Source organism: Podarcis erhardii (genome assembly GCF_964252035.2).
Source record: "Podarcis erhardii genome assembly, chromosome: 2".
Taxonomy (NCBI): Eukaryota; Metazoa; Chordata; class Lepidosauria; order Squamata; family Lacertidae; genus Podarcis; species Podarcis erhardii.
This window is the reverse complement of record NC_138498.1, coordinates 107,477,864-107,537,213: the sequence shown is the minus strand read 5'-3', so window position 1 is coordinate 107,537,213 and position 59,350 is coordinate 107,477,864. Positions and strand designations below refer to the sequence as shown.

Below are 59,350 nucleotides of genomic sequence, written 5' to 3'. Positions count from 1 at the left end.
CAGAGGCGAACAAGTTTCAACTTCCCCTTATAGAATCGTTCTCATATTTTTATTTTAACTTTTTTTTTTTTTGCGGGGATCACGCCTGATGGCGCCCCAATCCCCGCCACCCCCTCGCGGCGCTGGGCGAGCGCTTCAAGGCAGGACCCGGGGTCGCGCCGCGCCGCTCCTCCGCCTTCCTCTCCCGGTCTATAAATAGCCCAACCCACGCATCGGAACAGCGGCGGAGCTTTCAAACTGGCCCGCTTTACTGAGAGCCGGGAGAGAGATCCAGAGAGATCTATCCCGGTCCCATCTCCTCTCTGGGCGGAGCCGCAAGAAAAAGGGCGCCGAGGGGGGGTGCGAGGGGCGACCCGCTGAAAGGCCGACCAAGAAGCGAGGATCGCCTTGGACAGCCCTGCGCGCCTTTGGAAAGGCAGCCGCGGTCGGGTTGGATTTCAGCACCTCGGACAGCTCCCCGCGCCTCTCCGACGGGCGCCGGCGCCTGAGCTCGAAGGGCGCCCCCTGGGGGCGGGCAAAGGCGGGAAGCAGGAAGGGCGGGAGAGTGGGGAGCCCGCCCTGCCCTACAGCGGTCCCTCCCCACCCCACCCCCCAACATACACACGTGCTGCCACCTGGAGCGGGAGCGGACGCGGCTAGACGGAGCGAGCCAGAGCGGCGATCGAAGGAGCCTCCTGCGCTCCGGTGCTTCCGGCTGCCCGCCCCATGGAGCGCGCCCCGCTTCGCCCCTAGCGCGACTGGAGCCCGGCGGGGATGGCGTCTCCCGGAGATCTGGAGTCCGCGCCCTCCAGGGTGCCGGCCACCAAGGTGGAACTCACCGTTTCCTGCAGGTGAGAGGGGTGGGCGGCGGGGAAGGCGGGCAGGGAGGGAGGCAAGGGAGGAGGAAGCGCCCCCGAAAATCCGCTCCTCGCGCCCCGTTATTACACCCCGCGCGTGGATCGGGTGCATCGCTTCTTGTCTCAGGGCTTACAGTACTTCGGGGAGGGAAACCTGACGGAGAGAGAAACGCCTCCCCGCTTGCGAGCCCTGCAGGATGCGCGTGGATTTGTCCCGATGTAAACAGTGCCCGGGAAGCGCCCGGGGTGGGCGCACGCTTGTGCAAAAAAGTGCATCACGATTGTCCAACAGTGCGTGAGGGGGGTGGGGGGGTAACTAGGAGCCTAGCGTGCAAGTCATGTTGCTATACAATTTGTACATCTCACGAGCCCAGTGAATTGGTGCCTCGGAGAGGTGTGGGTGTGTGTACAGTTTTGTGCGTGCCACCCTGGGCACAGCGAGGGCGCATGAATTTGTTTGTGTGTATATATGTGTGCATGCCGTAGTCAAGTGTTACGCATGTCATTTACCTGTGTGTATGTGCTTGTGTGCATGCAACACTTAGGCTCAGCATGTGTGGTTCTCTCTGTTTGCAGCCTTCACAGATTTCCCCCCTGCTGCATGTGCTCTTTCAGGTCAGCAATCCTGTTCCATTCACATATTGCAGTGAGCGTGGAGGTGCCCATATGCATTTGGTACATTCAGCATGTCAGCAGCCGGCGTGTGTTTGTATCACCCTTGGAGAGTGCTTTTCAAACATGATGTTCTTGCTCCTTCCTTTGCAATATCGTTCGTGTTTCGTCTTGGTGCTTGAATGGACCCAATCTCCATATAAGTTTAATCAACATCTAAATGTGCGTAGCACCCGTTTTACACTGGAGTCATTGTGTAAGTGCAGTGTGCTTGAATCACAGGTTTGGAAGACGCCTGGAGTTTCTCTTGGGTCCAGCTGCTTGCCCTAACAAAATACCTGGAAAGGGAGGGTGTTCATTACTGGACAATTACTCACCTTTTAGGACTTCACCTTATTATTATTTTTCCCCTGGCTAGTTTGTTTCTGATTAAGCTTAGCTTGATATTACCATGTACAGGTTCCTCAAAACTCATCCTCGCAGCAAAACTCTGGATTTGGTCAAACCAGAAATCCAGTACTTTGGGCAGAATCCCAACATCCTCTTAGCAAAAGAAGCAGGTTTCTGGTCCTCATGAAGGATGTGCAAAGCTGTTGCTGGTTGCTCCTGCAAGCCTGGAACATAGAGAGATACTAGGTGGGGCTTCTGATGGTCTGGAGATAAGAGTTTGTTCCTCCTTAAAGCTCTACTGGTCAAGAAGATGGGAATGGCACTCTGCTCTTACATATCTGATTCTCTTTTCTCCCTTCATTTTAAATTTCTGTTTCCCTTACCCTTATTTCGATACCCAACACAGAAACTCCAAACCACAAATTTGGGCCGAAAACATGTTCAGAGAGATTCAAGCCTACTTATTAACGGTGCTTGTTTTGGGTAAACTTGCCCGATTTATTCTGATGATCGGAATGCAAGTTTTGCTTCTGGTTGCAGAATTTGAAACCTGTGTAATAAATACAATGCTGTATTTTAGACCTATGGAGTGTATGCGGATAAGGTATCTGGGAAACACGCTTCCTCCTCCCTCCCTTTCCTGTGGGCAGAGTGTTGGGAGGATGGGTGCGAGGGTAGCTAGAAGGGTGGAGGGGAACCTGGGCTGCAGGGAGAAGGCCTGCGCACCGCAGCAATGCCTGTAAGCCAATCAATCCAAGCCCCTGGAGGCTGTGTTTAAAAATAGACCTGAATGGACAGAGAAAATAAGCCTTCCTCCTGTCAGGCAGAGGAGAGTGGTTACCACAGGCGATAAGCATCACCCACTTCACTTGCAGAAGAGCAGAAATCTATGTCCCACGGTGAACAGAAGGGATGTCTCTCTCCGCAGCGAGATGCTGGCCTGTGTTGCTGAGAAAGATGCCAAGTCTGCTCGGGGGCCAAGGCATGAAGCCGAGGGTGCCGTGCCAAGGAGGGTAGCTCCTCCGAAATCCTAGCCGCGATGGTGGAATGGAGCCTCCATGTTCAGCAGCAGTAGGCTGCTGAGCCCAGTAGCGATGTATGGAAGCGAGAGCTGGACCATAAAGGAGGCCGATCGACAAAGAATAGTTGCTTTTGAATTATGGTGCTGGAGGAGACTCTTGAGAGTCCCATGGACTGCAAGAAGATCAAACCTCTCCATTCTGAAGGAAATCAGCCCTGAGTGCTCACTGGAAGCACAGATCCTGAAGCTGAGACGCCAAGACTTTGTCCACCTCATGAGAAGAGAAGACTCCCTGGAAAAGACCCTGATGTTGGGAAAGATGGAGGGCACAAGGAGAAGGGGACGACGGAGGACGAGATGGTTGGACAGTGTTCTCGAAGCTACCAGCATGAGTCTGACCAAACTGCGGGAGGCAGTGGAAGACAGGAGTGCCTGGCGTGCTCTGGTCCATGGGGTCACGAAGAGTCAGACACGACTAAATGACTAAACAACAACAGGCTGCTGAGCCCCAGAGGCTGGAGACAAAGTACGGATATGGGCTCTCGCCTTCGTGCCCTGCTGGCATCCAGGTGGTCGCAGAACGCAGGACTTTACAGGCTTTTCGACCCATCTAGCAGGTTCCTTTAACACAACACCAGAAAGACCTAGTCCACGGAGGGGAAATGTCTTTAAATGGTCCTCTCACCTGTTTCGTGGCTCAGTCTTGCTACCTGTGACTACAGGGCTGGAGATGGTGTGGCTCTCCAAAAGTTGATGGATAACAACACTCATCCTTCCCTGCCCTTTGGCTTTGCTGCAAGTCGAATCTCATCAACTCCTGGAGGGCTACAGTTCCCCCACACTGATCTGACCTGTTGCCCTCAAAATATGTTTTTCTTCATGGTTCATTTGTGATGCTTGGGAGTTTGCATGCACCTTCCTGCTTCCCCCCACTGCCCCTTTCAGATTTCACCAGTTTGGGGTCAACGTGCATCTTCCTAGTTATTGATTCATTAAGCTTCAGGTATGCTGTGCTACAATCAGCACCACATTCTACCCAGCTGAGCCTGGACTTTTTGCTTCAGTCCTGGGAAGCAGTTAATGAAAAAGTCTGCTCACAAGAGCCAGTGTGGTGTAGTGGTTAAGAGCAGTGGGCTTGTAATCTGGTGAACCGGGTTCGATTCCCCACTCCTCCACATGCAGCTGCCGGGTGACCTTGGGCCGGTCACACTTCTCTGAAGTCTCTCAGTCTCACTCACCTCACAGAGTGTTTGTTGTGGGGGAGGAAGGGAAAGGAGAATGTTAGCTGCTTTGAGACTCCTTCGAGGAGTGATAAAGCGGGATATCAAATTCAAACTCTTCTTCTTCTTCTTCTTTTTCTTCTCCATCTCCTTCTACCTATCATATGTTTTTCTGTCTTGGTCAGTAGCACCAGGGGTGTAGATGGACCCCCCCATGTCCAAGGCGAAACCTCTGTCTGTGGCTGTCACCAAATTCTCTCCCCTTAGGACTTCCAGCACAGGTTTTGGTTATTTGGTCCTGACTGTAGGAGTTGTGGGTGGTTGTGGACCATGGCAGAATGCCAGTTTGTCCAAGTCTCACAGAGCGGTCGAACTACACAGGAAGGCAGGAAGCTGCCCTGTGATCCAGTATGTTTCCAAGCACAATTCAAAGTGTTGGTGCTGACCTTTAAAGCCCTAAACGGCCTCAGCCCAGTATACCTGAAGGAGCGTCTCCACCCCCATTGTTCTGCCCGGACGCTGAGGTCCAGCGCCGAGGGCCTTCTGGCAGTTCCCTCACTGCAAGAAGCAAAGTACAGGGAACCAGGCAGAGGGCCTTCTCGGTAGTGGCACCCGCCCTGTGGAACGCCCTCCCACCAGATGTCAAAGAGCTAAACAACTTCCTGACATTTAGAAGACATCTGAAGGCAGCCCTGTTCAGGGAAGTTTTTAATGTGTGACATTTTAATGTATTTTTAATCTTTGTTGGAAGCCGCCCCGAGTGGCTGGGGAGGCCCAGCCAGATGGGCGGGGTACAATTATTATTATTATTATTATTATTATTATTATTATTATTATTATCCACCCAACTCAGTACCTTCTACAATGGCAGACAGTATCTCCTCCCTCGTTTCAGGAAGGAGGAATGGGGTGGAACTGGTCACTTTTTTCCTGCATGGAAAACTGATTCTCTTCCCCCGAGCTACAGCCCTAATCTGTCTTCTGTGGGTTTTTTTGTTTCATTTTGTGAAGACTTAGAACCGTAGAGTTGGAAGGGACCACGAGGGGCATCTAGTCCAACCCCCTGTAATGCAGGAATATTTCGGGACTTGAACCCACGACCCTGAGATTAAGAGTCTCATGCTCCACCCACTGAGCCATCCCAGCTGAAGCTCATACATGAGCTATTGTGCTTTTCAGGCTAGGACCTGTGAGGTCTGGGTTCAAATCCTGACAGCACATTTCCAGACCCTTCTGAAGTGAGGGGTCTTCTCTATCACCTGAAGAGAGGGGTCTTTTCTATCACCTGCTCTCGTCTGGTATTTATTTATTTTTAACATTGAGATCCTGCCATTCTTCCAAGAAGCTCAGTCTGGTGTGCCTGGTTCTACCGCTCCCCATTTTATCCCCTATAGAAGTCGATACAAGGGGAGGCGGAATTAATATGAGTGATAACTGGGGTACCTACAATGATTTGTGAGATTTTCCAGAAAGAGAGCCAAAAATGAGAAAAATGGATGAGATTAAAGAGTATACACAAGACTGGCTAAACCAGGCATAGGCAAATTCCGGCCCTCCAGATGTTTGGGACTACAATTCCCATCATCCCTGACCACTGGTCCTGTTAGCTAGGGATGATGGGAATTGTAGTCCCAAATATCTAAAGGGTCAGAGTTTGCCTATGCCTGGGCTAAACTATCACCAGGCTGAGAAAGTGTTCCTGACCCAAAGTCACCCAGTGAGCTTCATGAATGAGTGAGGATTTGAACCCAGGTCTTCCAGGCCCATATGCAACACTCTAAAGCACTACACACACTAACTAATGATGCCAGGGACTGAAGCTGGGAAGACCAGTGGGGTGAGGGGGGTTGCAAGACAGTGGGGCTCTGGGCATTTTTTTCAGGGCAGGAGCAATTGCCTCCTGTGCTGGGGCACCTGGGTAATTGATGGCCTCCTGCTCTGGAAAGTGCATGAGGTGATAACAAGGCTTTCAAGTAGGTTGGTTTGAGAAAAGTAATCCAGAAGAAGATGGAAACTTGTTTCCTTTTCTTTGGTGGCATTCCTGAGTCATGTACTGTTGTTGTTTGTTGTGCAGCTTACCTGCATTATCAGATATTTCTTGTGGGTTTGGCTATGGGGGCAGTTAATATGAGTCCCTACCCCTTGAAATGTATCACAGCACTACTGCCTGGGACCTTCTGCATGGAACCCTTGAATTTATTTATTTTATTGATCTCAATTTTTAGTAGGCATCCAATGGATCGCATATAGGGTTCAAATGAATTTTTTTTTTAAATGACAAGATCAGCAAAAAGTACAAAAATTCAAAGCAGTTCCAAAACAATTGTACAATGAAAGGAAGCTGAAGACAACATACACTAAGCAGCAAATGATGCAAACTTTAAAAATTCAGAGCGCAAATCAGACGCGTTATGTAAAACACATGCGCTCTGCCACTGAGAGCTATGGTCCCTCCATTACAACCAAAGCAGAAATTGCAACTGGGCATCATAGGAGCATGCACAGGATACAGAGAACTGTGTTAAAAAAAGGGGAAGCCAGCCCGTTACGATGCCAAGGAGGCAATAAAAGGTTTATTCAAAATTAAAATTAAAAATTCATACTTTGGTTTTATGTTGCTGTTCTCTCCTCCTGCCCACTTGTAGGTTATTAAACTATTGAGTTAGACACACTATTAATTGCAACCATTTAGGACAGACTCCTTCCCTGGGGGCTCTTTCCTTTGCAGAATTGACACAGAGGTAGATGGAGGCAGCCGCTTAAACGTCACCAAAAAGAAGAGCGCAGAATTGGACATGGACCTGCATAAGATGCGGCTGGTAACTTTACCCGCAGGTGCAAATTCAGAAATAATGAGTATAATTCAAATTGGGAGTACGATACATCTTGCAGAAGCCGGCAGGGCGACTTGCCTGCTGCCAGGTGCTTCAAACGGTCAGCTTCAAACCCCCCAACCCCTGCTCCCCTTCTATGGATCGTTCTCTTTAAAAGAAAGAAAGAAAGATATCTGGACTGGATAGCTCTTTAAAAATATATATATATATATTAAATCAATTTTTCGATACAAACATCAACCGCAAAAGACACATACAACAAAAACCATAATAACAGTAATGACACAATTTGACGATTCAGATTTGGATACACTGATATACGTATGACTACACCTTTTTTAAACAATATTTTCCCATCTCTTTCTCCTCCCTCTACTTCCCACCACTTATCGCTTAAATATTCCTTCCAGATTTCTTCATATTTATCCATTCTTATTTTGCGTCAACATGCAATTCCTTCGTATGTAGCTAATTTGTCCATATTATCAATCCATGTGCTTAATGGAATCTCTTCCAATTCATCAAAACAAGGGGTTGTTTTTTTTTTTTTTGCTTCTAATAGCTCTGGATAGCTCTTGAAACAGAGGATTCTTTCAAATCGAGGGCTGGCCCCTGTAAAGTAGGGCACATAGAATTGTAGACTAGGAAGGGAGGATCATCTAGTCCAATGTTTCCCAAACTTTGGTCTCCAACTGTTTTTGGACTACAGTTCCCATCATCCCTGACCACTGGTCCTGCTAGCTAGGGATGTTGGGAGTTGTAGTCCAAAACCACCTGGAGACACTGATCTAGTTCCAACTCTCTGCATTGCAGGAATATGCTGCTGCCCCATATGGGGATCAAACCTGTGACCTTGGTGTTATCAGCACCGTGCTCTAGCCAACTGAGCTACCCAGTTGTTAGTCGCCAAGTAGAAACCTACCACATAGTCCTTCTAGGACAAGCTTCCCGAACTTGCCCTCCAGCTGTTATTGGACTGCATCATCCTCAGCCATCATCCCTGACCACTGGCTATGCAGGTTGAGACTCATGGTCGCTGGAGTCTCACAACATTTGGAGCATCGCAGATTAGGAAAGGCTGTCGTAAGATCCCGGCAAGTACAGTGGTACCCCAGGTTAATTCGTTCTGGAGGTGCGTTCTTAACCTGAAACTGTTCTTAACCTGAGGCACCACTTTAGCTAATGGGGCCTCCTGCTGCTGCCACCGCGTGATTTCTGTTCTCATCCTGAGGTAAAGTTCTTACCCCGAGGTACTATTTCTGGGTTAGTGGAGTCTGTAACCTGAAGCGTCTGTAACCCAAGGTACCACTGTAGTAAACAATGCCTCCGAATTTCAGCCACTTGCCATTTTCAGTCTTCTTCCTCTGTGAGCAAAAAGGAGGTGGAACGTAACATATTCCCAAAAATCTTACAAAAATCTATTGGTTTTTTGTTTTGTTTTGTTTTTTGCCACTGGGCTGTTGTTTTTTGTCCTAATGAACGTAAAGTGTTAGGGTGAAAAATGTCCTGGCTGGGTTGGAATGAGGGGAATCGAACAAAAGCTGATCTGGAAAAGCAGGCGACATGATGTATAGCTCAGTCAGTAGAAGCATGAGACTGTTAATCTCAGGGTTGTGGATTCGAGTCCCACGTTGGACCAAAGGTTCCTGCATTCCAGGGGTTGGACTAGATGACCCTCCTGGTCCCTTCCAACTCTACGATTCTGTAATTCTACAGTTAGGGCCATGGCTCAGCGGTACAGCATCTCAGTTAGGACTCAGAGAGAGAGAGAGACCCCTGGCTGAAGCCCCAAAGAAACACCTCCCTCCCATCAGACAATATTCAGCTATATGGACCAACAGTGTGTCTCAGTGTGTTCCTATACAGTAGAATTTGACTTGGGTTGGTAAAGCCATCTGTGCTGAGCTAGTTTTGTTGTTACGTTGTGGCTGTGCAGGACAGCTATGCTGAGGACAACCTTGGCTTGTCGACGGCTGCTGTGCCTCAGGTATTGGACCTGTCCTGTGCAGAAAGGTGTACTGTCATCAAAAGGTTCTTATTTGATTCTGTAATAGCAACATATATTAAAAAAGGAAAAGAGCCTGATTTCTGCCTGGCGCAGCCCATAAGGAGAGAATTTGTGTTTCTGCTTCGTTTAGCAGCAGACGAAACTCCTTTGACAGCCCTGTGTCTACAGGCAGAAGTTGTTTTGGGGAAAGCGCCCGTAGATTAACTTGATCTGGGCTGCTGTTAAGGAGCACACAGGGGCCAGGGAAGGCAGTCAGGGTGGCCACGAAGCAGGCTTGAGTTGCACGTAATCGGATTGGAAGCGATGCTTGCAATCTCCAGGGGATTCCCCCTCGCCTTGCTTCATGCTACCCATCTTCTGTATCTTGGGCCCAAAGTGCAGAATGCTGTAGAAGACGAAGCAGCAGCAGCAGCAACAGCACAGAGGCAGAGCAGCAAGAAAGCGAAATCCAGCAAAGAGGCTGATGTCACAAATTATTATGATCACTTTATTTATTATCATTTTGATTTATTAACCACCTTTCGCCATAAGGTCCCAGGGCGGGTCGCAGCAGTTTTTGCAGCGCAAGCTTCCTTAAACCCTCTGAAAGCTTATTCCGCAATAAGCTCGCTAGTCCTTTTTTGCAGGTGGGATTCAAGCGCGCACCGAGAAATTTAGGTCTGTGCAACTAAAGTGAATTATAGCACCCTGTCACACAAGCACAAGAAAATAACTTAAAGCAACCAGACTTTTTGCCGTTTAGAAAGTGACTGGAAGTCTGCTGAAAAGTGTGGAACAAACTAATGAATTAATGAGGTGAGAGGTATAATTCCCCGGGATGAATGCAGAATGAACATTCGCCGTCGTGTAACTTCCCCGCATACCAGTTGGAACAAATACTCAGTAAAGACCGGATTTAACCTCTGTGGATGTTTTGTACAAGCAAATAAGGAAGAATGCCAATTTGGAGGAGCCTTTAAGGGGATGCAACTCTCCAGTTATTTCGATGGAGGAGCCCCTCATTTTGTGCAGGGCTTCTTTAGACCAAAATAGACACGATACTAGGTTATGGGAAGTTTTAGTCTCTTACAGGGATAAGGAAAGGGTGCTGTGACACATTAACAAATTTGTTGAGGCATCATAAGGTTTTACGGATCGCGCTCTGTTTCATCAGCTGCATGTAGCATTATACGGTGTTGTGCGGTGTTGTAAACAGTGAGGTCAGGAGGGAAGACATGCAGGAAAGTACCGACTGTGATCATCGGATCATTAGCAGTGGCCATTGACACCCCCACAAAAGATACACAGATGTCGTAGCACTGGAAAGCCAATTATAGGCAACTCCCATTTTGACAGGACTTAACCGTCCAGGGGTCCTTTAAATTAGCCTTTACATTCTGAAGCTCCGTGCATTTAAGTGAAATCACGTATATTGGGAACAACATTGAAAAAGCTTCCAAACACCCTCCAAACCTCCTTTCTCAAACTCCAACTCTCCATAGACCTCAAAGGTCAGTGCAAAGGCTACTAAGGACTGCACTTGCAAAGGCTCGTAGGATTGCTAGAGAGTGTTTTCGCACTTCCGGGTTTGTGGTGATGATCGTGTGCATGTTCATACGTGCCTTGAATGTGCATAAATGGGGAGTTGCCTGTAGTACATGGTTTTTTTATTAATCATCTGTTGTGCCAATTCAGTCCACACACGACAGCACTGAACCTCTTTGATGAAGAGCGATCAGTTTCCCTCTTCTATACAACCCCTAAAGATGTAGGAGCCCTGTCCACCCCACCCCACCCGGCGTGGACCACCAGGGGTGCATCTCCCCAGAGAAGGGGTGAACTGCATGCAGCTTGCAAGGCATGAACTACAACTCCCATGATCCATGACGGTTGGCCATGCTGGCTAGGGTGAACGACAGCTGCTGCCCAGCCACATTTGCAGGGTGAGGGGCCACAAGTTTCTCAACCCTTCCCTTGAGTAAAGAACACAGGAGTGGTTCCTCTTACACAGCCCTGGCTCTTGGCTTTACCCAGGAAGGGCTAAAAATGCTTCCTGTTCAGGCTGGGCCTGGGGTGCGAGAAATGTCCTCCCCAACTAAGTTTCACCTGATGCCTAGCTATGAGAAAAAGACGAATCAAGCGTGATGCATTTAAAGCAGTATCATGCCCCTTTAAACAGTCATGGCCTCCCGCAAAGAATCCTGGGGCGTGTAGTTTGTTAAGTAGGCTGAGAGTTGTCAGGAGGCCCCTTTTCCCCTCCCAGAGCCACAATTCCCAGAATCCCCTGGGTTTGTTAAAAAAAAGGCAAAGGACCCCGGACGGTTAAGTCCAGTCAAAGGCAACTATGGGGTTGCAGCACTTATCTCGCTTTCAGGCCAAGGGAGCCGGCGTTTGTCCACAGACAGCTTTCCGGGTCATGTGGCCAGCAGGACTAAACCGCTTCTGGCACAACAGGACCGTTTCCCTTCCCACCGCAGTGGTACCTATTTATCTACTTGCGCTGGTATGCTTTCGAACTGCTAGGTTGGCAGGAGCTGGGACCGAGCAACAGGAGCTCACTCCTTCATGTGGATTCGAACCGCCAACCTTCCGATCAGCAAGTCCAAGAGGCTCAGTGGTTTAGACCACAGTGCCACCTTCTCCCAGTAATTCCCTTGGAAGAGGGAATGACTGCTAAGCCACCCTAGTGCAGATTCTGCCTCCCACAGCTGCCCCGCCGGAATGATTGAAATGAATGGGGGCTGCTGCTCAGTGCAGCATCGCCAGCGCTAGCCCAGCATTGATATCCAGCTTCCTTGGGCTGTCCTTCTGTGGGAGGCCAAAGTATCTGCCCTAACGGTCCATAACAGCATGTCAATTTAGTACACGTTGGGGGCTGAGGGGGAGACGAATGTTGCCCTGAGAGCAAGCAGGACGCACTCAGCATCGAAAGCCTCCCGACTTCTGTTCCATGGAAACCTCAGATCTGTACTCAGAATGAATTATGCAACTCGGGTACATCTGCATATATCCAGTTTGGCTACATAATTCATTCGGTTTCTAAGATTAACAGTTTCAAAGAATGGGAAAGTGTTCGGCAAGGGCAGGGGTGGCAGAAGGAGCAAGGAGATGAGAGGATCGCTCGTGGGGAAAAGGCATAAAAGAGAGATGTACTCCCTCCCCCACTGCGATTTTTTGGCCTCGCTGCCCCCACCCCCCACACATCTGGTTTGCCAAACTGCACCACAACATAGCCATGAGTTGTTTCCAACCTTTTCTAATCCACCAGGATGGCTTATATATATATATATATATATATGCAGGTTTTGGTGTCCTCGGGTGTCTTCCCGTGTAAAAGTTGGGGTGTCTAGGCAACGTTTCAACGAGGTCTCACTCGTCATCTTCAGGCTGGTGCTTTCGGCTTCTTGTTACTGGAACAGAGCAGGATCTCAGTGTTTGAGTTCCTATAAATACTGTAGAGGGGGTGTGGTGTATAGCCTCCAATGTTCTGGGCAGAGAGGAAGTTCCCAGGCTAGTGTGCCTTTTCTTCTTTTGTTCCTTAATTACTTGAGAGATATCTTGAGTGATTTCTTGAGTGATATCCTGAGTACCACTTAGGTGGGTCATTAGGTGTGGATTAGTTGTTAAAGTCTTTGTGTCTTGACCTCTTGAACTTTGTGAAGAGTTTTCCTGAGAAGATGGCTGTACTGTACTTAGTTGTGCTCTGGCTTGGCTTCGTGTATAGGGGCGAGCTGTGGTTTTGTGGCTTGTGTCAGCCAGATCTGTGTAGGGATTGCAGGGGGGTGCAGCATCCGGAGGTGCCACCATGGATTGGCTACTGGATGGTGTCTGTAATTCATCTGTGGAGAGGGTCTTGGTTTGGGTCTGGTGTGGTTGATTGGTGTTGGCGTTCTGTGTGCCTCTGGATCTGGTGTCAGTTTTTGTGGGGAGGGCTAATTTCCAGATGTCTGGCAAGCGGGATGTGTCGTCACGCTTGTTCATGTTGTGAGGGTGTTTCTCTATCTCGATGGCTTCCATGATTATTCTCTTGTGGTGATGTTCCGTGTTAAAGAGCAATTTGGAATCTGCAAAATTAATTTCGTGTCCTGTTTCTTTCATGTGTTGGAAAAGAGAGGAAGTTTTTTCTTCTTTTTTGACGGCATTCTTGTGTTCTGCGATACGTGCATTTATTCGTCTGTTTGTTTGTCCAATGTACGTGGCTGGGCAGACTTTGCAGACTTTGCACTAATCCAAAAGGAAACACCCCCCAAAAACCAAGACACAGAAGAAAACAATGGCATGGCCCTCCTTCCTTATATCAAGGGCACTACAGATAAAATTAGCAAAATCCTCCATAAACACAATATCAAAACAGCCTTTTGCACCAACCAAAAAATAGCCAATATCCTCAGAAACCCCAAGGATAAAATCCAGTTGGAAAACCAAGGGATCTATGAAATACCCTGCAAAGTCTGCCCAGCCACGTACATTGGACAAACAAACAGACGAATAAATGCACGTATCGCAGAACACAAGAATGCCGTCAAAAAAGAAGAAAAAACTTCCTCTCTTTTCCAACACATGAAAGAAACAGGACACGAAATTAATTTTGCAGATTCCAAATTGCTCTTTAACACGGAACATCACCACAAGAGAATAATCATGGAAGCCATCGAGATAGAGAAACACCCTCACAACATGAACAAGCGTGACGACACATCCCGCTTGCCAGACATCTGGAAATTAGCCCTCCCCACAAAAACTGACACCAGATCCAGAGGCACACAGAACGCCAACACCAATCAACCACACCAGACCCAAACCAAGACCCTCTCCACAGATGAATTACAGACACCATCCAGTAGCCAATCCATGGTGGCACCTCCGGATGCTGCACCCCCCTGCAATCCCTACACAGATCTGGCTGACACAAGCCACAAAACCACAGCTCGCCCCTATACACGAAGCCAAGCCAGAGCACAACTAAGTACAGTACAGCCATCTTCTCAGGAAAACTCTTCACAAAGTTCAAGAGGTCAAGACACAAAGACTTTAACAACTAATCCACACCTAATGACCCACCTAAGTGGTACTCAGGATATCACTCAAGAAATCACTCAAGATATCTCTCAAGTAATTAAGGAACAAAAGAAGAAAAGGCACACTAGCCTGGGAACTTCCTCTCTGCCCAGAACATTGGAGGCTATACACCACACCCCCTCTACAGTATTTATAGGAACTCAAACACTGAGATCCTGCTCTGTTCCAGTAACAAGAAGCCGAAAGCACCAGCCTGAAGATGACGAGTGAGACCTCGTTGAAACGTTGCCTAGACACCCCAACTTTTACACGGGAAGACACCCGAGGACACCAAAACCTGCATTCCTGTACCCGTGAAAATCTACGAAAGCATATATATATATATATATATATATATATATATATATATTATATATATATATATATATATACCGTATTTTTCGTCCCATAGGACGCTCCGCCCCATAGGACGCACCTACTTTTTTGGGGGGGAAATAAAGGAAAAATTTTTTTCCTTTATTTCCCCCCCCAAAAAAAAAACCAGGTCGGGGAACAGTGGGATGGCGGTGCTGCGCCTCCCCGCTGTCCCCCGAGCTTGTGGGGCTGGCCGATGTCTGCCTGGCGCGAGGGGCGCTCTGCTTCAGGGAGCCCCGCACGTCAGGCGTCAGGCTACTGTCTGCAGCATGGGGAGCCCTCTGTTTCAGGGCGCCCCGTGCGCAAGGCTTGCCGACACCTGCGCGAAGCACGGGGCTTCCTCCGGAGGGCGCCCCGTGCTCCGCGCTGCCGGCTGCCGCCCGCAAGCCTTGCGCTCCCGGGGGGAGATCCTATTTGTCCATCACCTCAGAGATTGGAGTGGTCTATGCATAATTACCTAAAATTCTGCCCCCTGACCTCTACAACCACCCCAGTGGTGTAGTGTGGTGTAGTGGTTAAGAGCAGTAGTCTCGTAATCCTGGGGAACCGGGTTCACGTCGGGATATCAAATCCAAACTCTTCTTCTTCTTCCCATTTGGTTTGTATTGATTTTGATCGATTTGGGGGGGGGGCAGCTGTCCCCTGCCCTCCCTTCTTGACTACGCCCACATCCTAAGACCTCTGCACGTGTTCAAACTAATCTTCATTCTTGACTAAAAACTTAAGGAAGCTTTGCTTATACCTCAGGATGCGAACGGGATCCGTTCTGGAGCCCCGTTCGCATCCTGAACGCAACATAAGCCACGACGGTGCATCTGTGCGTGCACGGGTCGCGTTTTGCCACTTCCGCGCATGCGTGTGACGTCATTTTGAGCATCTGCGCATGCGCAAGCGGTGAAACCCAGAAGTAATGCGCTGTTACTTCCGGGTTGCCACGGAGCGCAACTCAAACGTGCTCAACCCAAAGTACATTCAGCCTGAGGCATGACTGTATTATTTTCAGGGGGAATATAAAAAAACCCTGAATAATTACAATAATGAAGAAGATAATCGATTAGCTGGAAGCTCGCCAAACATAGGGAGTTGCCTTGGATTGGGACAGGCCACTTGTCCATCTAGCTCAGTCAGCATTGCCAACACTGGCTGGCAGCCGCAGCAGCCTCCCGAATGGTATACTTCTGTGACCAAGGGAGAGATTTAAATTTCAGTTGCTTATTCAAGTTGTTTGCAGAGTTCTGGGCTGAATACAGAATTGCTGGGTTTTCTCACCCAGTTGGAGTCAGGTCTGTGACAATAGCCTGGCAATCGTGACTGTTAATTGTACTTAAACCTCAGTTGAAGTGTCCTAGCAACAGAGGGGAAGGGATTCTGCATCCAATAAGGGCACAAGGTCTTGCCATGAGGGGGGCCTGTAAATAGACTCACCTTGCCCCCTCATCTTCCTTGTTTTCATTCTCAGGTCTACTGCTCAGAAATTCCTCCCTGAGGATTTTCCTGGGGGCAGAGAGGGCTGTGAATCGGCTCTTTCCCCCTCTCTCCAGCACGAAGCTGCGACTGACTACAGATTTGATTGCCTCTTTTAATGATCTTAATTCAGATGCATTAATAAAGCTAACAACACAAGAGAAGGGAAGCGGCTGAGAACGGTCAAGGTGACTTTGCTGTGGGGGGAAACAGAAGGGAAGGGAACAAATCCTTTGATCCTTAAGCCCTGCCTGCACCATTGCATATTTGAAGCTGTAGTATGAACAGTCGCGGCTTCCCCCAAAGAATCCTGGGAGCTGTAGTTTGGTTAGGGTGCTGAGAATTCTTGGGAGACCCCTCGTCTCCTCACAGAAACTACGATACCCAGAGTCCCTTGCAGAGAATTGAGAGGAATAGGGGTCTCTTAGCAACTCTCTGCACCCTTAACATGCCACACTTCCCATGATTCCTTGTGGGGGAGCCATGATTGTTTAAAGTGGTATGATACTGTTTTAGAAGCATAGTGTAGATGGGACCTCTCTCTCTCTCATACACATACACACATACACACACACACACACACACACACACACACACCACTTCATTTCACTTCACTTCACTTCACTTCACTTCACTTCGCTTCACTTCACTTCACTTCACTTTCCGGCCTTTCTCTTATTTCCAAACTCACATTCTTGTCTTTCTTTCTATCCCTTTGCTTATCGATCTCCCCAGGAACCTGTTGGACATGGATACTTTCTCCAAGTCTGATCCTGGTAAGTGTGCCAAGCTGTCGATATTTGGTGAGGAGGTGGGGGGGCAGCAGTGTGTCACTGTCCTTGGTGGGAGGTGACGAATCTGGTCGAAAAGCCAAAAGAAGATTTGTCAAGTAGGTTGGCTGCTATAATACAATCTGCTTCACCACCTGGGCAGCACAGAGGGACAGGAAAATCTTCTGGTCCACCTCAAAGCACTACTGAAGTGAAATAAAATAATGGCAGTGCTTACAAAACAATTAAAGCATTTGCAACAGCAAAAAAACTTACTTGTTTATCACACTACGAGAAAGCAGAAAATTGGCTTGAACCTTAGAAATGGCCGGTGGAAGGTGGCCCATGAGGGCGGAAGGGGCACTGCCCCACCAACATTCAGACTGCCCTCAACCAACCCCATCTGCCTGCTTTCATATTCACAGCCAATCAGGGGGCGGTTGTGCCTGCCATTTGCTCTGGCTCCGCCTACTGGTGGCCTCCCTGCCTTCCGCCCAACCAGCCCCCACTGGTCCCCAGTGACCAATAGATGCTGCCCGATTAAATCTCGCCACTGCTGAAAATGGATTCTAATGCCTTCACATCTGTCATGGAGCTTTTTCCTAATATAGCTAATGGGGGAAACCTCGTTCTCATCAGAATTAATCCTCCTCCAATGGACAATGGGTAGACAGGCAGACAGCTCATTATGCCTGCAAGCCTGGAACATTTCTCATGCCATGAGGATCCCCGCCTTGCTTAAATGCCAACTTCTCATCTCATGGCCTGCTTTTTCTCCCGTCTCTTGTCTACAAGAGCTGAGGCTGCAGTCTTTCATGGCAGTCACCTGGGAATGGGTTCCATTGAACTCAGTGGGGATTACTCCTGAGTAGACATATAGCAAATGTGTCCTATAAAATAGGAAACCTTTCTTATTACTTGAAGCCACTGGTTAGAGTCCTACCCTCTGGAGCAGGAGAAAACAAGAATGCTCCATCTTCCATCTGACAGCCCTTGAGATGTTTGAAGATGGCTATCCTCTCTCCTCTTAGTCTCCTCTTTTCCAGGCTAAACACACCCAGCTCCTTCAACTGTTCCTCACAAGGCTTGGTTTCCAGACCCTCCCTTGATCATCTTGGTCACTCTCCTCTGTACATGGTCCAGCTTGTCAACATCCTTCTTAAATTGTGGTACCAGAACTGGACACAGTCTTCCAAGTGTGGTCTGACCAAGGCAGAATAGATTGGTACTCATATTTCCCTTGATCTGGACACTAGACTTCTTTTGATGTAGCCTAGACTAGCATTAGCCTTTTCTGCCATTGCATCACACTGTTGACTCATGTTAAGCCTGTGGTCCACCAAGACCCCTGGGACCTATTCACATGTACTACTAGTAAGCTATGGGATGCGGGTGGCGAAGATCATAGAATCATAGAATCATAGAGTTGGAAGAGACCAAAAGGGCCATCGAGTCCAACCCCCTGCCAAGCAGGAAACACCATCAGAGCACTCCTGACATATGGTTGTCAAGCCTCTGCTTAAAGACCTCCAAAGAAGGAGACTCCACCACACTCCTTGGCAGCAAATTCCACTGTCGAACAGCTCTTACTGTCAGGAAGTTCTTCCTAATGTTTAGGTGGAATCTTTTTTCTTGTAGTTTGGAACCATTGCTCCGTGTCCGGAGCAGCAGAAAACAACCTTTCTCCCTCCTCTATGTGACATCCTTTTATATATTTGAACATGGCTATCCCATCACCTCTTAACCTCGTCTTCTCCAGGAAGATGAGTGCTGCAACCCCAGAGTCAGCCACGACTGGACCTAATGGTCAGGGGTCCCTTTGCCTTTACTTACTAGTAAGCCAGGCATCCCTCATCCTATATTTGTGCTCCTGGTTTTTTCTGCCTTAGTGCAGAACCTTACATTTATCCCATAGAGACCTTGGGGTCTTAACCTAGGACGTCCTAGGTTCAGATGTTCTGCCGCTGAGCTAAGAGGCCTACCCCTTTGGGTTTCTAGTGTAAATAGATGGTAGCCCTGGAGGAATTTTATGCCCCATCCTGTAGACAAGCACTCAATGTGAAGGGCGTTTTACAAAACAGAGGAGGACAGCTGCCTGCCCTGAGGAGCTGGCATGCTGTAATTTAAAAGTGGGGAGGCAAGAGAGAAAGGGGAGAGAAATGGAGGCAGGGGGGAAGTTGCCATTTATTTCAGTTGCACAAACAGAGGGCTCAGAGCCTAGGACTTGCCAATCAGAAGGTCGGCGGTTCAAATCCCCGCGACGGGGTGAGCTTCCGTTGCTCGGTCCCTGCTCCTGCCAACCTAGCAGTTCGAAAGCACGTCAAAAGTGCAAGTAGATAAATAGGTACTGCTCTGGCAGGAAGGTAAACAGCGTTTCCGTGCGCTGCTCTGGTTCGCCAGAAGCGGCTTAGTCATGCTGGTCACATGACCCGGAAGCTGTACACTGGCTCCCTCGGCCAATAAAGCGAGATGAGCACCGCAACCCCAGAATCGGCCACGACTTGACCTAATGGTCAGTGGCCCCTTTACCTTTACCTGCACCTAGAAAGCACGGGTCCAATCGGTTTCCCACTTGTCTTGTGCTTTCTAGGTTGTGCTTTTGTTCAGCTGGGGTGCCCCAGAGTGCCATTCCGGCACCTCTCAGGTGTGCGTCATAGCGGGCCGGTATCACGGTGCTTTAAATGTATGGCATGAATATGTAGCCTGGGTTTCCTTGAACTGAGTCAGGCTTAGTTCTGGGACACAATGTAGAAGCATATCCTGAAGAAATGTGAGAAGGAGCTCAACGGAAAGATGGGAGGAAGCAAGTGTGAAGCCGCAGTTTGTTTAACGTGGTCTGTGGAATTATCCAACTGTAGAGACCAGCTCATGTACCTGCTTGTGTGGCAACAGCGGCCTACATAATCTCTCAGCAGATTTGAGGCCCCAGAGACGGGATTCAGACATACACAGACACAGACACACACAGAGAGAGGCTGTCTCAGAGGAGACATTCTGGTGAATGTCTAAAAGGGGCATCTAATTACAGAGAGTCTCTCTCTGCTGGTGGCTGAACCACAGAAAGCCCAGGTGTCCCTTTTAAGTGGTACCAGCCTCATAATGACTGCAAGGCGAGCTGAGACTTTTTGCAAGGGCTTCTGTCAAAGGACACTTCCAGAACCGTCACGTGGGATTCGGTCACATGGCAGCGGATTCAGGGTGTGCGGTTAGTTGACTGGGTCGCCTTGCAAAACAAAGCTGCTTCCTCAAAACGGCGGACTTTTTTTTTGCGATAAGGAGCGTGATGGGAAAATGCACTAGGAAAGTGTGGCGTGACGCTCACTTTGCCACAACATTGTCTAACCTGCCTGCAAGCAAATCAGAAACGAATGCTCAGTAAACAGGTCACCAAGGAACGCCCAATATTTAAAAAAATTAGGGGTTCAAGGAGGGATGGCTCCAGGCATTGTGGGACGCTACAGTTGTGGTGAAGTTAACAACACTGACACATATCTAAAAATGACTTTTTAAATAGACTCCTTTAAAAAAAAAACGGCTTCTAGTTAATTACATGGGGAGGAATAACCTATTCAGTAGCTAGAATGTGAATTTTCTGCATTCACTGTGTGGACAATGTGTTCCTGAAATGACCCAGTTGCATTTTATTTTATCAGCTGTTGTACATGAATATAAAATCAACAATGCTTACATAAAATCCTTTCTACGAACGTGTGCCTTCTTAATGATCTTCATAAGCCGCTCTGGGAGCCTTTTTGGCTGAAGACTGAGTTTAAAAGGCTTTAATGTAAATACTCTTGTTAAATATTTGGCTGCTTAACTTTGAATCAATGTGAAATAATCAGTCTGCCTGGTTGTTGTTTTTTACTCCCCTCATTTTGTGCCTCTTTTGTTTTCAACGGGGCCATCTCACTTCCTCCCCAGCCAGCTGTATGGCCCTGTGACCCGCCCCCCCCCCATGTCTCACAGCCCTTGAAGAGGTTTACTCCCAGCCAAAATGCCCACTTCCCTCCCAACAGCTATATTGATTGTAAACATTCCGTGACCTCAGGATGTCTGTGAACGTCCCATTGCATCAACAGCAAGGGAACTCCTTTTGGCCAGTGAACCAGATCCAGTTGTGGGCTACATTTGGCAAGTGGGCTGGGCTGCCCACTTGGCAATCACCTGCTGTAGTAAAACGTTCAGTGAATCCAGCCCCTAGACGTAGCGGTGCAGCTTGCATTAAACACAGCTTCAGTTTGGTGCCAAAGGCAAGTCGCGCTGGCAAAGGCAAGCTGCTCTGCTGCGGTCGGATACACTAGGGAGCTCCTCTTTGCAGGAGTTCCTGGCTGGATCGGATGTTTGCTAAAAGCAGCGCTGCTTTTAGCAGACTTCCGATGCCATCGGAAGCTCCCAAGTGCATCCGATCCCAGCAGAGCGGTTTGCCAAGTTTCAATTTTATTTATTTATTTCATAAAAGGTATGCCCTGCTTGATTGCAAACACACACACACACACACACACACACACACACCATTCCTTAGAGCATCAAATGCCAGCTGCGCTCGCAAAGGACTGGCCTGGAATGTACTCTTTAGTCTCCCCAATCTTCCTTCGCAGGTGAGTGGCAGGTGCGTGTGGCCGGGAGGAAACAGCCCCAGGGACCTCTGGCAGGCTTCTTTGGGCCTGGAGGTCAGAGGTTCCCTGTGACTGCACCACATCATTGCAGCCTGAGCATGTCGATGTGGAACATAGCACAACATTCACTGAAATAAGACAGCTTTTCCCAGATGCATGCTGCGGTACATGGCAATCTTTCTGTTGTCCAGACTGACAGGTGCCCCTGCCATTATGTAAAGCGAAGTGGCCACGTCAGATGCTGGCTTGTTCCTAGCCAGTCCTGCAAAAACCTCGGGCACGATAGAGAATGTTGTCTTGTGGCCAGTACCGAAGTAAGTTTACACTACCATTCCAGGAAGTGATGGACTGTTTCCTTCGCTGGAGGATTCCAAACAGACATTGGATCTGTAAGGGATTCTCTAGCAGTGATTCCACCACAGCAGAACTACATGGCCCGTGGGATCCCTTCCATCTCTATAGCTCTACGATTCTGTTATTCTGTGTATATGGACCAGGAGAGGGCCCCATCTTGTCTTTTGCCTCAGGAAGTCAGTTTTCCAACCATAAAACCATTGACTTGGCAGGGGCCTTGAGGTCCTCCAGTTCATCTTCAACCCCATAGTAGTACTGTTTTAAGGTTTTTATACAGTGGCATTTGACAACCATGGAAACTTGACAAAATCTACCTGATATGTTCCATTTGTTGGTGATGCAGTCATGTAAAGATTGACTTGATACATACATGAATACAGATGTTTTGGTCCCAGATAACTGATTGGAAAATATTGCAGATGTGGTCTGGATCCAAGGAGAGTATTGTTAGGCTACTTTAAAAAGCTGGATTCAGAGCAGGAAGCTGAATAAATTTGCTATCCATTAATAACTGCAAAAATCTTAACAGTTCGACATTCAGCAGGAATTGAGATAACTTAAGTTATACACTGAGGCTGATACCCAACTAAGGTGCTCATTTACAAAAGTCAGTTGATTTCAATGGGTTTACTCTGCATATGACTAATATCAGATATAACTCCGAGAAATTCTGTTGATCAGTGATCTGGCATTTAAAACTGTCCTTTTAAAAGTTCAGAAATGGCGAAACCATTCAGAGAAGATGGGAATGATAGCGTTCAGCATTTGAGCTGAAATATTAATCTCGCTGAATTTAATTGTGTTGACATATTGGATCAGGTGATGGTAATGGATTGCCCAAGATGGATAAACGTTAAGGCAGGATATGGCACTGTAATATTAAATCTTTGCCTTGATAATAATTGTGATTGCTATACATATAATATTTATCGTATGATTCATTAGGCCGCTTTTGTCATAACCCATGTGTAGTTTTGATACATTTCCCAATAAAGCAATGGTGACAAGATGCGTAGACACGTTATTAAAAGAATGGTGTCACCGCTTTGTCTAATTCATGATACCGCAGAGCAGTATAGGGCTAAATTGCAAAAGCAGCTCATGGAGAGTTTGCTTCGCCTGATCTTAAATGCCAATCTCATTGTTTAGGAAATCTCTGTGATGAAGGTGCAAGCTAGGACTGTCAACAGATTAAAAGATATTGTAGCTGATGGATGATCAATAACATATAAACAGACATCACAGCAGGTTCTGCTCCTGCAGTAGAAACCTGGCTTCCTCTCAACATCACATATTAAAGGAGAGTTGCACAACAGACCAGCAACTCAAAGGCTGCCTTGTCCATCACTCTTCCTCCTTGACTCATGCTTCAAACAGGCTGCTGACATTTTTTTAAAAGTGCCATGCACACCTTTACCTAGCTACAGTTAATGCTTGCCTTGCTATTGTTTTTAATGACTGAAACTATTTTAAAAGAACTGCAAACTGCTTCAGAAAGAGAAGGTTTGTGACGCCACCAGTGCCAGCTGGTTAGTACTCAGTACAGTGGTACCTTGGTTTTCAAACTTAATCCGTTCTGGACGTCCGTTCCAAAACCAAAGTATTCTAAAACCAATATGTGCTTTCCCGTAGAAAGTAATGCAAAATGGATTAATCTGTTCCAGACTTTTAAAAACAACCACTAAAACAGCAATATAACATGAATTTTACTACCTAACGAGACCATTGATCCATAAAATAAAGGCAATAAACAATGTACTGTAGTCACACAATCAATCAATCAGTAGCTGAACTGGGTTCCACACAGTCACAAAAACAACAAAAAAGAGCCGCAAAAAACAGACAGACCTAAGCGCAAGTGTGGCACTGAAAACGGAAGCATAACACTCAAGACGGAGCATGTTCGGCTTCCAAAAAAAGTTTGCAAACCGGAACACTTACTTCCAGGTTTGCAGCGTTTGTGTGCTGGTCCCGGGGGGAAGGTTACCGTTGGCGTAGTCAAAGTCCGGTCCTGGGTCAATAGCCTGGAAACAGTTCCGAAGGAGCGGGGCGAGGTCCGAAGCAGGAAGCCGGGCGGGGACAGGAACACTGGAGGAACAGGACTGGATGCTGGCCGAAACAGCTCATCGACGACGTTGCTCCCGCAACCTGGGACCGGGCTGACTGGCCTTTATCTGTTCTGAGGCCAGGGGCGGTCCCGGCCCCCAGGAGACCCGCCTCTCCTGGCCTTAAGGCGAGCACTCCTCCTGGGAGAAACCAGTTCCCTTCGCCTCTCTGCCCTGAGCCTCTGCAGTTCAGGAGAGGCTGAAGGGTTACTGGGCCCAGGGGGAGACTCACCTGCAGGCACTGAGTCCTCAACCACCTCTGGAGCCAGAGTGGAATCACCTGGTGCCTGCTCCTGAGGATCCGGCACAGGTGCAGGCACTTCAGAATCAAGGCCCTGCCCCAGTTCAGCCGGCCCTGGAGGCGGGGACTCCTGTGCAGGCTGGGATTCCTCTGGTTCAGCCTCTGAATCGGAATCCCAGGCCATCACAGTTTGGGTTCCAAGTCGTTTGAGAACCAAGGTACCACTGTACTCAGGGAACATAGGAAAAGTTGCTGTATTCCAGGTCAGACTATCCGGTGACGGGCAGCATCTCTCTTGAGTGTCTTTTCTGGGCTCACTTGCAAATGCTAGGGAGTGAATTTGAGAGCTTTGCATGTGACCAAGTCAGATCTGCCACTGAACTACAGACAGGGATGTTGGAGCATTAAAACTCCAATATTGCCTAGTATTGTATTTGCAGCTGGCACCCATTGTCTGTTCTTAATTTAGCTTATAAAACAGAAAACCTTCTGCAGAACAATGGGAAACTATTATTAATTAATTTACATATAGCTTAAAGCCACGATAGTCATCTAAGCAGTTTACAAATATAAAAAACAACTTAAGGTAAAGGTAAAGAGACCCCTGACGGTTAGGTCCAGTCGTGGCCAACTCTGGGGTTGCGGTGCTCATCTTGCTTTACTGGCCAAGGGAGCCGGGTCATGTGGCCGGGTCATGTGGCCAGCATGACTAAGCCGCTTCTGGCAAACCGGAGCAGCGCATGGAAACGCCAGAGCGGTACCTACTTATCTACTTGCACCGGTGTGCTTTCAAACTGCTAGGTTGGCGGGAGCAGGGACCAAGCAACGGGAGCTCACCCCGTCGCGGGGATTCGAACTGCCAACCTTCTGATTGGCAAGTCCTAGGCTCTGTGGTTTAGACCACAGTGCCACCCACGTCCCATAAAAAACAACTTACACTAGCACTAAAATATAAACATCCATAATTAAAACACATAATGAAACATAGTAATAATTAGAACAACCCTAGCAATTGTGTAATTAAAACTTAAGCTGCGTGCACGCCAGCTATTTAAAGCACATCCCTGCCCAAATAAAACCCTGAGGACCGCAACGCACCTACAATTCCCAGCACCCTTAACAAACTACAGTTCCTGTGATTCTTTGAAGGGAAAGTGTGCTTTAAATATAGGGTGCCTACAAAACGGCTGCAAAAGGTACATTGGGAGTATGACATGGAAAACACAAGTGCATGTGTAAAAAATGCAATTGTATGGAAGAAGATTTCTTTTTCTTTTTCTGCGCTGAATGCCTTCTTCTGACATCTCTCCTTGCAGTTGTGATTCTTTACATCCAAGGAACGGCGGACAAGGAATGGAGAGAGGTGAGCAGCTGCAGGCACACACACACACACACACACACACACACACACACACACACCCTTCTGCTTCCAACGCACCTGTTACATCAAACTGGGAAAGGACTCTTCTTGCAGGATATGGGCCCTGCCGCAATTTACCAGCACAGACCCTCATTGGTCAAACCTGCTGGCTCAAACCCTTGATCTAAGCTTTGGATTGGGAGGGTTAGTGAGTCAACAACCCAAGAGCCCTGCCAGTCCTGTCCTCCATGCAAACATACAAGGATTGAGTATACAGTGGTACCTCGGGTTAAGTACTTAATTCGTTCCGGAGGTCCGTTCTTAACCTGAAACTGTTCTTAACCTGAAGCACCACTTTAACTAATGGGGCCTCCTGCTGCCGCCACGCCGCCGGAGTACAATTTCTGTTCTCATCCTGAAGCAAAGTTCTTAACCTGAAGCACTATTTCTAGGTTAGCCAAGTCTGTAACCTGAAGCGTATGTAACCTGAAGCGTATGTAACCCGAGGTACCACTGTACACCAAACATGCAAAGTGCATGGCTTCCACCAAGGAATCCTGGGAACTTCAGTTTACCCCACCACCACAATACTACAATTCCCAGCACCTGTAACAAACCACAGTTTCCAGGATTATTGCCCCCCCCCCGGAGAGTGCTTTAAAGGTATGGTGTGTTCGCAGTCCATATATGCAACACGGGGTTGCTACTGCCACCTGTTTAACCTTCTGCATTTCCCCTTCTGTTTTTTCTTACCTCCCTGTCCCAGTTTGGTCGCACAGAGGTGATCGACAACACGCTGAACCCAGAGTTTGTCCGGAAATTTGTGCTGGACTATTACTTTGAGGAGAAGCAGAACCTTCGTTTTGATGTGTGAGTCGCTTCTGGTCCTCTCCCCGACTTTGTGCCCCTGTCCTGACCCCCTTTTTTCATACCACCCCTCTGCTTGCTTGTTTCCTGGTTCTCTTTTCATAGAACCATAGAATGGTGGAGTTGGAAGGGACCCTGGGGGTCATCTAGTCCAGTGTTTCCCAACCTTGGGCCTACAACTCCCATCATCCCTGACTAGCAAGACCAGTGGCAAGGGATGATGGGAATTGTAGTCCAAAAACAGCTGGAGGCCCAAGGTTGGGAAACACTGATCTAGTCCAACCCCCCTAAATTAAGGCTCGAACCCAAAACCCTGAGATTAAGAGGCTCATTGCAAGGGGCATCGCTGGATCCTTAAAAGACTTTTGGCACAAGCCCATAACAACTGGGGCTCCATCCCTGGCACAGCTGAAACTTTAGATTCACTTTCAAAGGGAAAGCCATCCTGCAAGCCAAACTTTTTTTTCAAATTTAGGTTTTAAGAGGGGAGGAAGGAAGGAGATCCGGGGTTGGATGCAAAAGGGTAGGGCTCAGCTCCCATGCTCCACATCTGGCAATGCCCCTGGCTTCTACATTCCTGTCTCAGATTGCAGTGCTGAGGCCTGCTTTCAAACCCTATTCCAAATCAGACCTTGAATATGTTCCAGGGCCGGATTTAGGTTTGATGAGGCCCTAAGCTACTGAAGGTAATGGGGCCCTTTATATGTCCAGCTGCCCATCCAGTTGTTTTTCCTGTTAATTTTTTTGGGGGGCCCCCAAGAGAGTGGAACCCTAAGCTATAGCATGTTTAGCTTATACGTAAATCTGGCACTGATATGTTCTAACACCAAGGCAGTAATGCACTTTCTCTGTGCTTTTCCCAGCTACAATGTGGACTCCAAGACTAGCAACCTTCCCAAAAGCGTGAGTACATACCTCCCTAAATACGTCTGCAAAGGGGTTTGCTGCAGAGATGGGACCTAGAAAATGCAGTTAGTTGAGGTCCTGGAAAGTCTGTTGCAAGTTGAAGGAAGGAAGGAAGTGCTGTGTTTTCCAAAAAAAGAACACAAAATGTTGAGCAGGAAAATAACCATCTGCCTTGGGCAATGAGCATTAATATCTGGAGAGCCCAGGATATCTTAGAATTGTAGAATTGTAGAGCTGGAAGGGCCCACAAGAGCCATCTAGTCCAACCCCCTGAAAATGTAGGAATCTCAACTGAAACATCCATGACAGATGGCCATCCAACCTCTGCTTAACAATCTCCAAGGAAGTAGAGTCCACCACCTTCCAAGGGAAACTGTTCCACTGTCAAGCAGCTGAAATATACTCGGAGTCAAGAGTGGATTTCGTGCTCTTTATTCAGCTCATAGCGGTGAGGAGGAATGGAAGTTCCCCCAGAATGTCTGCTTTATATACATTATTTACACAATGGGCCCCACGTGATTGGCTAATTCCGGGATTCACCTGTAGGCCAATCAGGTTGCAGATTCACTTCCACCTGGAGCTGGATTGGGTGGCTCTTGTGGACCAATCAGACTGCTGCATTCTGAATCCTATTGTTCTAGGACCATTCCGAGTGCTGCCTTTTGGATAATATTCAGCTCAGTACATAACAACAGCTCTTACCGTCAAAAAGTTCCTCCCGGTCATAGAACTGTAGATTTGGAACCGCAAGAGTCATCTAGTCCAACCCCTCGCAATACAAGAACCTTCTTGCCCAACGTCGGACTCGAACCCACAGCCCCGAGATGAAAAGTCTCGTTCTCTACAACTGAGCTGTCTGTTCAGTCGGGATCACATTTTGTGCCATTTGCTCACACGGCATGATTTACAGTGGGTTTGGGGTCTCTCCAGGACAGATTTTTTGGGGACGCTTTGAGCCAAGCCCAAAGTGGAAATTTGGGGTAAGGTGGGGGAGCTCTGTGGGGATTCCTAAATAGTAGCAGGGATGGTGCCTCTAACTCCTGTATCTTGAATTTTATTTCCATGCTGCATTTCCCATTATGACCTGCGTAGAAGGTAAGCTACCTCCGCCCCTTGAAGCGGCCATGCTGCCCTCTGCTGGTGGAGCCGGTAGAGTGTGGTTGGGCTGGACCAAGCCAGGTTAGCAACATAGGAAATTGCCTTACAACAAGGCAGAGGGTTGCATACCCTCCAACATGCCGCAGAGGAAAATCGGGATGCGCGTCTTTGGGAGCCACGCTCCTGCGTGAGACACGTGGCTCGCGAGAGAGCACAGGCCCCCAATTTTTGAGGAGGTTGTGACCTTGCGGGAGCCAAAATGGGACTTTCCAGGATCCAGTCTGTATTTCTGCGATGTCCTGTGATCGGCCCATTGAACACAGAGCATTGTTGACATGCAGCCTGGCAGCAGCTCTCTGGCATTCCCAGGTGGGAGTCTGTCCCGAGCTCTACCTGGAGACACCAGCAATTGCAAGTGGGACTTTTTGCATGCAGTGTTCCTGTTGCGGCCCTTGCCACGGGTTGGGGGGGGTGGGTCAGCGGTGGGAGAGAGCACCCATCTCAGCCAGCTTTTGTGTACATAGACCACGACTGGTGTAAAAACAGTCATCACCCTGGCTCCATGCCTGAGCACAGCGACTCCAGGGCATGGGCAAAAAATAGCAGAGCACTGGACTGCCTTAAGCGCAGCTCTCATGTTGCTGAGCCCAAAGAAACAAGCACAGAATTCACCAGCAATGGTTTACTGAGGTTTAAAAGAGTAAAATGGTTGCAAAGTCCAAGTTCTGACAGGATCCCCAGTAAGGCTCAAAAATACTTCTTCAGCTCATGAGAGATTATCCAGTTACAGAAAGAAAAGAACAGACAGGATAGATAGACTGTACAGTGGTACCTTGGGTTACATATGCTTCAGGTTACATACGCTTCAGGTTACAGACTCCACTAACCCAGAAATAGTACCTCGGGTTAAGAACTTTGCTTCAGGATGAGAACAGAAATCGTGCTCCGGCGGCGCGGAGGGAGCAGGAGGCCCCATTAGCTAAAGTGGTGCTTCAGGTTAAGAACAGTTTCAGGTTAAGAACGGACCTCTGAAACGAATTAAGTACTTAACCCGAGGTACCACTGTACAAGAAAGAGATACAGAACTGCTCTGCAGTCAGAAGATATAGACTCACCTCTGAGCTGGGGTCTCACAGACTCCCCTGATAAAACTTGTCTGTTGAGAAAGTGTGAGGAAGTTTTGCACCCATAAAACTCACAATCCCTGACATATTCAGAGTTGGGCCATTTTAAGGCCATGTTTATGACCTTGTTGGGGGGGGGGCGGACTATATTTTGGAGGGGGGAAATGAACGAATTCCTATGTCCCACAAATAACCCAGAGATGCATTTTAAATAAAAGCACACATTCTATTGATGTAAAAACACCAGGCAGGCCCCCACAAATAAGCCAGAGATGCATTTTAAATAAAAGGACACTTTCTACTCATGTAAAAAAACTAACTGATTCCTGGACCGTCCATGGGCCAGATTTGGAAGGCGATTGGGCCGGATCTGGCCCCCGGCCGTTAGTTTGCCTACCCGTGTTCAAGTCCTTGCAATGAAGCTGGGATGAGAGGGTGTTTGGCGCTGAGTGGGAAAGTACCCGCTAGATCTTTCAGTTGCCGCAGAAAGCTGGCGATGCAAGAGGGCAGAAATGGGCATTAAATTACAAAATTGTTGGCTCTGTAATGAAGGGGGGGGTGTCTCCCTGCCCATCCTCTGCTACCCCCGCAAATCATCTGTGAGCTCTCTCTCTCTCTCTCTCTCTCTCTCCCCCTCTCCCTCTCCCTCTCCCTCTCCCTCTCCCTGGCAGGGCTTCCTAGGACAGGCGTACATGGCCCTGGGTGAGGTCATCGGCTCCCAAAGAGGTCGCCTGGAGCGGCCCCTCACGTGAGTCACCACCATCGTTTATGCTTTTAATTATTTCATAAAACTCGTACACCGCTTGGTTGGTTTTTTTTTTTTAAAAAAAGCACCACAAAGCGATTTACAAAAAGATGAAAGGAGATAATCAAGGGGAGGTGGAATACAACAATGCTTTAAAAGCATACAAAAAGTTAAAGTACTAAAAGAGAAAAAATATATATTTGAATGCTACCTTTCCATGGTAAACTGCCCTCAAGACCACTCCCCCCTGGCTAGGCAATAATTATTTGGGAAATAATTCACAAAAGCGAGACTCCCCCCCCCCCCAGAGTGAGTGACGGTTTGTTTGCTTCTAGGTTGAAGAACCAGAGGTGGTTTGTTTTATTTAGTTCATTTTGCCAATATGTCTTTAAAATGGGGGTGGAGAATTTGTGTTGGACGACTCCAGGTCCCATTAGCCCAGGCCAGCATGGCCGATGATGGTCAAGGATAATGGGATTTGTAGTCCAGCACCGACAGTAACAGGTTCCCCATTTCCTCTTTAAAACATGGAGCAGTTTTAATCATGGTGGTCCTTGAACATGCTCAGGGGTTTTTATGCCCATTTTAGCTCCAGTTTGTAAACGTTTGATACCCCCAAAGATATTGAGAAAGAAAATATTAATAAAGGCCTTTCAGTGTTGTAGCTTTCGTTTGTTAAATTCTAAGTGCAGGGAGACTTTTCAGCATCCTTCGCCCCCTAAAAAGGGCACCTTAATTCAGCTCTGAATTGCGTGTTTTAATTTTTCTTAAAAGTGAAGTAATTGACTAACCAGTTCAAAGCATCCTCGTTAATTGATTTATTAAGACGTTTAATTGATTGGCAGCGTAGTGAAAAGCAGAATCCAGCTCCCTAGAGGGGCACGCCAGCCGAGTGGACAGAAAGGGATGCTTATTTCAACTCTCCAAACCTGGAGATACGTTCTGCTGACCAGCTGCAGGGTCTGAGTAGCCGGTTTGAAGATTTGAGTGAGAAGCGTTAAGGTTGGGGACGTTCCCAAAATGAAGACCATTGGCTTGAAACACCTTGCGCCGAATGCCTCCTGCTGTGACGCAAAGGCCCCGCCAGAACCACCCGTCTCCCTCCTTTGGGGCTTTTTAGCTAGCAGCAAGGGCAAAATGGAGGCTATCAGGACCTGTCGCTCCTTCCATCACTAATTATTTTTGACAGGGCGTCCTTCTCTCCACTGCCTGTCTCCCAAATACACAAAGTCAGAATGGATTGGCCGCTGCCACACCGATTAAGGTCAATTTGCCATGTTGCAAAGGGGGAAACAGGCATGTCACTGCCACGCTACCCAGTCTCTGCACTGCTCCCATCTCCCTCTATGCCTCCTCCACGCAAGGGGCCTTGATCCCGCTAATAAGGCTCATGCCAGAGATGGGGGGAGCTACGGCCCTCCAGATTTTAGGGGACTCCTACTCCCAACAGATGGGACGCGGGTGGCGCTGTGGGTTAAACCACAGAGCCTAGGACTTGCCGATCAGAAGGTTGGCAGTTCGGATCCCCGCAACGGGGTGAATTCCCGTTGCTCGGTCCCTGCTCCTGCCAACCTAGCAGTTCAAAAGCACGTCAAAAGTGCAAGTAGATAAACAGGTACCACTCCAGCGGGAAGGTAAACGGCGTTTCCGTGTGCTGCTCTGGTTTGCCGGAAGCGGCTTAGTCATGCTGGCCACATGACCAGCTGCACGCCGGCTCCTTCAGCCAATAAAGCAAGATGAGCGCCGCAACCCCAGAGTCGGCCACGACTGGACCTAATGGTCAGGGGTCCCTTTACCTTTACCTTACTCCCAACATGTCCAGCCAGATGGTCAGTGGTCAAGGATGATGGAAGTCAGACTCAAACAACTAGGGATGTGGGGTAATTTAAGTGACTTTCCATATCATGCTACCCAAATGGCAGATTTCAGGTAGGTGCTGGGGGTTCTTTGTCAATCTAATCTCCCTTTACCGCTTTTGTTTTCTAGTCCAGGGGAACTTTGACTTGAATGTTCAGAAACAACCATGGTGGGCTCCTTGTTGTTCTGAAGCAATGCATTCTGGGAATTCTCTGGCACTGAGTGCGGAGTTTTTTTATCTTGTGTTTTGCCAGCCACACACACAGAAAGTCACTTTATGAGGATTAGTTACCATCTTAGCACCTTGTTAAGAGCCTGTTATTCCTTTTAGTTAAGGTGATTACAGAGGGATTAAAATACGGGAATTAGCAGCACGGTAGAAGGCTGGGCCAAAAAGAGCTCGCTTCCACTTTGTTGCTGTATTTCAGGGGTATTTCAGCGATGAGGAACCTGGGGCCCTTTAGATAGGACTGGGCTCCAACTTCCATCAGCCCCAGCCAGCATAGCCATTGGTCAAGGACAATGGGAGTTGTAGTCCAACATCTGGAAGGGCTGCCGGTTCCCCATCCTTCTTGCAGCGCCAAAGAAGAGGCAGCCAAATTCTTGGCTGGCAAGGCCTTGCACTTGTTGGTGGCTCAGAGTAATATTTGAACTTTCTCCCCTGAGTTCTGTCCAGTTACTCCAGTAACGTTACCACACAAGTGTCAGCAAAGCCAGCACAATGAGGCCTTTCTGTGTGCAGCCATGGGATATAGTGTACTTTCGAACTAAGCCTGTGTCTCTCTCTCTTTCTTTCCTTTTAGTGGGGTTCCAGGGAAGAAGTGCGGTACAATTGTGCTGTTCGCTGAGGAGCTCAGCAATTGTCGGGTGAGTTGCCTCCCAACGTTGCTGGGAACTGGAGTTTCTGCCTCATGAATCTACCCTTCCTAGCACCTGTAGCAAACTACAGTTCCCAGAATTCTTTGAGGGGAAAGTCACGTGCTTTAAATGCATGTTGAATGCGGTTTAAACGTATAGCATGCATCTGCACTCATTGAATGCAGCAGGGCTTTCTTCAGAAATGTATAGGATCTCACTATAAATCAAATATGGCAGTGATGCATTTAGATGGATTTTTGAACGCCTGCTACATTTCGGTCAGGGCGAGCCAATGCAGTGCCCTCCAGATGTTGTGGACTACAACTCCCATCATCCCTAATCACTGGCTATGTCGGCTGGCTCCAGCAAAATATGGAGAGCCACAGGTTCCCTGTCTCTGTTTAAAAGGATGCTTTCTTCACTGGGCATAGATGACCGGCGAAGTGGCAGTTGAGGGGATGGCCTGAGCACAACCCAAAATAAACCCTCTGTGTGGATATAACCTTATTGTTATCCCCAACCAGTGATTTCACCAACAACTGGTGACCAAGTGGTTCTCTGGGCTCAGGGCCACAGAGTGGGGTGAAGTAAGGCCTCTATCTTGGGGCAACAACTGCCCAAAAAGGAAGACTGACCTGCCTCACATTAGTTGTAGCTTGACTTAACAATTCCACCCACTATTTCCCTCCCTCTTGCCCTTAGCCCATGGGTTGGAAAACTAAGGCCCAGGGGCCGGATCCGGCCCAATCGCCTTCTAAATCCGGCCCACAGACTCCCGCAGTCCGGGAATCAGCGTGTTTTTACATGAGTAGAATGTATCCTTTTATTTAAAATGCATCTCTGGGTTATTTGTGGGGCATAGGAATTCGTTCATTATTTCCCCCCCCAAAAAAATATAGTCCAGCCCCCCACAAGGTCTGAGGGACAGTGGACTGGCCCCCTGCTTAAAGAGTTTGCTGACCCCTGCCTTAGCCCCTTCTTAAATGCTTCAGTATGCTTCAGGTACATCACCTGACGCCTCCATGATTTCAGGCTATAAAGCTTTCTTTCTGCTTTTCCCCCTGCCGTATCAGTTTCTTCTACCCACGAACTGTTCACTCTACAAACACAGCGCCCCTTGCACTAAGCTTGTGCTGCTGGCTCTGTCCTCACACTACAGTAAGCCCACAACTTACACAGAAGTTACCTTCCAGGGATCACACCTAAAGTGACTGTTTTGCACACATCCAACTGATGTGCGCCTACTAACGCATGGGTCCTTTGGGACCTGGAGGAGGGCACAAAGGGGGCGGAACTGGGTGGGGCGGGCTTATGCCCTTTTAAAATGGCACATCCTATGCCCCTTTTAAAATGTGGGTTTTTTTCTGAGGAGGGGTTATTGGGTTGTTGCTTTTATTTTGACAATATATCTTGTGGTTTTATAGTTTGATTTTGTTCTGTGAACCGACTGCCCTGAGACCTCTGGGTATATAAATTCAATAAAAAATAATAATTATGTGCCCTGCGCTGACGTACACAGGGACCAGGAACAAACCCGCCCCCCATGCAGAGTGGTCACCACCTGTATGGTCAAAACACATTGGGTTCAATGGTGGGTGGGATTGCCAAAGTCAGTTCCCTGGAAACCCTGGGAAACTTCCTCCTCCCTGGTCTCAGTGTTGCCCTTGTAAGGAAGAGGAGGGCGGGGACAAAACAATAATTAGTTGGCCCTGCCTACGATTGGCTGCAGCTATGCCTCTCATGGGCTCTGGCGCCACCTGCTGTTGTCCTCCTGCCTTATGCTCTGCCAGGCCCATGGGCTATGCATATATTAGTCTTGATGATGTCCCCACCTCAATCTGATACAGCTTTTCCCTTCCAGGACATTATCACCATGCAGCTGTGTGCGAACAAGCTGGACAAGAAGGATTTCTTTGGCAAATCTGACCCCTTCCTTGTCTTCTACCGCAGCAACGAGGATGGCACGTACGCAAGAAATACCTGACACCCGCCTTAACTGTAATGTTTGTGGCAGAGCCATTCCTTGATCCAGAACACGAATTCCAGAATGCTCCGGGCTTTCAGTAGGCAGAGGGAGAGGGAAGTTCTGGAAGGAAGAAGGTCTAGCCTGCGTGTAGCTGTAAAGTAAGGAAGGATCTCTAAAATATACCTCCTGCCTAATAAGAGTGTTCTGAGTCCAGGTTCTTATTTCCCAGGACTCTGAACACAACACATGTAGAATTGTAGCGCTGGAAGGAACCCCAGAGGTCATCCAGTCCAACCCCCCTGCAATGCAGCAAACTAAAATATCAATTTCTGCACTTTACTCATATTCCATTTGACATTGTGGCTCCATGTGCACTATGTATTTAAAGCAGCATCATACCATTTCAAACAGCCAGGGTTTCCCCCCTGCCCCAATGAATCCTGGGAACTGTAGTTTGTTAAGGGCGCTGAGAGTTGTCAGGAGGACCCCCCCCCATGGTCCTCACAGAGCTACAGTTCCCCGAGTTGTTCAAGAGCCAATCCCTCTCCCTAGTGAACTCTGAGAATTGTGGCTCTGTGAAGGGAAATGGAGGTCTCCTCACAATTCTTAGCACCCTTAGCAAACTACAGTTCCCAGGATTCTCTGGGGGAAGCTGGGCACTTTAGGAGCAAGATATGGGCAGACGCTCACCAAAACACATGCTTTTTAATGCGTGTGTAGTAGAAAGGAAAATACTGAGATCTGCAGCTAAACTCAGTGTGCTGAGGTTTATGGTTTCTGCTTAGATGTAGCTAAATGTACAGGACCCTTGTGCTCATGAGATGAATCCCTAACGTATCGTACGGCCTGCCCAAGTCATAACCCTTAACCATCCATATTTCCCGCCATGCCTATATTGCCTTTTCGTTTGTGCCGCCATGCCCACAAACACACACGGCAGTGCTTCCTGTTCTCCTGTGCCCATTGCCATGACCCTTTTCCTGGTTCCAGGTTCACCATCTGCCACAAGACGGAGGTCGTGAAGAACAACCTGAATCCCGTGTGGCAGCCATTTTCCATCCCTGTGCGGGCCCTGTGCAATGGGGACTATGACAGGTCAGAGTTTATATACTGTTCTGATAATTGTAAGGTTCTCACACACATTGCGGCCCGCATTACAAAAAAACTTCCTTCAAAATTGGGAAGTGCATTGTTACCTCGGTTTTCAAGCATCTCAGAAGCCGAACGTTTTGGTTTTTTCTAACACCGAAAACCCGGAAGTAATTGCTTCGTTTTCGAACACTTTTCGTAGGGTCGAATGACTTCTGCTGCATTTTTTAAAAAAACTTCAATTGACTTTGCCGACCAACCTTTGCACCTCGGCTGTTGAACGTTTCGGAAGTCAAACGGTCTTCCGGACAGATTATGTTCGACAACCGAAGTACCACTATATTCCCTGGAAACAATTTGTTTTAGCACACGGAACAATCCTGAAGCCATCTTGGCTGTCTTAGTGACCCCAAATATTTCCCCTGAGGTAGAAGGATGTGCCTTGAGGGGGGCGGGGAGGGGAACGCTTTTCAAACCTTTCTTTTCACTTACAAATCTTTCAAATCCTGTTGAAAGAGCATATTTTGTGTATGAATAGGAACAGGGTGGGCGGGTCTGTGACAATGGTTTCAGAAACTAGGGTATTTTTTCCATTTCAAAAGAATGGCCCTGCAATCAGCAACCATTATCAGGTATCTTGACAAACAGGAGAAAAAGCCACACTTCAGAATCTCCACATAGGGATGGGAGATACCCCCCCCCCCCGCCGCCTGTAATTCTAAAGAGAGATTCTGTCCGCTACTGTAGACAATACTAAGCTACATGCAGTATTGTTGGGTTAAGGCAGCGGTCTGTGTTCCTGTGTATGGCATCAGGGCTAGTTCCAAGGGTTGAGTATTTTTGACAAAGGTCCTCACAGATCAGAGGTCCAAACAGATCAGAGGTTGTGGGAAAGTGTTTCACACACAAGCCCCGCTAATCGGGGACCTTCTCAGAACCGTAATATTTCTTTCAGCCTTGGTTTGTCACTTGCATTCCAGGACGGTGAAGATTGACGTCTTTGACTGGGACCGGGATGGCAGGTGAGGAGGTGGTGGGGTCTGCATAGTTTCTAGAACATTCTCTAGTTCTGTGGGAGAACCAACCTATGGGTCACTTTGAGGATCAGTCAAATCAGGATATAAATCACATACATGTGCGATTTTGTAGTGCACATTTACTTGGAAATAGTTTCTTTCTTTGGCGATCACTCGTAGTCGAGTAAGATTGTCTTAACAGTGAGCAACACGGTCTTAACAGTGAGTCTGTAAGTGACTGTGGAGGCCAATTCTGGATCCACACGTCCTTCCACAGCGGGGACACAGGTTTCCAGGCGGGAGTTGATCATGGTGAGGGTTTGCCAAGCGTGCCTTCCTTCTTTCGTCCTGACTTCGAGCATTTTCAAAGTCCATGACATGTTTGGTAAAGGCTGTTCTCCGGTTGGAGCACTCGCAGACAAGTGTTTCCCAGTTGTCAGTGTTTATACTACTTTTTTTTTTTAGATTTGCCTTGAGTCTTTAAACTTCTTTTGTTGACCACCAGCATTACACTTTCTATTTTTAAGTTCAGAATAAAGTCGTTGTTTGGAAGACGGTAATCAGGCATCCAAAACAACATGACCAGTCCAACAAAGTTGATGCTGAAGAATCATTTGCCTGGAAATATATCACGTTGAAGTCGCAGGGTTTACTCCCGAGTTATGTGTATATAGGACTGCAGCTATTTAGGCTTGAATTAGTCTCTGCCAACCCGGTGCCCTGCGGATGTTCAGGGCTATAATTCTCACCAGCCCCACATGCTGGCTGTGGGGTTAAGAGAGTCACAGTCCAGGTTGATGAACTCTGACTTTAATAATGAAAATAAAGAAGCAGGAGAAGAAAAAAACCCAAACAACACCATTTTCAAAGTAATCGAGTTGTTCTGTCTTGAACTGAGGTTGGAAGTAGCAAGTAAGACTTGGCCAGGGCTAAGGGAGAACCATCCCACGACATCTAATGTAGCAAATACGACATTATTAGCAAATAGGCACATAGGCCTAGAAGGTTTACAAGCTAGTGAGGAAAGCACTGTGCGAATAGAATAAAGGAACAGAGCACTAGGGCCAGAAAAGCAGAGTTGCCCTGAAGCAACAGAGGGATCTGCCTCTGCGTTAGGGCTCCCTGAGAGCATCCTCTCTGCTTCTGTTTACAGAAATATTTCTGCTCTTCCCCTTCCCGGCTTCCAAGGCCCTTTCAAAAACATTAGACCCGAAAGTGCTTTCAGCGCTCCCGTTTTGTGCAGTTCTTTACAAAAAAATAAAATCAAATCACAGCCTCTGTTTTCTTTCTGAATAGGGCCAGGATCCATGCATGAGAAAGGTGGCAGAGTGAACTGTACCACTTCTGGCTGCAGGTGGGAGATACCATTTCTAATGCTCCCCTGAAAGGAACCTGCAGTTTGTGGGAAGAGAGAGAGAGAAAGGAGAGAGAGATTGGTTTTAGCTCAGCACACTCCCTGCTGTGATTAATTCCCTGCTTGCAGGTTTCTGTTTCTGAATGCAGGAGAGCATTCAGAAACAGTTATCTCCTTCCCCGCCTGCTTTCTGGACTGGTACATTTTACCATCTCAATCTGCTGCAGCCTGGAGGGCACTAAGTTGGCCAAGGTTGTTCTGGTGTATATGTAGATCTATGACGCAGGGGTGCAGAACCTGTGGCCTGCTGCTGCTGCTGCTAGACTACCAGATCTCATCAACTCCAGCTAACATGGCCGTTTTGTCTGGGCCTGAGATGGCAGCTGATGTCTAGCAGCCTTTCACAGAATCATAGTGCTGGAAGGGACCACACGGGTCATCTAGTCCAACCCCCTGCAATGCAGGAATCTTTTTGCCAAACACGGGGCTCGAACCCACAACCCTGAGATTCAAGGCCCATAGGTATACCACTCTTCTAGAAGAGCAAAGAGGATCTGGTGAGAGCTGGAATGAGTGAAGTAGCTGAGATTGTCTTGGGGAATAGGAGCTCGATGCTTGGTGTTCTGGAATTATTATTATTATTATTATTATTATTATTATTATTACTACTACTACTACTACCCATCCTTCAGCCTAAGGTCCTAGGGCACGTTTCAGCATTGAAACTCAACATTGAAACACAATATAAAGGTAAAGGGACGCCGTGACCGACTCTGGGGTTGTGGCGCTCATCTCGCTTTATTGGCCGAGGGAGCCGGCGTACAGCTTCCGGGTCATGTAGCCAGCATGACTAAGCTGCTTCTGGCGAACCAGAGCAGCACACGGAAACACTGTTTACCTTCCCACCGGAGCGGTACCTATTTATCTACTTGCACTTTGACGTGCTTTCGAACTGCTAGCTTGGCAGGAGCAGGGACCGAGCAACGGGAGCTCACCCCGTCGCGGGGATTCAAACCACCGACCTTCTGATCGGCAAATCCTAGGCTCTGTGGTTTAACACACAGCGCCACCCGCGTCCTGAAACACAATATAGAAACAATTTAAAACAACTTTCAGTTGCAGTTTTTAGGTGGCTCCCCAAAATACGCTCCTCATGGGTCAAAAGCCAGGGCAAAGAGATGCATATTCAGCAATCACAGGAGAAGCTGTATAATAAAGATGCCAGGATGTCGCATCTGTGGGATGGGAGTTCCACCACTTCGGGGCTTCTACAGAGAATGCCCTCTCTAAGGATGCCCCACCTCTAGCTTCTGAAAGTGGAGGAACTACCAATAGGACTCCCTCTGCCCATCTTGGCACCCAAGAGGGTCTGTAGGAGAGGAGACAGACTTCCAGGTGTTTGGTGCCCGGGTCATTTAGGGCTTTGCACACTAACTTGAGCACCTCAAATGGGGTGCTTGAATTGACAGCCAGCGCGGCTGTTTTAACACGGGGGTGCCTTTAAGCAGGTATGCTTAAATAGCTGGACTCTGACATGAATGTAAGACTGCGCCAGAACCAATTGGCTGAACTGCTTCTTCCTTTTCATTCCAACAGCCATGATTTTATCGGAGAGTTTGCCACAAGCTACAGAGAGCTCTCTCGTGCCCAGAACCAGTTCACCGTCTATGAGGTAAGCTTCTTTCAACTCAAATACTTAACACTGAGCAATGCTAGTTTTTGTTTGTGGGTTGTTGTTTTTTTGCATAGCTAGAGATGTAACTTGAATCAACAGATTGTGTTTCTGGAGTGGAATCCTCTGAATGTACCAGACTTGTAAGAGCTGTGAATGGTGATGTTGTTGTTGTTTTGCAAAAACTTCATGTTTCTAGTCCCCATTGGTATGGGGGGAAAGCTCAAAAGAATGAAGGCCATGGTCTGGATTCGGTTTCCACTGTGGACTTTTTCAGGCTGTGTACACACTATACCTTTAAAACACACTCTTTCCCTCAAAGAATTCTGGGCACTGTAGTTTGCTAAGGATTGCTGGGAATTGTAACTCTGTGAGGAGTAAACTACAGGGCCCAGAATTCTTTGAGGGGGGAAACATACTCTGAATGTGTTTTAAAGGAATAGGTGGTGCACAGCCTTAGTTGCCAGTTTTTGAACTGGCCCCTGTCAATGTCCCTTTAATGGTGATTTGATCCACAGCAATTAATAGGTGATAAGCTTTGGCCAGGGGTGAGCAAACTTTTTCAGCAGGGGGCCGGTCCACTGTCCCTCAGACCTTGTGGGGGGCTGGACTATATTTTGGAGGGGGGAAATGAACGAATTCCTGTGCCCCACAAATAACCCAGCAATGCATTTTAAATAAAAGCACACATTCTACTGATGTAAAAACACCAGGCAGGCCCCACAAATAACCCAGAGATGCATTTTAAATAAAAGGACACATTCTACTCATGTAAAAACACGCTGATTCCCGGACTGTCCGTGGACCGGATTTAGAAGGCAAATGGGCCGGATCCGGCCCCTGGGCCTTAGGTTGCCTACCCATGGCTATGGCTCTTTCCATGCTGCAATAAGCTTCAGCACTTGATCTCTGCTGATCAGACTGATCAGTTAAAGGCAGAAGAGGGGCCGCAGCTGAGAGTCAGAGCACATACTTTTCATGCATAAGGCGCCAGGTTTAATCCTTGGCAACTACAGCAGGCAATAGGAAAGAACCCCGGAGAGCTGCTGCCATCCAAGTAGACAGTATTGGGCTAGGTAGACAAATAGTCTGACCCGGTATAAAGCACGTTCTTAGGAGCAGACTGGACTGCATTTGGAAGCTGACTTGTATTGAGTCAGACTGTTGGTCCATCAATCTAACTCAATATTGTCTACACTGGCTGGCAGCAGCTCTCCGGTGTTAAAGGTGCAGACACTCCCAGCCATGCCTGGAGATGCCGGGAATCAAACCCGGGACGTTCTGTGTGCAAAGCAGGTGCTTTACCCCTGAGCTCTTAGATGTTTCTTTTCTTTTCTGGCCAGTTGGCAACCCAGTCATTACTCCCCAGCCACTGCTTAATGGTTTCCAATATCTCAGTTCCCATTATTCCTCCCCCGCCCTAACTGTTTTGTATTGAGAACAAACCATGTAAAATACCCACCCTAGATGATGCTGTCTCAATAGGTATTATTACCACTTTGGGTGACGTTGCACAGTTTGCGCCTGCAGTTTAATAAAATCCAGCATCTCTGATCTGTCAGAGGGAATAAATAATCATCCTGAATCTGCTCACAGCGAACTTCAGCTTGCGGCGTTATGAGAAATAGGGGGAGCATTAGGGGCTGGCGGGAGGTGGGATACCAAACAAGAATTCTTTGGGATGCCTTGGCAGGCAGACTCTGCTTGTGCTCAGAGTTGCTTCAGATAATATATTTAGCATGCAGCCACATCGCACGGTATATGCTAAAAAAGTTACCATTGTGTTCAATAATATACAGTGGTACCTCAGGTTAAGTACTTAATTCGTTCTGGAGGTCCATACTTAACCTGAAACTGTTCTTAACCTGGGGTACCACTTTAGCTAATCGTGCCTCCCACTGCCGCCACGCCGCCAGACCACGATTTCTGTTCTTATCCTGAAGCAAAGTTCTTAACCTGAAGCACTATTTCTGGGTTAGCGGAGTCTGTAACCTGAAGCATATGTAACCTGAGGTACCACTGTACAGTCGTACCTTGGAAGTCGAACGGAATCCGTTCCGGAAGTCCGTTCGACTTCCAAAACGTTCGGAAACCAAAGTATGGCTTCTGATTGGCTGCAGGAAGCTCCTGCAGCCAATCGAAAGCCGCGGAAGTCCCATCGGACATTCAGGTTCCAAAGAACATTCGTAAACACTCACTTCCAGGTTTGCAGCATTCGGAAGCCAAAACATCCGAGTACCAAGGTGTTAGGGATCCAAAGTCTGACTGTATATGGATGTGTGAAGGAAATAATTTTCCCCACAGCTGCTGCTCCCCACCCCAAAATGCCGCTTGCCCATCCCAATCCCTGGCACTCTCCCAATTTTGTTGGGCTCCATCTCCCATCAGCCCCAGCCAGAATGGTCAGGGATGATGGGAACTGTAGTCCAAAACATCTGGAGGGCACCAGGTTGGGGGAAAGCCATAGCTCAGCTGGCAGAGCATCAGGTTTGAATGCAAAAGGTTCCAGGTTCAGTCTCTGGCTGAGAAAGACTTCTCTGGAGAGCAACTGGCCGTCAGTGTGTTCTGTTTATTTATTTCCTATCCCACCCTTCCTCTATAAGGAGCTCAAGATGATCTACACGGTTCCCTTTCTTATTTTACCCTCGCAACAACCCTGTGAGGTAGGTTAGGATGAGAAACGGTAGCTGGCTCAAGCTCACAGGGAGCGTTGTGGCTGAGCGGGGATTCGAATCCTGCTCTCCCAGGTCTTAGTCCAACACTCTAACCACTGCACCATGCTGGTTCTCACCACTGAACTGATGTAGATCAGGGGTCACAACCTAAGGCCCGTGGGCCGGAAGCAGCCAGCGGAGGTCATTTGACCGGCCCATGAGCCCCAAACTGAGCTGCCTGCTCTCGCGCTGTGCTGAACCGGCGCATTGTGGCGCGGGGACTCACTTCTGCGGCACCAGAAATCACATCTGCGCATGCGCAGACGCTGGAAATCACAGGCATGGGCGCTCATGCACTCGCGCAATCCTGCCCACAGAGGGATCTCTGTGGGACCGTTCTGGCCCAGGCAAGATAAACCTTGCCGAGCCCTGAACTAGATAGTCGCAGGGTCTGTAAGGCGGCAGCCAAGAAGGTGGGTTGGCTAGTGACTGTGGGGAAGCCATGCTGGAGTGTGTCTTTCCTGGAATCAGGGTCCCAGCATCTGGAACTATTTCCGCACATCAACTATTTGCAGCTCTCCCCTTGTGGCAATCTGAAATGGCCAACGGATATATTTGTGGTACCCACTCCGTTACTGAGGCAAAAAGTATGGGCACAGGGGGCATGGAGGAGACCCTTCATAAACTCCACAAGGCCCGCCCCTGACTCTCACCAGATTTAGCCCCATCATCCTGCCTCATGTAGCATTCTTAAAATGGGAGCTGAGTGGGGCGTCTGCCTGTATTCCTAGCCCCAGTATGGGGTCACACGGTGTGCCACACAAACAGAAGAGGCTTGGGATGCTCAAGGAAGCTGCCAGCCGGCCCCCCAGAAGGAAACACATTACAATCAGTATTGCGCTGCAATCTGGATAATTGCCCTAGACGGGAATTTAAAGCAAAAAACGGTTGCGGCAGAAAAGTGACTGGATCTGAGAGGACGTGCTGGTCTCATCTCTCTCTCTTTTTCTTTTGCTGGCAAACCAGACCCACAGGATCACTTTTGATTTCTAGTAGTGGCTTTGTCTATTAAAAAGGAATGAGACAAATCCCCTATGATTGATTGCCAGCATGATTTAGAATAATGAAGGTGGATGAAGGATGTCAGGCAGGAAGGAGACTGCCGACTCTGTTGCTAAAGTGTTGGGTCGAATTGTAAATGAGCAGGAGCCTTTTTTATTTTATTTTTTGGGTAGTGAGAGTTACAGCAAAAGTTCTGCAGTTATTCTCCTTGCAAAAGATACAGGATACCGCATAGGATCAGATGCTGCAACAGACACTGCACTCTTCTTACTCTGTTTTCATTATATTTTGAGTGATGTTGTTGTTGTTGTTGTTGTTGTTGTTGTTGTTATTTGATTTGTCAATAGCTCTTGGATAAGCAATAAAGGTTTGATTTGATTTTGAGTTATAGATCGCTTTACATACAAGATCCCCAAAGAGATGTGATGTTCAGAACCTCTCGGGCAACCCGGAAAAACACGTTTGCTTTCCCTTAAGTCAGGCATAGGCAACCTCAGCACTTCAGGTGTTTTGGGACTACAACTCCCATGATCCCTAGCTAACAGGACCAGTGGTCAGGGATGATGGGAATTGTAGTCCCAAAACATCTGGAGGACTGAGGTTGCCTATGCCTGACTTAAGTGAAACTACAAGCAAGCTTTGGGCCATACCCCAGTTGCTTCTGTCCCAGCTATCTAGTTTGGAACTGATATCCTTCCTTTGGGCCTCCTCATTCCCTCTCTCCATCCCTCAAAGAAGCCATTGTAACACCCATCATCTGCCCTGCTTCTTACTAAAGTTTCCTGTTGCTAGACAGGACTAATTTTTTAATAGAAATTATGGAAAAATATTGATCATGGGGACAGATCTTCTTCCATACTACTTTATATTTTTAAGGGGAGAAAATCTCAAAGCAGTTTACAACCTACATTAAAACAGCAAATAAAACAATCCAGAATAAAACCTTACTGAAGAAAGCCGAATACAAAGTATACATTTAAATACAATTAACATTCATTCTAACATTATTAACAGGAAACTAAAATATTATCCTAAACGTTTTTTTTAAAAAAGAAACACTACTGCAGAACGCACGTTTAGCAGAGCAAAGTTAACAAAAGAATTATCTTAAACAGTTCCAAAATAAAGCATCACTAAGTGAAGTCAAATATAAAACAGCATAACTAGTAAAAGAATAAAATATTCTCATAAGCACACAACATATCTGCTGCTGCAGCTGCAAATCCTGCCAATGGTGGTTCATGGCGGGGGCTGAGGACGCTCATGCTATATGAGCTGGGTCTGCACCAAAAGGCAACCAAGAGAGTCTCTGTCCTCTTCAGCAGTCTCAACTTTTGTGTTGTTGTTGTTGTTTAGTTGTTTAGTCGTGTCCGACTCTTCGTGACCCCATGGACCAGACCATGCCAGGCACTTCTGTCTTCCACGGCCTCCCGCAGTTTGGTCAAACTCATGCTGGTAGCTTCGAGAACACTATCCAACCATCTCGTCCTCTGCCGTCCCCTTCTCCATCTTTCCCAACATAAGGGTCTTTTCCAGGGAGTCTTCTCATGATGTGGCCAAAGTATTGGAGTCTCAGCTTCACGATCTGTCCTTCCAGTGAGCACTCAGGGCTGATTTCCTTCAGAATGGAGAGGTTTGATCTTCTTGCAGTCCATGGGACTCTCAAGAGTCTCCTCCAGCACCATAATTCAAAAGTATCAATTCTTCGGCGATCAGCCTTCTTTATGGTCCAGCTTTCACTTCCATACATCACTACTGGGAAAACCATAGCTTTTACTATACGGACCTTTGTTGGCAAGGTGATGTCTCTGCTTTTTAAGATGCTGTCTAGGTTTGTCATTGCTTTTCTCCCAAGAAGCAGGCGTCTTTTAATTTCGTGGCTGCTGTCACCATCTGCAGTGATCATGGAGCCCAAGAAAGTAAAATCTCTCCCTCCCTCCATTTCTTCCCCTTCTATTTACCAGGAGGTGATGGGGCCAGTGGCCATGATCTTCGTTTTTTTGATGTTGAGCTTCAGACCATATTTTGTGCTCTCCTTTTTCACCCTCAATAAAAGGTTCTTTAATTCCTCCTCACTTTCTGCCATCAGGGTTGTGTCATCTGCATATCTGAGGTTGTTGATATTTCTTCCGGCAATCTTAATTCCAGCTAGGGATTCACCCAGCCCAGCCTTTCGCATGATGAATTCTGCGTATAAGTTAAATCTCAGCTTTTATAGCTGGAGTCAATCAGGGCCCTGCGCTCCCAGGCCAGGTAGAAAAAGGCCTGCAAGGTTGGAGAAGGTCTTCCGGGACTCACAGCCAACTTAGATGAGCAGTTATTAGGAATGTAGAAGGCTGCCTTATACAGTGGTACCTTGGTTCTCAAACTTAATCCGTTCTGGGGGTCCGTTCCAAAACCAAAGCATTCCAAAACCAAGGTGTGCTTTCCCATAGAAAGTCAGGCAAAACGGATTAATCCGTTCCAGACTTTTCAAAACAACCACTAAAACAGCAATTTAACATGAATTTTACTATCTAACGAGACCATGGAGCCATAAAATGAAAGCAATAAACAATGTGCTGCAGTCACACAGTCAATCAGTAGCTGAACTGGGTTCCACACAGTCACAAAAACAAAACAAAAAAGCTGTAAAAACACAAAAGAAATAGCAAAAACAGACAGACCTCAGCGTAACACTCGAAACGGGAGTGTGGCATTCAAAACGGAAGCATAACACTCAAAACGGAGCACGTTCGGCTTCCGGAAAACATACTGGGTTTGCAGTGTTTGGGTTCCAAGTTGTTTGAGTACCAAGGTGTTTGAGAACCAAGGTACCACTGTACTTACTTATTCCTGCATTGCAGGGGGTTAGACTAGATGGCTCTTGGGGTCCCTTCCAATTCTATGATTCTATGACTGAGGCCCTTGGCCCACAGTGCTCAGAATTGTCTAGATTGATTGGCAGTGGCTCTCCAGGGTTTGAGGCAGGGGCTCTTCCCAACCCTACCTGGAGATACCAGGGATTGAACCAGCAGCCTTCTGGATATTGCTGGATAATGTATCGCTATACAGTGGTACCTCAAGTTAAGTACTTAATTCGTTCCGGAGGTCTGTACTTAACCTGAAACTGTTCTTTTTTTATATAATAATTTTTATTAAATTTTTAAACAATAAACAACAACATACATAAAAACATGTTCTTTTTCATTAACCACATTTCATTCTCATCTTTGGACTTCCTCACATCTCTTGTTCCTGCACTCTAAACACATAAATTTTTCTAGCAAATCATTTACTTAGTTCAATTTATATTATATAATTGTCCAATATTGAATCTCAAATTTTAGAGTTTAAATAACACTTATTCTTTAAAAGTTAATTCTAGGATATTTTTTATCCAAAATTTGTCTTATCTTTCAATTACATTTAAATTTATATTCCTTGTTACTAATTTATTGGAGCCATATTGTTGCGAATCTTACATCTTTCTTAACATTCGTACAATTTACAATATTTTTATAAATAGTCCTTAAATTTCTTCCACTCCTCCTCCACCAGTTCCTCTCCGAGGTCTCGGATTCTGCCCGTCATTTCTGCCAGTTCCATATAGTCCATCAGTTGCATCTGCCATTCTTCCAGTGTGGGCAAATCTTGGGTTTTCCAGCCTTTAGCGATGAGTATCCTTGCTGCTGTTGTGGCATACATAAAAAAAGTTCGGTCCTTCTTTTGCACACTCTGGCCGACAATGCCCAAAAGGAAGGCCTCTGGTTTCTTAGGGAAGGTATACTTAAATACCTTTTTCAGCTCATTATATATCATTTCCCAGAAGGTCTTCACTCTAGGACAGGACCACCAGAGGTGAAAGAATGTTCCTTCAGCTTCTTTACACTTCCAACATTTGTTATCAGACAAATGGTATATCTTTGCAAGCTTGACTGGGGTCATGTACCACCTGTATATCATTTTCATAATATTTTCTTTCAAGGCATTACATGCCGTAAACTTCATACCGGTGGTCCATAACTTTTCCCAGTCAGCAAACATAATGTTATGCCCTATGTCCTGTGCCCATTTTATCATAGCTGTTTTAACCGTTTCATCCTGTGTATTCCATTTTAGCAGCAAGTTATACATTCTTGAAAGTGTCTTAGAGCTGGATTCTAACAGTTCTGTTTCTAACTTTGATTTTTCCACCTGGAATCCTATCTTTTTATCCAACTTAAAAACTTCTTTAATCTGAGCATAATGTAACCAATCTCGCACTTTATCTTTTATTTTCTCCATACTCTGCAGCTTCCAATTATCTCCATCTTTTTCTATTATTTCCCAATATTTCGGCCATTTGGCCTCCATATTGAGTCTTTTCGGGGCCTTAGCCTCCATTGGTGATAGCCACCTTGGGGTCTTGTTTTCCAATAAGTCTTTATATTTTATCCAGACATTGAACAATGCTTTTCTGACAACATGATTCTTAACCTGAAACTGTTCTTAACCTGAAGCACTATTTCTGGGTTAGCCGAGTCTGTAACCTGAAGCGTATGTAACCTGAGGTACCACTGTACTGTGCTGTGTTGGACCTTCATTTGAGCTCTTTTTCCAACTGAAAAGTGGCGGCTTTGTTTTGTTTGATTGATCCTTACAATTCCACAATCTGTGTAGCTGCTCAGTTGAGGTTATGATAATGGCCACAAATATGAAGTATAATGGTTGCAAAGGATACAACTTTGGTGACGGTTGTTGGGAGACAAAATGGTGGCTGGAGAGGTGACAACAGAGTCACCTTTCCTTGTTCTTCTGTTTCAACCCCAGGTTTCTAATCCTAGGAAGAAATGCAAGAAGAAAAAATACGTTAACTCCGGGACAGTAAGTATGGGGAATGTTATGTTCTTCTGCTCTCCCCCCCACCTTGAATTGTTAAGCGCCAGCTCCAGTTGCTGAAGGGTTTGGCTTGAACCTGTGAGACGGGGGATAGAAAATCTCATGGCTTTCCAGATGTTGCTGGACTACAACTCCCATCAGTCCTCAACCACTGTGGATCAGGGATGATGGGACTTTGAGTCCATCAGCATCTAGAGGAGTGTAGGTACCCTAACCTGCTGCATAGATGATCTGGTGAACTGGAGTGGGTTGCTAAGATTCCTGTGTTATTTTGGGAGGCGGGACAAAAATTCCCACCGGTACCACCAGTTGTTCCTTTCGGTCACAGGGGAAGCTGATCTGGATCAGGGCTACACAGAGTGGGCAGAGGTTTAAAGCCCTCTTTCCCCTCCCCCCAGGGTCCAGATCCGCCCCCCCCATCACCAACTTCCTATTTACGTTTCCAAAAGCGGTTTGCACAGTTGCTCATTGAGTGAACCGTGTCACACGCCATGCATTGAAAACACATCGGGAGAAATTCAGCTCTGCACTATGGCGAATGTTCTGCCGGTGCAAGCTTTTCAGGTCGCCGGATGGAATGATTGCCCCCCCCTCCTGCCCCGCAGGCTGTTCTGGGGGTTCCTCTGACCTTCCCAAGCCATTTTGGGAGGGGCGGAGAGGGGTGGAATGCCCCATTGAGCTGGCAGATACCCTTCTGTGGGCTTCCACTGGCAGGACTCGTGAGCTGAATGCAGTGGGGAGTTTAGGCATGCAAGGGCAATCCCACAAATTTTCTGGTGCATTTTCCCTTCACTTTCCCTCTCACAAATACTCTCAATCTTTTGGGGGGAAGCAAGCTTGTTGTTCAGCCGTAATTCTCCAACCTGACTTTGCCAGCATGTGATCAAATCCCACTCCTAAAATAGCAACAGTCTAGAAGCACCTTTAGCCTCCAAGTTGCCTCTCTGACTACATGTGTTTCACATGTTTTTTTCTGTCTGTCTCTCTGTTTCCGGTAGGTAACGCTGCTGTCCTTCGCAGTGCAGTCGGAATACACCTTTGTCGACTACATCCGAGGCGGGTGCGTTGGTTGAAAAGCTAGGGTGCCTCCCTAGGGGCCTGAATCTGGAGGGCCAGGGGCTGGCTGCCCTGTTATTGATGGATGGAATGCCCATCTTTCACCCTAAGGTCCCAGGGTGGGTTACAACACTGAAGTGCCACTTTGCAATACGATATTAAGCCCTGAAAGACCTACATTGGCTCCCAGTACGTTTCCAAGCACAATTCAAAGTGTTGGTGCTGACCTTTAAAGCATAAACAGCCTCAGCCCAGTATACCTGAAGGAGCATCTCCCCCCCCCCATCATTTGGCCTGGACACTGAGGTCCAGCTCCGAGGGCCTTCTGGCGGCTCCCTCACTGCAAGAACTGAAGTTACAGGGAACCAGGTAGTGGGCCTTCTCGGTAGTGGCGCCCACCCTGTGGAACACCCTCCCATCAGATGTCAAGGAAATAAACAACTATCTGACTTTTAGAAGACATCTGAAGGCAGCCCTGTTTAGGGAAGTTTTTAATGTTTGATGTTTTATCACTTATTCTTTTTCTTATTATTATGTTGGGAGCCACCCAGAGTGGCTGGGGAAACCCAGCCAGATGGGCAGGGTATAAATAATGAAATAATAATAATAATAATAATAATAATAATAATAATAATAATTTATTTAAAACAACTTACCATTTCAGAAATATATATCCTAAAAATATATTCCAAAATTATACACCTCAAGTGTCAAAAGCCAGGGTAAAGAGGTTCGTCTTCAGCATCCTCCGAAAGCTGTATAAAGAAGGTGCAGACACACTTCTGCGGGGAGTTCCACAGCTTAGGGGCCACCATGGAGAAGGCCCTCTCGCAGGTCACCACTCGCACGCTCAAGCCTCTGATAGTAGAGGAACTACCAGCAGGGCCAATCTCAGCACCTGAGAGGATCTGTAGGGAAGGAGGCTGTGCTTCAGATATTTGGTCTCTGAGTTGTTTAGAGCTTGAAGCACCAATGCCAGCCTTCACAGCTTCTTGGGTATTGCCCAGGAGGAGAGAGACTAGATAAGGGTGGCCTAGGCAGGAAGGCAGAACAAGACAAGCGTGTGAAGCATTGAGAGGATATGCCTGAGGTCTGGCAGAGACCTTTGAGGTTGGGGCTCTGCTTCTGGGGTACCGGCAAGAGACCAAAGGGTTCTGGTGGGATTAACCTATGAGGAAGAACACAGCTAAGGGTGTTTTGGGGGGGCTCACAAGAATAGCAGCATCCATTTCTCTCTCTCCTCCATCCCACCCCTTAGGACACAGCTGAATTTCACCGTCGCCATTGATTTCACCGCCTCCAACGGTGAGTGCAGCACAGCCATGAGTCGCTATGGGAACAGAGGGAGAGTTTAGCTGCCGGTAACCAGGCAGCCGAGGACCCTTGGGCTAAAGGCAGATCTTTAACCTTCCACCTCTGTGGGGTTGCCTGCCCCCGCTCTCAAATGTGGGGCTGTGGGAATCCTTCTGCAAAGAACTTCCATACCAGAATTGGTCACAGGACAGGGTGAGGGGAGAGAAATACCATTGTCCCAGTGTCTGAGGAGTCAAGGAAGAGGGGAATTCACCTGTGGGAGAATGAAATGGAGGTATTAGGCCAATCAGGGTGCCGTCGAGGAGAAGAAGGAAAGTATGAAGGAACTACCCAAGGTTCTGTGAATTCCCAGAGGAGGGAGAGAGCCAAGCCAAGCCAAGATGGCGGAGGATTGCTGGCTTAATCATATGGGTTTCCGAATGCTGTGTGTACGGTCTGTGGGAAGCTGTGGGGCTGAATTGCTGGGGGAATGGGGTTGTGGGATTCTGGAGGCTGACCAAATGCGTTTTCACAGGGATTCCCTCCCAGCCCACCTCCCTCCATTACATGAGCCCCTACCAGCTCAGCTCCTACGCCATGGCTCTGAAGGCCGTTGGAGAAATCATCCAGGACTACGACAGCGACAAGCTTTTCCCTGCCTACGGCTTTGGAGCCAAAGTCCCGCCGGACGGCAAGGTGTCCCACCAATTCCCTTTGGTAGGTGGGAAACCCAACCCCCCCCCCCAGTTGCAATGATGGGAGGGGCCTGCTGTGCGTATGGCCCCAGATTCAATCCCTGGTGTCTCCATTTGCATGCATCTGGAGTAGCATGGAAGGGCAAAACTGAGCTAGAGGGATCATTGTCCTGACTCATGAGGCAGTTTTTTTGCATATCTGTGGAGTCGGGTTTTAGGGAAATCTCTGTGGGTTAAACCACAGAGCCTAGGTCTTGCCGATCAGAAGGTTCGAATCCCCGCAACGGGGTGAGCTCCCGTTGTTCAGTCCCAGCTCCTGCCAACCTAGCAGTTCGAAAGCATGTCAAAATGCAAGTAGATAAATAGGTATCACTCCAGCGGGAAGATACATGGCGTTTCTGTGTGCTGCTCTAGTTCACCAGAAGCGGCTTAGTCATGCTGGCCACATGACCCGTAAGCTGTACGCTGGCTCCCTCGGCCAATAAAGCGAGATGAGCGCCGCAACCCCAGAGTTGACCATGACTGGACCTAATGGTCAGGGGTCCCTTTACCTTTACCTTACCTGGATCATTGTATACCCCAGAGGTTCACAAGCTGAGCTCCATGGTCAGTGAACTCAAGGTGATTTGTGGAAAGGCTTTGGAACAGTCAAGTCATTTGTACATAGTTTTGCACTTGATTTTCTTTCCCCCCCGGCAATGGAGATCAAGACTCTCTTAACCAGAGCCAGATTTACCAGCCTGGGACTCTGGATTTTCATAATATATAGTTTTCCCTTTAAAATATGCTAGTCAAAGAGGCCCTTCTCAGCACAGCTTGTCCTAAAGCCTCTGACTTTCCTAATATGGTACTGGTTTTGAGAACGAACCTCCATTGTCTCCCAAGATGGATGCCATCAACAACAGCAACAACAATTTTGTATGGATCATTTTGATGTTTTATTTCATATTGTTGAAAACCACTTAGAAGTGTTTGGGTTTTGGTGCTGTTTTTTTCCCCTTGCTTTTTTTTTTGTACATTCAAACAGTATATAAATGTTATCAAATAATTTCATAAATCAGTGATGGTGGCACCATGGTTAAATACATGGTTTGCCAAGACATCTCACCCTAGGAACTTTGCAGTGGGGCAGGAGGAATTAGCGAACTACCATTACATAGACCCCAAAAAGAAATTCAGAGCATGTAGTCAAGTCTTGCTGCTTGCTCTCTGTAATGACACCTGGTGGATCTGCAAGAGTAAGAAGATTCAAGGTTGTTGCCAATAACTACGTTCGCTGCGACACACAACACACTCCGCTTCTGAGCCACTGCAGAAGCCTTTGCCCTGCTGTAAGTACCAAGCATGTTACAACTCAACAACAAACCGGCAGGCAGCCTTATAAGGGACATTGATATCCATCAAACCAGCTTTTTAAAAAACCCACTTTTTATCTCCCTTTGTATTATGATGTGAATTGCCTAACCTGCATCCATAGTTGCCCAACTGCTCACATCCAACTCTTGGCTTCATTTTCCTTCTCCTTCGCTCCAGTTACTGGTCGGTGCTGCATTCCTTTTCAAGACTAGCACAGATGATGGGATGCAGCAGTGAGTTTGTGCCAGAACTCCAGGGCTCAGGCCTCTACCCTGTTTCCAACACCAAGTTTTATCTCTGGATTGTGCAGAATAGACGCATGTCCCTCTCCACCAAATAAATGAAGCCCCTTGCTCACTGTTCTGTGGTTAGTGGGGCAGGTCTTCCAGCTCAGGGTTTGTCTTCCAACAGAGGTTCCTCAATCCCCCTCTTTCTAAAAGTTTAGTAGCGGTGGAAGGATCCTTAATATTGTTTTATCACCGCCTGTTCTCTATGGCTTTTAGTGCTTACAGTATGAAACATGCCACAGGTATCTACAAATGCGTGTGACTGAGCTTCCGCTGAACAGCACAAAAACCGGATTGTGGGGAGGGAGGGAAGGAAGCTTTAATTTTTTACACGCACACAAAGTCTCCATTCCTCATGCCTCCAAATACTTCTTAAATGCGCAAGGACAGCCGTAGCTACAGGCGAGCTAGCCGGGTATTTTGCCCTGGGTGAAGGCTCCAGAGGGGCACCATTGAGGCTCCCAGCCTGTGTGTGGCAGGGGCACCAAACTGGGTCTTTAACATGGGTGAAAGAAAGCCTAGTTTCACACCTGGCAAGGAATTATCTGCTAAGGACTGGGGGGGGGGGCGGCGGAATCACACATCCTAAATAGGGAAGTGAGCCCAATTTGCACTGCCTTCAATAAAGCACACCCAATCCAAACTCTGGAGCTGGGATTGCTGCCGGCTGAGCTGTCCTAAGCCCGATAGAGGGAAAGCAAGCCTTTGAAATAAGAGTTTTGAATGCCATCCTTTTGGCAAGCATTAGTTCCATTAGGTTAGTTTCCAAGCTGAAAAGGGGTTCGTCCACAGCTCCCTTTGCCCTGACGCTCTCTCCTTGGGAAAACCAGCGGTTTGCCATTTGTTCTGATTCAGCGGTAAATAGAGTGTTCTCCCAGGGGAAAGCTGCAGGGCAAATTCAAATCCACTCAGACTCGTGCCCAGAAGGCACTTTCTAGGCACGGAACCAGTGGAAGTGTGGAAAAGCTCAGAGTTAGGGTTCAGCATAAGTCCCCCTTGCCTGGTCCAATCCCTGCCACTCCCTGCCTTTCAGGGCTTATGCTGGCGTAAGGTCCACTGGTCTTTATATATATTAATTTTTCAACATATCATTTTCAACAATTATTAAACATACTTTTATATCTTATACAATTTTTTTAACTTCCATCAATCACATATGAAAATTTTCCAATCTCTTCACTTAATTTACATATCTTACTTTCACTATTACATTTAAATATCATAACTAATGTCTCTCTTCTTTCTCTTCTTTGCAATGTTTCATATATTTCTCCTTACAAAACTTCTTGTAGTCCTACTAGCGTAATTTGTTGATTACAGATGCTCTTCAAATAATTCGTATATTTCTTCCAATCTTCTGTAAATCTCTGGTCCCGCAGGTTTCGAATCCTTCCTGTCATTTTATCCAATTCTGCGTAGTCCATTAATTTCGTCTGCCCTTCTTCTTTCGTCGGTATTTCTTCTTGCTTCCATTTCTGGGCCAACAATACTCTTGCCGCTGTTGTTGCATATAAAAACAATTTAACATCTTGTCTATTAATATCCTCCCTTAAGGTCCACTGGTCTTAGCTCTACCTAAGCCAGGATTAGGGAGCCACACTGGTATAGCCCGGCGGTGGTAGGAACTGGGTGGCTGAGCCAGAGATCCACCAGATCCTATCTTGCAGATCTCGGCTTTGGGTTCAGCTGTTACTGGCTGTTGTTGTTGTTGTTGTTGTTGTTGTTGTTGTTGGGGTTATCTTGGCAAAAAATATCCATGTACCTCCCTTCCTATAAGATCTGTCGTGTTTGCTAAACGGCACTGTTCTTTCCTTAGAATCACAACCCGGACAACCCCAGCTGCGAGGGCATTGAGGGAGTGCTGGAATCTTATTTCCACAGCTTACGCACAGTGCAGCTATACGGACCCACCAACTTTGCGCCAGTCATCAACCAGGTGGCACGGTAAGTGGGGACTGGAAAAGCATCGCATGCCAAACAAGGTCCTGCCCTCCTTCCTCTCGGGAGCCTTGCGTTGGGCTGGGGGCAGAACATCTCCGAGTTGGTTTTTCCAAGACGCATTTGTTGCAACACCCAGACCAAAGTCACCTCTGCCTTCAAAGGAGCCCAGTCTGGCTCCAGGGCTTGCATATTTTCAGTGGCACCTTAGGGAACATCCCCCATTGCCCGGCCGATCCGAAAAGGTGGAGGAACCGCCAACCCAAACCTTCTCGTTAGTGGCGCCCTCCCTGTGGAACACCCTCGCTTCAGATGTCAGGGAGATAAGGAATTACGCAACTTTTAGAAGACATCTAAAGGCAGCCCTGTATCGGGAGGTTTATAATGTTTGATGTTTTTAATTATGTTTTTAGATATGCTGCAAGCTGACCAGAGTAGTTGGAGAAACCCAGCCAGATGGGCGGGGTATACAGTGGTACCTCGGGTTAAGTACTTAATTCGTTCCGGAGGTCCATATTTAACCTGAAACTGTTCTTAAACTGAAGCACCACTGTAGCTAATGGGGCCTCCTGCTGCTGTCGTGCTGCTACAGCACAATTTCTGTTCTCATCCTGAAGCAAAGTTCTTAACCTGAAGCACTATTTCTGGTTAGCGGAGTCTGTAACCTGAAGCGTATGTAACCTGAAGCATATGTAACCCGAGGTACCACTGTAATAATAATAATAATAATAATAATAATAATAATAATAATACAGTGGTACCTCGGGTTAAGAACTTAATTCGTTCTGGAGGTCCGTTCTTAACCTGAAACTGTTCTTAACCTGAAGCACCACTTTAGCTAATGGGGCCTCCTGCTGCCGCTGCACGATTTCTGTTCTCATCCTGAAGCAAAGTTCTTAACCCGAGGTACTATTTCTGGGTTAGAGGAGTCTGTAGCCTGAAGCGTCTGTAACCTGAAGTACCACTGTAATAATAATGCCCTCTGTTTCAACTCTCCGGCTGAGAGCTCTGTTTGTTTGGCGGGCAGAGCTCCATAGTGCAGTGGGAAGCGGTGAAGAAGCAAGGCATGTCTTGGTCCTCTCGACTCTCCCTCTTCCCCAGGTTGGCGGCCCAGGAGACCGACGGGTCCCAATATTACGTCCTGCTCATCATCACGGACGGAGTCATCTCTGACATGCTGCAAACCAAGGAAGCCATTGTCAGCGTGAGTCCAAACTCTCCCTTTCCATGCTGGGAGAGGGGTGGGGAAGAAAAGGAACACCCTCAAGACTTAAGGGGAAGCATGAAAGCTGGTCACCAGCAGCTCCCAATGTCACCTTAAGTGCCTTCTTGAAGAAAACAGGTGGTCTCCACATGCCCTCACCGCCTTCTCGATTGAATTTGCAATAAGGCGGTCAACACAGGCTTCCTCACTGCCCACCCCCCCCAAACCCCATAAAAAGGCCTTCTTTACATAAACGATGGTGCGGACATTAACCACCGGCAGAATGAGGCTGAGAGGTCCCAGCACGGCCCTGCTGTGCTGAGGGGTAAACAGCTTTGCAGCCAAGATACGTAGCAATGTCCACTGTGCATTGCTGTTGTACATAACATGTTTTTGCATGTGTGCATAAAGGTAAAGGAACCCCTGACCATTAGGTCCAATCGTGACCGACTCTGGGGTTGCGGCGCTCATCTCGCTTTATTGGCCAAGGGAGCCGGCGTACAGCTTCCGGGTCATGTGGCCAGCATGACTAAGCCACTTCTGGCGAACCAGAGCAGCGCATGGAAACGCTGTTTACCTTCCCGCCGGAGTGGTATCTATTTATCTACTTGCACTTTGACGTGCTTTCGAACTGCTAGGTTGGCAGGAGCAGGGACCGAACGATGGGAGCTCACCCCGTCGCGAGGATTTGAACCGCCGACCTTCTGATCGGCAAGTCCTAGGCTCTGTGGTTTAACCCACAGCGCCACCTGCGTGTGCATACACAGCTGCAAATGTGTGGATTTAGATTAGCCCAGGGCTCCTTGTGGCCTTGATCTCGATCTGCAAGGCTGTGGGTATAACTGTCAATGTTTCCCTTTTTTAAAGGGAAATTCCCTTATTCCGAATAGGGTTTCCCTTTAAAAAGGGGGAAAGTTGACAGCTATGCATGTCAGACAATGCGGTTCTCCCCACAGGCCTCGTCTTTGCCAATGTCTATCATCATCGTGGGAGTAGGGCCGGCTGATTTTCTGGGTAAGTGTTGCCCTGATCCAAGATGTGCTATGGGACAACAATGAGAATTGTGTTGGGTGGACCTGGACCAACCCGGTCTGACAGGGTGACACTACGACAACATCGGTACGCTTCAGTACTTCGCACAAAGCACAAAGCGGCAAGAGGGCCACCACCAAAGGCCATGCTGCAAGGCCAATGACTAGGCCTTGTGGAGCTGGGTTGCATGCAGGGAAGAGCTGCTTTCATAGGTACCCTGTACTTGGGCAGTGACCCAAGTAGGATGGCAACGAATCTTAGCAGTAATTCATTCTTGTGTATCCTCAGCTATGGAAGAGCTGGACGGAGATGAAGTGCGAGTCTCCTCCAGAGGGCGCTATGCTGAGAGAGACATTGTGCAGGTAACTCTTTTCCAGAGAGCATGGATAGATCAGCGATGCCAAAGGGTGGTGGTGGTGGGTTTTGGGGGGGCAGGATCTGGCCAAGCACCTACCCCCTTCTCTTTCCGCCCAGTTTGTGCCATTCCGGGATTACGTGGACCATTCTGGGAACCACGTGTTGAGCATGGCACGCCTGGCAAAGGACGTCCTGGCTGAAATCCCCGAGCAGCTCCTCTCCTACATGAAGACCCGCGACATCAAGCCCCTTTCTGCTAGTCCGCAGTAGCTCCGCCCTCTGCCGTAGCCTGAGCCAATGAGGGCGTTCGCTCCGGCTGGGACTGAGACGACTCCTACCAATTGGGCAACGTTGGCTGTCCCCAATGGGCCGGGTGGCTGGGACAGCTCTCTCTGTGGGGGGTGGGCCGGGGCGTGACCTCCCTGCCTGGCACAGGTGCCCTCGGAGATGCCAGCACAAAAGCATGAACCCACCCAGAATCTCCCAAGGGATGGCACCAGAGTTCACAAACCAGCCCTTGGCAAGGGGCACGGACCAGGGAGGAGTTTGGAAGGAAGCCTGCATTTCGCTGAAGGCAGCCAGGGACGATGTTTTTCTTCAGGTTCGCTAAGTAAGGCGCCACCAAGTTCTGTTTCTGCCTGGTTATCGACAATAAACCATCCTTGGTCCCAGGTTCTCTTGCGTGTGTGTGTTGTTGTTGTTGTTGTTGTTGTTGTTGTGTCGATGAGGGATTGTGGAAACCATGTCTTGTGAGGAACGGTTGAGGCAGTTGGGTATGATTAGCCCGGATAAGAGACGACTGAGAGATGATATGATAGCCATCTTCAAATATCTGAAGGGCTGGCAAATGGGAGATGGAGCGTGCTTGTTTTCTGCTGCTCTGGAAGGTAGGACCCAAACCGATGGGTTTAGATGACAAGGAAGGAGATTCCGACTAAACATCAGGAAGAACTTTCTGGCAGCAAGAGCTGTTTGAAAGTGGAATGGACTACTGTATTTTTCACTCTATAGGACGCACCGGACCATAGGAGGGGGAGAACAGGGGGAAAAAATTCTCCCCCTCTCTGCTCAGCACCCCTTCAGCGGAGTGGCAGGACAAACGGAGCCCCTTCCATTTCTCCTCCCGCTTGGCTGAAGGGGCGCTGCGCAGCTCTCCCTCTCTGCTGAAGCCAGGAGAGTCTTGCTCTCCCAGCTTCAGCAAAAGGAGCCCGAAGCCTTCAGAGCGCAGCGCGAGTTCCCGCTGCGCTCCGGAGGCTTCAGGTGGCTATCCCTGAAGCCTGGAGAGCCAGAGGGGTCGGTGCGCACTGACCCCTCTCGCTCTCCAGGCTTCAGCGAAAGCAACGCGAAGCCTCCGGAGCGCGGAGGGAGCGCTCCCTCTGCGCTTCGGAAGCTTCGCGTTGCTATCGCTGAAGCCAAGGAGCCTGCATTCGCTCCATAGGACACACACACATTTCCCCTTAATTTTTGGAGGGGGAAAAGTGTGTCCTATAGAGCGAAAAATACGGTACCTTGGAAGGTGGCGGACTCTCCTTCGTTGGAGGGTTTTAAAACAGAGGTTGGGTGGCCATCTGTCAGGGACTCGTTAGCTGTGATTCCTACACTGCCGGGGGTTGGACTAGATGACCCTCAGGATCCCCTCCAACTTTACACAGTTCTATAATTCTATGATGTTACAGGGTAGTTGTCCCAGTGGGGTGAACCAGCTGTGGGGTTGTGGCTTTCTGCCATCTCAGGCTATGCTTCCCAGTTAAAGAGCAGCTC

General features: G+C 47.8%; 1 protein-coding gene across 5 annotated transcripts; it reads left to right on the top strand.

Moving 5' to 3' along the window:
* Positions 1–242: 242 nt before the first annotated feature.
* CPNE9 (copine family member 9) lies at positions 243–58,261 on the top strand. Of its 5 annotated transcripts, none has more exons than XM_081853203.1 (20): positions 243–830; positions 16,533–16,573; positions 25,200–25,246; positions 26,010–26,113; positions 26,974–27,013; positions 29,910–29,986; positions 32,644–32,707; positions 34,560–34,663; positions 35,655–35,759; positions 36,734–36,775; positions 39,720–39,795; positions 48,303–48,356; positions 49,370–49,431; positions 50,686–50,732; positions 51,256–51,437; positions 54,875–55,002; positions 56,098–56,200; positions 57,157–57,214; positions 57,521–57,594; positions 57,707–58,261. In XM_081853203.1, the coding sequence occupies exons 1-20, from the start codon at positions 754–756 to the stop codon at positions 57,857–57,859; spliced, it is 1,638 nt and encodes a 545-aa protein (XP_081709329.1). In that variant the 5' UTR covers positions 243–753; the 3' UTR covers positions 57,860–58,261. The 5 variants fall into 5 exon arrangements, with proteins under 5 accessions (XP_081709329.1, XP_081709330.1, XP_081709332.1 ...); XM_081853204.1 differs by lacking the exon at positions 243–830 and adding an exon at positions 16,273–16,296; XM_081853206.1 differs by lacking the exons at positions 243–830; positions 16,533–16,573; positions 25,200–25,246; ... (1 more) ...; positions 26,974–27,013; positions 29,910–29,986 and adding an exon at positions 31,858–32,176.
* Positions 58,262–59,350: the final 1,089 nt, after the last annotated feature.

Excerpts from the sequence above, each read along its gene's own strand:
- CPNE9 (XM_081853203.1), top strand. The coding sequence starts at position 754 with ATGGCGTCTCCCGGAGATCTGGAGTCCGCGCCCTCCAGGGTGCCGGCC. Across the intron at positions 831-16,532 it reads GAACTCACCGTTTCCTGCAG|GAACCTGTTGGACATGGATA; the intron begins GTGAGAGGGGTG and ends CGATCTCCCCAG. Across the intron at positions 56,201-57,156 it reads CCAAGGAAGCCATTGTCAGC|GCCTCGTCTTTGCCAATGTC; the intron begins GTGAGTCCAAAC and ends TTCTCCCCACAG.